Consider the following 52,029-nt stretch of genomic DNA (forward strand, 5'->3'; position numbering starts at 1 on the left):
ACAGGTAAACAGAGAGAGAGAGAGAGAGAGAGAGAGAGAGAGAGAGAGAGAGAGAGAGAGAGAGAGAGAGAGAGAGAGAGAGAGAGAGCATCTTCAAGCTTGAACATGACTGCTGCTGTGCCTCTCTCTCCCTGTACGCAGTCCTACAACACTGTGGCCCCCTGTGTATTGTGGGAATTGTATAAGCTGGCAGAGAGGCCACAGCGCATCCATTTACTGCTCTGCTGCACAGACTGTCATCTCTGGATGCACACGCCCACTGCCACATGTATGCAGTCACAGTCAACTAAATGCACACATCCACATGTATGTATGTATGCAATGGTGGAAAGTAACTAAGTACATTTACTTAAGTACTGTACTTAAGTACAATTTTGAGGTATTTGTACTTTACTTGAGTATTTCCAATTTCCAATACTTTTACTTCTACTCCACTACATCTCAGAGGCAAATATTGTACTTTTACTCCACTACATTTACTTGAAAACTTTAGTTACTAGTTACTTTTCAGATATAAACTATGATATAATGAAACATACATTAACCACTTTAGCCCTATTTTATACATAGGCTATTTGAAAATAGCCGATCTACAAGCTCACAACGCGTCGCGATGCGTTGTGAGCTTGTAGATCTGCTATTTTCAAAGATTTAGTACTTTTACTTTTGGTACTTTAAGTACATTTTGATGCCAATACTTTTGTACTTTTACTCAAGTAAATTTTTAATTCTGGACTTTTACTTGTAACAGAGTATTTTTATATTGCAGTATTGATACTTTTACTTAAAAAAAGAATTTGAGTACTTTCTCCACCACTGTGTATGTATGCATGTAGTGAACAGTCTAATGCGAAAAAAAAAAAAAACTTTTCCCTTTTCAAAAACTTGAAAAGGGACATTCTGCATAATGAGTACTTTCTACTTTGGTACTTTAAGTACATTTTGATACCAATACTTTTGTACGTTTAAGTATTTTTTTTAATTCCAGACTTTTACTTTTAACGCAGTAGGCTACTTCTACATTACAGTATTGATACTTTTACTTCAGTAAAAATGTGAGTACTTTTTCCACCACTGACTGCCACATGCATGCATGCAGTGAACAGTTTGAGAATGCACACACTGCCACATGCATGCATGCACCCACTTCAGCTCTTCCTGGTCACTACATGAATATGTCACTAGAGTCACTATAGAGCAACACCTTCTGGTAAAATCAATGCAAACCATCATGAGCCCTGTTCTAAGCAGGGGGTTACCAAACGTGTCCATGCCAAGGACCCCAAAGTAGCCAGTATAGCCTCTGGCTACGTATATGGCCCCTCTAAAATGAGATTGCTTTAAAAGAAAATAAAAAGGAAAAAAGAAAACAGCGGATAAAAAAGTTCACAAGATCAGCATGCATGCCCTAAAGAAATAAGCCAGGTTTTTCCATTTTCCTCTCCTTTCCAATTAGCCCCCACGGTGCCGGCCGCAGCCCCCACTTTGAAACTCTGTGTTCTATCTAAACAACACATAATGTCATGCTGATTGTGTAGCAAAACGTTTTTTTTTGTTTTTTTTTACATTTTTCTCTTTTGAGAAATTCTGAAATTCTTTTGAAAATTTATATTAATTTTGAAAAATGCAATTTATTGTTGTCATAATCTAAAATGTTTTATTTTCTGAACGTTAGATTTTTGTTTTTGAAAATCTTTTGAAATTCACTCAAAATTCTGGGCTCAAATATAAGCTGGTTTCTACATTTAATGTAGAAACCAGCTTATATTTGAGCCCAGGAATCAGCTTACGCCCACGTCCAAGTGAGATTTATCAAGCAGGGTGTACCCTGACAATTCTAGCGTGAGATTTGTCCGCTGGTGATAAATGTGGCGTAGACATGCCCCACCTGTTTTTCGACATGAAGAAGCGGAATACAGCAGAGAAGAGGAACTTCTCCAACATGTGAAGTTACCCCACCAATCATGGATTCACACACAGCTACACAGCACACACGCCTATCATATGCGTGGGAATGGCACATGCTATTTGCATACACAGGGCACAGACCAACACAGACCCGATACCTGACACAGACACAGACACGTCCAATAACAAAATATAAGTTATAACATATAAAATGTAATATAATAATAAACAAAAGTACGACCACAATCGTAACAGCACAAGTCCAGTCAACAGTAATGTGTCACACTATGTCAGAAGAATGTGGCTGGGGAAAAAGATATGCATCTTATTTTTTAATTCTAGCCATATGCATCCTAATCGAAAACGAGTCATGAATTAGATAATAAATAGTCTGTGTGTGTAGGCCTACGTTGTTGAACGACACCAACCACATGGGGTTTTAATTTAACCCCCGCGCAGAGCGCAGCTGAGTGGAGTCGCGCAAATTGCTGTTTACCAAAATAAAGCAGTCCTGCGTCTCCTCCCGTGGTCCGGGGCCGAGAGCTGTGACACCACGCTTATGAGAGATAGATAGCCTGGAGCTGTCATCATAATTTACATAGTTTATGGAGTGACTGATGAATGCGTAAACATTAATGGATGAAGGCTGGTGTGTGGTGGGCTGGTTACCTCCGATCTCCCGCTGCCGTCCTGTGGCCAAAATATCACTTGCGCTGGGCAATGCAGACTTCACTCATGACAACATTCCAGCGGAGCTGTCCCCAAAATCCTCTCACACAGAGCCAGTAAAGAACTGTTTAAATGGCTGAATGATTAAGAATCTAACTTGTTGTGACATTGTAAATATATGTTACATTGTTTTTAATTGCGCGATTTTAATTGCTTGAGTTGTACACTTGGAAATATCCTACCTTCATATGACACATTGCCGATGTATGCCTTAACAAAATATATTGTTTTCACATGTATTATTGGTTTTAGAGCTACAGTATACATTTTTGGAGTGAATTCATATGTTTAGTCATTTGGTCAGATAATGCTGCTCCCCATGTCTACGATGGGACAAACTAGTGTAGCCAAAGCCTACATGTCCTCAAACCTGATGTGAGATCTGAGCGGGCCATAGGATCAAGTCAGTCACGATAGAAAATGCCGACAATTGCGGTGATCTTGCCATACGCCCATTATTTGGTCTACACCACTTTGATAAATGAGGGCCTCTGTTCTTTGGGTGTCCCGAAAATTGTTATCCCGAACCTGAAAGTGCATTTTCTGTTTACAAATACCTGGAGACAGGGAGACAGATGTTGCTGAACATCAGAATAGAGTTAATTAACACTCATACAAAAAAAAAATCACTTACTGCACCTTTACGTCAATCTATTATTGTGACTGGGGGTTGGGTGTTGGGGTTGTACTAGCACAGTGGTTGTCAACGTGGGGTCCTTGAGGGGGGTTCCAGGGGGTAAGTTGATTGCTAGTTCGGAACCATTTATACACTCTCAAGAGTTAAATTAACACTGAGGATATTACATCATAAATTGGCGTCGCAGAGATGAACATTCTAATGGGGTCCCATGGCCTTGAATATATCAAATCAGGGGTCCTTCAAATTAATAAGGCTGTGAACCAGCTGAACGGAGCGAATCAGTCTGGATTCCAGACTACAGAACTAGTGTCCTAGCATCTTTAATAGAGGTGATGGTGCGCTGGCAGCATGTGCTCCTCGTGAGTTGGGATCCAACTCCTGGCGCCTGTCTCACCTTTCTCCTCCCCTTTTCTCCTCCCCTTTTCTCTTCCCTCGGCGACATAAAAGGAAACCTGGAGCGACATAAAAAGTACCACAAAGGAAAGCTGAAAGAGAAATGAAACAATTACCCCAAGCCACAAAAATCAGACACCTCCCCTTGTACCTTTTGCATCATGATCTAGCTGGCGATCATGATCGCTAGCTAAATTTCAGCTAGCGAGGTCTGAACTTTAGTTTGACCTCAGTTTCCTGTCTCTCTCTATGTGAATGCATAAAATGCCCCGAAAAATATTCTAAGAAAAAAAAGGAATTACACTGGGCTCTTCTCATTTGAGGACAAAACAAAAGCATGTGCTGCTATCTTCTTTTTTAAGCAAATGTATCCAGGCTTCATTTAAGTTCTCCAAAACAGTGATTCTGAACCTTTTGAATTAGGCCACGGACCCCCCAATCTAAAAATCCTCGGTCTTAATTCAACTCTGAGACTGTAGAAATGGAACCAAAACCATTCATGGGTCCATTTGGCTCTACGTTCGGAGTTACAGGCCCGCACGTATAACTCCTCACGGACCCCATGTTGAGAACGAGCCCTCTAAGAGGCCAGGCCAAGCAGGAAGCCTCCGATGAACCCGGTGGTGACGACGATGTTCTCCTTCACAAACTCTCTCGACACGTCCACATACGAGTGGAGCTCGGGGCTTACTTTATTGACGTCCGTCTCCACTCGCTTCCAGTCCACGTAGACATAGCCACTCCTCTTGGCCACCTGGAGGAGCAGGAGGCCTCCTCCCACGGCCGTAGCCACTACCTTGCCGTACTTCTGAAGCAGAAACCCCACACACCATCCACTGGCTCCCCCAAAGGCTATCTGTTTGATGTGCAGGTAGTTGTCCGGCGGGTCGGACTTGCTCTCCACGAGGCGGTTCCACCATCGCTGCTCCTCCTGTATGGGATATATGACGTTCTTGATGCACTCTTGTAAGTCCTGAGACATGGTGAGGTAAGCAGTGAGTCTTCTCATTTTGAGGTCATCTATGCTTCTTTTATACTCCACCGTTATGCCACCCTAACGTATCGTGACGTACGTTGCTGACGTCACCTACTCAAAATCCCTGTGACTGGCTGTTGTCGGTCAAGAGTTGCTTCAGCCTTCAGCCAATGAGCTCACTAGAGTTCCCAACATGGCTTTAGGTAGCGGAGCTTCTTTGTCTTTTTGTTTGATTGATTGATTGATTGATTGATTGATTGATTGATTGATTGATTGATTGATTACAAACATGCATATACACAGTGGTGGACACGGACAGTAACTAAGTACATTAACTTGAGAACTGTAGTTAAGTTCATTTTTGAAGTATCTGTACATGCATTACATTTTTTTGATACTTATTAGTATTTTCACTCCACTGCATTTCTAGGAAGGCTGTGAAGTACTCACAGTGTACTGAGTTCCAAATACAAATTCAACACAGCAGAACATGCTGCAAAAGAACATTACACAGATAAACAATAAAACATATTACAGCGTCAGTACACATCGAGAGGCCAGGGTTAACTAAGATCTAACCATCAGGGTCAATCATCAGTGGCAATGAGGTAACAACCTTACTTTGGCACCCCCTAGTGAGTGTACATGAGATAACTTGCCATGGCCATATTGTATGAAGCCTTTACAGCCAGGTCTAGTTGTCTCCGCCAGGCCGAAAGGCATGGCGAGAGAGTATGTTTTGCACCCCGTCAGTCCGTCCGTCCGTCCGTCCGTCCGTCCGTCCGTCCGTCCGTCCGTGTGTGTCCGTCCGTCTGTCACCAGCTTATCTCTGGCACCGTTGGCTTGATTGCAGCAAAACTGTGCACACACACTCCCTGGATGCCAATTCAGAACCTCTGCCCCAAAATTTTCACATGGGCCTGTTATAGCGCCACCAGGAGGCTGCTCTTTGCAAAACACATTTATTTACTGTACTCCTACAGATTTGGTCCAAACGTGACACGAATCGGTACACAGTATCTCTATAGTCATTAAACGAAATGGGTTTTTCAGATTTTTCATATTCCATCCTGATTGGCAAAAATTGGCTTTCAAAGTTTGTAGGAGTGCTCCGTTTCGAACAAAATGCGTCAAATCATGAACCAGGCATGCAATTTCCGTGAAATTTTGCTCACACATTCCCATTAGGCCGAGGAAGAAATGTCATTTGAAAATGTTCAAATCAGCCTCATGGTGGCGCTGTAACAGGCCGATTCGTGTTTTTACCTATAACTGCACCGATAAGTGTAAAACTTTGTATGCACACTCTCTAGAGGCCAAGGAAAAACCGTTGCCCTGCATTTTTCACATTTGCCTTTTATAGCGCCACCAGGAGGCAGACTTATGTAAAACAATTTTTTTGATATTAAGCCTTCAGATTTGATCCAAATTTCACGCAAATAGGTACACATGATCTCTATAGTCATGTGATCAAGACTATATTCCATCCTGATTGGCTAACATTGACATGTAATGTTTGCAGGAGTGGCCCGTTTTGAACAAAATGCCGCAAATCATGAACGCAGCGTCCGATTGTGGTGAAACTTTGAATGCACATTTGCACTACGTTGAGGAACAAATGCCACCCTTTTAACATTGGCCTGTTATAGCGCCACCAGCAGGTCAAATTTAGCAAAACACATTTTTAGAAAAAAATGTCTCAAATCATGCATGCAGTGTCCGATTGCCGTGCACAGCCTAGGAATAAATGGCACCCTTTTCACATTGGCCTATTATAGCGCCACCAGGAGGCCATAATAACCTACCTGACCTGGCGGAGACTTGTGCTCCGAGGAGCACTTTTTCTAGTTAATTCTGTCCCGGTCGGCTTCACTCACATACACAGCCTTTGAAACAAAACACAAAACTCACACAAATTCACCCTGAGAGCAGGGCTGTATTAGCCATTGAGCCGCCAGGGCCGTGGCCCAGGGGCCCTTTGGCTTTCAGGGGCCCTTCGGGAACTGGGCCGCGCTGCCATCGACAATTTACTAAAATGAAATGTATAGGTTAATCAAATATCAAATGTGTGGGCCCCTCCTCTGTATTTACAGCAGTGATTCTAGCTGGGTTTGAGGCCCTGACAATGGCTCCTGGGGCCCTTCAAGGCCCCCCCAGGCTGGGGGTCCCTGCTGGGGACCTCTCAAAGTGGGCCCTTTGAGGGAAAAAAATAAAAAAGGTTAAAAATGTTCCCCAAAAAAAAAAGTTAGGGGGGGGGCCTAAACAATTGGCAGCCCATGGGCCCGTGCAGGGATTAATCCGTCCCTACCTGAGAGCAGGAAATATAAATGTGTCAGTATTATTATCATTACTCCTCTACCATCTTGGTGTATGTTCCTTGACATTAGTTAACCACCTGTCGTCCCTAGTGCGTGCGTGCGTGCGTGCGTGCGTGCGTGCGTGCGTGCGTGCGTGCGTGCGTGCGTGCGTGCGTGCGTGCGTGCGTGCGTGCGTGCGTGTGTGTGTGTGTGTTATGGTCAGTATCATGTACTTGCCCTAGCCCTGCAGGCTTATGCAAAGGCCAAAATGTAATTTAGATGGCATGTTATGTAGACAGATGCCAGGTCATTGTTAACCTGGCAGTGCGAATAGTTTCAATGTACAGATTATAGATTTTTTTGGATATTCTACAGAAAGCAGAAAGTTTGAAGATCCAATGGAGCTAGCTGGTTTTGTCAGAAGCGCTTTTTAATACTTTCCATTTGTTCAATCTTTTTTTTTTACCAACACACAGACGTAAAGGGTGTTCAATAGCACTGATTTATGGGGGAAAAATGCAAAATCGTCAATGGAGTTAGCTGGTTTCTGCCCGACAGCAACAAGGTTATTTGGAATTGCTGGCTTTGTGGAGGACAGTGTTACTTGAGGACAGCAGATATGTTCTACAGCCAAAACATTAGTGTTTTAATCTCTTTGTTGTTGTCGTCAATAAAAAAAAGTTTCTGGCACTGAAGCAGCTACAGTACCAGCTAAACAAGCTTTTTGTTTGGCAAGGCAGCTTTTATGTTCCCCATTAAGAAAGTCTCATTACAGCAATGGCAACATTACAGTCATTCATTTTATTCTTGAGTGATTAGATCATGAAGGGCATGACAGTGTCACAACTGGTTTGATGCTGTTTCCTGACAGTCAGCCACCATTGAAGAGAGAATGATGCCATCACTGCCATGCCATTAGTCAGATTACTTATTCTGAAGTACCATCTAACCCTAACCTCACACTAACCTAACATTTGTCGGACTAATGGGATGTCGGAAGAATGGTTTATGGCAGGGGTCCTCAATGTTGTTCAGGTCGAGGACCCCTTAGCCGAGAGCGAGATGAAGCAGGGACCCCCCCCCCCCCGACACAAACACATATTGTATAACATTCTGTTGCAGATTAAACATCTTCATATAGCACTATCATCAATGTTGTGTAAACTAATGTGTTTTATGTTTCAGTGTGCTAAGCATGTGCAGCTGCAAGGGCCTCTTATAGGGCCTCCAAATCACTAAGTCTGCCATTGACACTGTAGTGCTGGAGTGTGTTGAGTCCATTCCTGTACACACTTTACACCACTAGTCCATCACCTGACACTACCTATATTCCTCAAATGCTCAGATGACACACAGCCCTACTAGTCAGCAGTGGTGGAAAAAGTACTCAAACTTTAACTTAAGTAAAAGTATCAATACTGCAACGTAGAAATACTCTGTTACAAGTAAAAGCCTATAAAGATACAAAAGTATTGGCATCAAAATGCACTTAAAGTACCAAAAGTAAAAGTACTCATTATGCAGAATGTCCCATTTCAAGTTTTCAAAATGTATCAAAATCTTTCGAAAATAGCAGATCTACACGCTCACAACGTTGTGAGCTTGTAGATCGGCTATTTTCAAATACCTGAAATATATATGGAGCTTAAGTGGTTAATGTATATTGTATGTAAGGTATATGTATTTAGTGATAAAAATAAAAACCTAAAAAGTAACTAGTAACTAAAGTTTTCAAATGATTGTAGTTGAGTAAAAGTACAATAATTTCCTTAGAGATGAAGTGGAGTAGAAGTAAAAGTATTGAAAATTGGAAATACTCAACCAAAGTAAAAAAATACTTCAAAATTGTACTTAAGTACAGTACTTAAGTAAATGTACTTGGTTACTTTACACCACTGCTTGACAGGACTCTGCCCTGGACGATCTCAACACGGCTGCACACGTCACCCTGTGGTATGAGGATGACTACTGTATCTCCACTTCAATGTCAACAAAACAAAATATTTGGCCCCAGCTTTTGGGTGTGTGTGCATATGTGCATGTGTGCATTCGTGAGCGTGTTTGTGCATGCGTTTGTGCATGCGTGCGTGTGTGTGTGTGTGTGTGTGTGTGTGTGTGTGTGTGTGTGTGTGTGTGTGTGTGTGTGTGTGTGTGTGTGTGTGTGTGTGTGTGTGTGTGTGTGTGTGTGTGTGTGTGTGTGTGTGTGTGTTGTGTGCTCCCCTTATTGACCTAAGAACTGTGGCCTCTGTGGACCTGGAAGAGACTGTCCTACTCAAACAGGCCTTTGCGTAGCTCTTAATGAGACATATCTTGTATTGATTTCCTTAATTTCACTGGTTGGTTGGTTAAATGGTGATCGTTTTATATTTGTCTCTTTTATTATAATTTGTATTATTGATATGTTCAGCTTTTATTGCTGTGAGGCACTCTGAATGTCTGTGAAAGGTGCTATGCAAATAAACTTTACTTACTTTACTTATTATACATTATATGCGGATAGCTTGCTTTGTGGAGGGATTACTTGACGACAGGAGCAGATCAAGTTCTACTACCAGCTGAACAGGTTTTTTGTTTGGCAAGGTAGCTTCAATAAATCTGTTATAGTTTCTCAAGGTGATCAGGTAGTGTATTTGTAAAGTCTTAGAACATTGCTGTGATTCCATGCATACCGAGGGTTGTAAGCTATGCCATTACAGTACAAACAAATACTTGAGGGTCCAAACAGATGCATGCATGATGAGTGATTAGGTAATGAAGGGCATGACAGGATTTAAAGGAATACAGTGTCAACTAGTTTGGTGCTGTATCCTGACAGCACCTTATGGTGCTATGGCATTAGTCTTAATTTGTGCTGGAGCTGGCCGGAGCTCGGCCAGTTTCCAGATGGAAACAGATGATCTTGTCTGTCTGTCCGTCTGTCCGTCCGTCCGTCCGTCTGTGTGAACTATTCTCTGACTCTATTGGACCAGTGGCGGAACAACTGAAAGCCGGGCCGGTAGGCACGGCACACTGATCAGGCCCCCCCCTGCGCACGCACGCACTCGCGCTGCGTGCCCAGCCCATGTGCGCGAAAATTTGCGGGTTTTGGGTGGATTGTGTTCGTTTCCGTGCTTTATTTCGGTTTTAGGGTTATGGTGAGCTTCCAACAGTGTATTGGAGTGCCTCGAATAAATTTGCAGTTCAATGTCCACGTCTAATTCTAATAAAATAAAGGTCTATGTGATCTGACGGCCCGGGCCCCCGGAGTCCCGGGCCCGTAGGCGGCCGCCTACCTGGCCACTGGCCAGATGCTCCGCCACTGTATTGGACCGATCAACGTGGAACTTTGCACGTACATTCCCAGTAAGCTGGGGAAGAACCTTTCACCAAATTTACAAAGTGACCTCATGGTGGCACTAGAACAGGCTACCTCACATTTTCCTTTATCCCACGATTTTTGTACCCCATTTTTTCACCCAATGCCAATTGCATATGTAATCCTGGGCACTACTCTCCCTCTGCCAACCTAGGGAGAGCCCAGAACTGAGCTCATGCCTCCTTCAATGCATGAGGAGCTAGCAAGCCGCTTCTTATCACCTGACAGGCCTATAACTCTTGACTCATAGGTCGCACAATCAAAAATGTTTCCCCTGGATTCCTTGGATCATATGACACAACTCCCCACATACTGTAGGTCCGGCCATCTGTGCCAGACAAAAGTTTTCAACGTTTTTGCTACCACTCCTACAAATGCTGTCCAAAACTCACATAAATTGGTACACTTTATCTCTCTGGTGTCGTGATCAAGATATATCAAAGTTTTCATATTCCATTCCAATTGACTATAACTGCCTTCCAAAGCTCAGGGTTCATTCTAAAGTAGTAAAAACACAACTATTTATATTCCTGATAAACCATCCCTCATGTGAATAGACATGCTTCTATGTGCCACATTAAAAAAAAACTTTCCTTCCTCCTTCTACACCGCCCTACCTGCACACTCGCCTCTGTCACTGAATATTAATAGGCGTGTCAGTCGCTTCACATGTGAAAAGGCCTTTACACGGCACAGATCTGCATTACTCCTCACTCTGACGGATACAGTATATCATGGAGTTGAATGAGGCTGGTAAGCCTTTAATCGACGGTGACGGTGTGAAGAGGATCGATTTTATCCTGGTCTATGACAAGGATGACACAGAAGGCAAGAAGGAGAAGAGGGTGAAGAGGGTGAGCATAAATAAACAGTATTTAAAGTGTGATTTAGTGTGTTTCTTTATCAAGGCAGACAAAGATGGATGATGATTCTTGATAGTCTGAAAACAACACACTCAACTTAGCATATTTACATTTCAACATATTACAGGGAAGGGAGCTAAAATGGTTAGCTATACTTTAGAAAACCTGGAGACTGGAAAGTTATCCACTGTATACTGGCAAGTGGCAGTCCTGAGACAGGCATTAAATGTGGCATGGTCCAAGTATATGTTTGGGATTTCAATAAATGGGTCTTATCAGTACAGACAGTGCTTCCATCTTCCATTGCAGGAGCAAAAGGGCCAATTAGCTTCATATGGTTATTACAGTATATAGACAGATGGCGTTCAGAGGACAGTGTTACTTGGGGACAGGAGGAGACAGGAAGTTCCAGCTAAACTAGTTTTTTGTTTGTCAATGTAGCTTCAATAGTTGCGGTAAGGTGAGATAGTCTATGTTGATGAGAAAGTATGCAGATGAAACAATGGAAAAAGACTTGAGAGTCAAAACAGATAATTATGTACATGATGAGTGATTGGAATGTAGTGTCACAATAGTTTGATGCAAAGGTACCTAACTTTGATAAGAGGTGAGGAGGAGGTCTGATGGTGAGGCTATGGATCAAAGGCTTCCATGCATGGATTATGCTTGTTGAGTGTTATTATTAAGGGTTCGAGGCCTATAAGGCTCGAAGCCTTATTGCATCTCTTGGCTTTCGCTATTATTAAGGGTTCGAGGCCTATCAGGCTCGAAGCCTTATTGCATCTCTACACTTTCGCTATTATTCTTCCGCCACTTTTTGCAGTTCTGGCCCAACCGTGCATACGCTTTTTACGAAACTTGGCAATATGGTAGAGGGCTATGCCAAACGGCCAAGGCCCGAAACTCAAAACTATCGGCCAAAGGGTGGCGCTGTAGCAATCAATTGAAAAACGCCAACTTTGAACAGGTACAACTCATGCCCTGTTTGACCTACAGACATGAAACTTCAATACACACATGCGTCTCCTCATGCCGAACAACTTTCACGGTCTGACTTTTGACCTCTGACCTTTAGCTCTCCCACCATTTTGAATTATATGAAAAGCAGTTAAAATCAAACTCCTCCTGGGATTTTTGAGCAATCTGCACGAAACTGTCTACACATGAACTTTGGACCTATACCAACAGATTTATGGGGCTGGATTTTTTCTAAGTGAAAACGTTAAGCTTTTATGAGCCAATGAATATTGCAGTTTTATGACAATTATTCATCTGCCCCTAAGACATACATGCAGACTCACATTTGTTTAAAACTTTACAGTAATGTAGAGGGTCATTCCAAATAACACTGAAACCAATCTTACTCCAATTGGCCAAAGGGGGGCGCTATAGCATTTTTTTTAAATGCAAACTTTAAACAGGCATAAGTCATGCGTCGTTTGGCTAAAAGTCGTGAAACTTGCTTACACTTGTGCCTTGACTCATGAGGAACACATGTATCACTTTGACATGTAAGCTCCGCCCTTAGATTTTCCGCAATTTTGAGCAGTTTGAAAAACACTTGTTTTTGGCAGTTCTCGCTTAACCGTGCATACGCTTTTTACGAAAGTCGGCCATATTGTAGATGGTCATGAAAAACGATCAAGAAATAATTATCACACTCTTTCGTCAAAGGGTGGCGCTATAGCACTCAATTGAAAGTGCCAACTTTGAACAGGTACAACTCATGCCCTGTTTGACCTACAGCCAAGAAACTTCGATACACACATGCGTCTCCGATACACACATGCGTCTCCTCATGCCTAACAACTTTCACACTCTGACTTTTGACCTCTGACCTTTAGATCTCCCACCATTTTGAATTATATGAAAAGCAGTTCAAATCAAACTCCTCCTGGGATTTTTGAGCAATCTGCACGAAACGTTTTACACATGAACTTTGGACCTATACCAACAGATTTATGGGAGTGGATTTTTTGTGAAAGTGAAAACGTTAAGCTTTTATGAGCCAATGAATAGTGCAGTTTTATGACAATTATGCATCTGCCCCTAACATACATGCAGACTCACATTTGTTTGAAACTTTGCAGTAATGTAGAGGGTCATTCCAAATATCACTGAAACCAATCTTACTCCAATTGGTCAAAGGGGGGTGCTATAGCATGTTTTTTTTAAATGCAAACTTTAAACTAGGGATGTCAACAGCTAACCGGTTAGCCGGTTAGCCGATCGTTAAAAAACATCCGAATAGGCTTATCAGCTTCATGGTTAATTTTCATAGGGAGATGTCATTATGTTAAACAGACTCAGGGGGGCGCAAGAGAGTATTTTATGTGCAAGAGAACACTAGAATGAGAGAGAGATTATTTCCGCCTTTCAGTAGCACCGGGTGCTTTTAAATGCCGTAATCTAAAGAGCGAGTGACAACGAGAGAGTACACAATGTCTAAACGTATCAAGCGTAGTGCGGTCTGGGAGCATTTCAAAAAGAAAGGAGACGACAAAGTTGTTTGCAGTCTTTGTGAAACAGAGCTCGCATACAGCAGTGGTACGAGCAGCATGGGCAATCATTTAAGAGCAAAACACCCGTTCGTCGTAGTCGATGAGACGGGCACAGGCAAACAACAGCAATCATCAATGACGTCTTTTGTGCACGGCCCAGCAAGAAGATGTGATGCTCGTCGGTCGGAGGAAATCACACAAAAAGTGTGCAAAATGATTGAGGTGTACATGCTGCCTATCAGCACTGTTGAGGGAACAGGCTTCTGTGACTTAATGAGCTACCTCGAACCAGAATACCACATTCCAGCCAGATCAACAGTCACCAAACGAATAGAAGAGCGTTATAAAGAGATGTCACTTAAAATGAAAACAAATCTGTCCACAGCCAAGTATGTTGCTCTCACAACAGACTGCTGGACAGCATTGACCACAGAAAGTTACATAACAATAACGTGCCATTACATCGACGCAGATTGGAAGCTTCAATCTCATGTGTTGTTGACACAAAGTCTAACAGTTAGACACACAGCCGAAAATTTGGCAGAAAATATGAAGAGTGCTGTTGATGACTGGGGACTGACTGGGCATGTCACAGCTTGTGTCCACGACAATGCAAGCAACATTACCAAGGCCATGTCTCCGGATTATGTGGTGTGGGATTCTGTTCCCTGTTATGCACACACGTTACAGTTAGCTATTAACGATGGGTTTGCCTTACATCTACATCGAGTCATTAGTTCTGCTGGTCGTTTAGTTAAGCATTTCAATCACAGCACACCTGCAACAGAGGCGCTGAAAATTAAGCAGGACGGCATGGGCTGGAAAACAAATAAAAAGCTGATCCAATCCTGCAAAACCCGCTGGAATTCAGTGTATGATATGTTTGAGCGACTGATCGAGTGCAGGTGGTCAGTAACAGCCGTGCTGTCAGACCGCACAATCACTAAACTGGCGGACGCCAGATCCCTTGATCTCTCCAGCGAGCACTGGAAACTAATGGAGGAGATCATACCAGTGTTAGACAAACTTAAATGTGCCACCACAGTCATGTCTGCGGAGCAGAATGTCTCGGTCTCAAACTCCTACCCAATTACCTTCAGTTTCCTCCAGAAACACCTCGTTCCCGAAGAGGATGAAAGCAGAAGAGTGGTGGAGTTCAAAGAAAAAGTCAGGACATCACTGGCAAAACGCATGAAGGTATTATTAACAGTAACAATATTATTATTATTTTACAAACAAAAACATAGGCTTTGTTTTCCTAAGGCCTATAAATTATTTTTTACTAATACTTTTTTTTATTTTGTATTTATCCATTGTATGCAGGTCAACTCTGATCAATTAATCTCCCAAGTTCCTCTGATCGCATCTGCGCTGGACCCCCGACACAAGAGCCTGCCGTTTCTTTCGCCAGCAGAAAGGGCTGACGTCACAGTAAAGTTGCATGAAATGGCATCGAGTGTTTCATTCGAAAGCAGTGGGGCTGGGGCCGCTGCTACCAGTGGAGATGAAGATGATGTGCAAGTTGTGGGCCACGGAGATGGGGGCACAGACGAGAACGCAAACAGCAGCGCAATGCGACTGCTCCTTGGACATCATTACGTTACGTCCACGGACAATGGGTCAGCAAACGAAGTGGAGAGTTACTTAAGAGAGAGTTCTGCTCCCTTGGAATCAGATCCATTGGACTGGTGGAAAGTGCACAGCCTCCGTTTCCCCAGACTGGCTACCCTAGCCAGGCGCTATCTCTGTGTACCAGGGACCTCGGTTCCGTCCGAGAGGGTTTTCTCCGCAGCGAATTTGACGGTCAATAGACTGCGCACTCGGTTAACACCACAACATGTCGACATGTTAATCTTCCTAAATAAAAATGGTTAGCCTAAGTAAGTGGCCAGTGTGGCCTTATAGGTAGGTTGCTCTGATTTTCTTTTGTTTTATAGGACAGTGTCGTATATATTTTTTATTTTTTGGAGTCAGTGGACCCATAGAGTTGTTTCTGTTTGTCTTTGTCTCTGTCTCTCTCTGCCTGTCTCTCTATCTGTGTGTGTCTGTGTCTCTCTCTCTTTCTCTTTTTCTCTCTCTCCCTCTCCCTCTCTCTCCCTCTCTCTCTCTCTCTGGTAGACAGGCAGCAGCGCAGTGAGCGCACTTGTTGAGACACGCGCTGATCACGAGTAATTAAGGATGCGTTAATGGATGAAGCTTATATACAATTACAATTTATTTGTATTGTTAAATGCTGCTTTTTTAGTTTGGAGCATAAATAAATGTCTACCATTTGCCACCAATGTTAACCCTGTGTATGTGCATATTTCATTTTGGGTTGGGTATTAAAAAAAAAATTAAAAAAAAATTAAAAAATAAAATAAATCACTATCCGTTAATTAACCGGATAATCCTATCGGGTAACCGGCTGGGAAAATAACCGTTACTGACATCCCTACTTTAAACAGGCAAAAGTCATGTCTCGTTTGGCCGACAGCCGTGAAACTTGCTTACACATGTGCCTTAACTCATGAGGAACACATCTATCACTTTGACCAGTAAGCTCCGCCCTTAGATTTTCCGCCATATTGAGCAGTTTGAAAAACATTTAAACCCAGGATTTACGAGCCATTTGTGTGAAACTGTGTCATCTGTGTGAACTCCTTTTTCACCAGTACAGGTCTGTTGTTCCAATGGCTGATTGGTAAACCATGTGTCGTGCAACCACAGGGTCGCCGGTTCAAGGCTCACTTCACGCAGACTTCATTTAAGTTGCATTGCACACAACATGAATGTGTCAAATAATGCATGTGCAATTGTTAAAGATAACCTGAAATGCTTATTTGAGAGTATGTTTTTTCAATATATGACATACTTCATTGTGAAAATAGCCGATCTACAATCTCACAACTTTTCAGATAGCAACGTGTTTCTGAGCTTGTAGATCGGCTACTTTCACCAGTTTCGGTTCCGAGGAGACGTACAATGGACATTTCGCTAAACCCCACCCCAAAAGCGATTGTCCAATGCCAGCTTAGCAACCGTTGTTAGCCTGGCATAAGTCTGGCAACCTTTCGTCACCTGCCATAGCTGTCAATGTTATTTCGCCCGAACACACACAATCATTTGCAACATAATAGCAAGAACAGGAATACCACGATAACGCAATGGTGACTATGAACCAGCAACAGATTCCACGTATCCAAAACCGTTGGAGGGTTTTTTCCCAAGCTGAAATCTGCGCTTAAACGGCTGTGTTGTTGAACACGTACACAGCTTAACGTCGGGAGAGTTACACCACGACTCACTTGCCCAGGTGGTGTCAATAATAGTAATCACCGTAATCGTAACAAAATACAGAATCACAGCCCCGCCTGTTTCGGATTCCGCACGTTAAAGTATATTCATTCATTTGTTCGCCTATTTATTAACTGCTACTGTAGTCTTACCCTGCGGTACATGAAAACTCCTGTTACAGTCATGGATCAACTTCAACCTGGTGTTTGCACTTTCTCCATTTACGGTTTGTACATCTATATAAACGTTCAGATTTCAAATATAAATTGCTTACCCTATGGCCACGGATGTTAAAATTATGCACGGGACTATCAAAAGTACCCGTATATTCTGTATTGTTCAATAAAAAGCATTTTAATCCGATCGGTGGCCATTTTCTCATAGAGTTATAATGTATCAGAGTGCAATACACCTACCAACCAATAGGGTCGCGTAGTTGAAAGCGTGGAGAAAATGACCATCGATCAGATTAAAATGCTTTTTATTGAACAATACAGATGATACGGGTACTTTTGAGAGCCCGTACATAAATGTAACATCCGTGGCCATGCGATAAGCACTTTATATTTGAAATATGAACGTTTCTGTAGATGTACGGGCCGTAAATGGAGAAAGTGCAAACATCAGGTTGAAGTTCATCCATGACGGTCGAGACAGACGACCGTCGTGGATCCATGGCTATTACTCCCTCTAACATTTCCCGTGTTTTTAGTTTATTGAGATAATGTCATGCACATTTTTCCAGTGCATAGCCTACTGCAGGCCTTGTTGACTAGATTTAGAAGAGATTTTGAAGCTCTTGCTGCTGAAATGATCGATTATTTTTAAGGGGAAAAGCCGTCATTTAACATGCAAGTCAATGGGTGGGAAGCAAAGTTTGCCAGGCCTGGGTGTGACTAACTTGCACCACCAGTCACAGAGTGGAGTGGGTGGGGCTTAGCGAAGGGTCCATTTCTCCATTGGTAAATGGTTTGTGAACGAGTGATCTTAGTGTTAGTGAAACAGGTGCTTGGTTCATGACAGAAGGCAAAAGTTTATGATCTTAAACAGACAACTTCAGTCTGGACGAAGCTATAGCATAGTGTCTCAGCCTGTGAGTCCGAAGATCAAGAGTACGATTCCTGTCAATGGCAATAGGTTCAGGTGTCCATGAGTGAGGTTCTTTACCCGGGATTGCGTCCTATGTATGACCACCTCAGCTGAGTCTAGCTGAAAAGTAGTTTCACCTGTTGGAATCATTTGCTTTGTCTCAATTTCAATCTATTCGGTTTCCATGTCTTATTGTGCTATTATTGCACTTTGCTTTTTGCGCTTCATTCTTGGCCCTGCTTATCGCCGTCTCTCTGTCTCTCTCTATCACTTTGTCTGTCTGTCTCTCTCAATCACTTTGTCTGTCTGTCTGTCTGTCTGTCTGTCTGTCTGTCTGTCTGTCTGTCTGTCTGTCTGTCTGTCTGTCTGTCTGTCTCTCTGTCTGTCTGTCTGTCAGTCAATCTCCGTCTTCTTGACTCTCTCACATCTCTTTGAAACTTTGCAGTAATGTAGAGGGTCATTCCAAATATCACTGAAACCAATCTTACTCCAATTGGCCAAAGGGGGGCGCTATAGCATATTTTTGAAAATGCAAACTTTAAACAGGCAAAAGTCATGCCTCGTTTGGCCGACAGCCATGAAACTTGCGTACACATGTGCCTTGACTCATGAGGAACACGTCTATCACTTTGACCAGTAAGCTCCGCCCTTAGATTTTCTGCCATATTGAGCAGTTTGAAAAACATTTAAACCCAGGATTTCTGATTTGCGTGAAACTGTGTCATCTGTGTGAGCTCCTTTTACACCAGTTGAGGTCTGTTGGTCCAATGGCTTCTCCCTACAGCATCTGCCTCGTAATCACATGGTCGCCGGTGCAAGCCTCACCTCATGCAAACTTTATTTAAATTGCATTGCACACAACATGACTGTTTCAATTAATGCATGTGCAATTGTTAAAGATAACATGAAATGATTATTTGAGAGTAGATATTTTCAATGTATGACGTAATTCATTGTGAAAATAGCCGATCTACAATCTCACAACTTTTTGACACAAACTGTGTCAAATGTGTGAGCTCCTTTTTCACCAGTTCAGGTCTGTTGGTCAAATGGCTTCTCTCTACAGTACCTGACTCACAACCGCAAGGCATGCTACTTTTCAATTTCATCGCACAAAACACGACTGCATCAATTAATGCTCTCTCTCTCTCTCTCTTTCCCCCCCTCTCTCTCTCTCTCTCTCTCTCTCTCTCTCTCTCTCTCTCTCTCTCTCTCTCTCTCTCTCTGCCTGCCGCTTTCTCTCTCTTCCTCCTTAAACCCAGGATTTCTGAGCAATTCGCGTGAAACTGTGTCATCTGTGTGAGCTCCTTTTTCACCACTTCAGGTCTGTTGGTCAAATGGCTTCTCTCTACAGTACCTGCATTACAACCGCAAGGACACCGGTTCAAACCTCACCTTAGGCAGGCTACTTTTCAATTTCATCGCACAAAACATGACTGCATCAATTAATGCATATGCAATTGTCAAAGATAACGTGAAATGCTTATTTGAGAGTAGTTCTTTTCAATGTATGACATACTTCATTCTGAAAATAGCCGATCTATAATCTCACAACTTTTCAGATATGACACTTGCTTACACATGTGCCTTGACTCATGAGGAACACATCTGTCTCTTCAACCAGTAAGCACCGGCCTTAGATCTTCTGCCATTTTCAGCAGTTTGAAAACCAGTTTTTCTGCCCGGAGTTTTGAGCAATTTGTGTGAAACGTTCTACACACACTCTTGGACCATTATCTGAAAATCTCAGTCGAAGAGAAGTTTGTACGTAAAAAAATTAAGCCTTCATTAGCCAAATAACATTGTAAAGGGCATGGCTTCATTAAAAAAGGAAGAAAAATCATCTTTGTGTGCTCCTTTCTCACTGCTGTCTGTCTGTGGATCGAATAGCTCTGTCTGTAAAGTGCTGGTAATGTGCCAGCCTATGAGTCCCAAAGATCAAGGGTTCGATTTCTGTCAATGGCCTGTTTCCATGAGTGAGGTTCTCAACCCCAATTGCTCCCCTCCGTACTATCCACAATCCCTCTGCTCAGCTGTTGAGAATGCTCATTAATTAATTGCATGGGCTGCTTTGTCTCAAGTTCAATCTATTCTGTTTCTACGTCTTATTGTGCTATTGTTGCATATCGCTTTTTGCCTTATCCCTCAAACCCGCTTATTGCTGCTTGCAGCTATATTAATGTAGTTGTTATTGTTATTATTTTCTGTTCAGTTATTTGACAATATCTTGAGTATTTTTCTCCACAGGGCCTATACCGACAATCAAACATATTAACGTTTATGCACCCTACCAAGATTGTCTGATTCATTCTACTGTTATGCCACCAAAATGTGGAATGCCCTACTACCAACAGCCATTTTAACATGTGACTCCCTACCCTCCTTCAACATATTACACTTATTACCAGACACGTAACAAGCGGGACGCAGACAACGCAGTTGCGTTGGGGCCCAGAGTCATTTGGGGCCCACACCGCCAACCTGTGCCGTCGGTAAAATAAAATAGACCTGGTTGCTTGTTTTTCTCGCAAAATCTGGCAACACTGGAAGTCAAAAGAGGCGAGGTACACGTTCATAGACCTCGTAACTACTATACAGTACGCCGCTGTCCTCTTGGGCTGTTTTCTGTGTTCTGTTCTGTCTAAAGACAGAACAGAAAGGCCAGCGGCCGCGGTGGTGGGGGGGGGGGGGGGGGGGGAGGTTGAGGGCCCACGGTGACCACACCGCGGCGGGGCCCACTGTTGCCTCGTTACGCCGCTCTGCATATTACACTTGCTCATCATGATCATCACTCAACATGTCTGTCTCCCCAGGTGGAACTAATTGGTTAAAATCAGTTAAAATGTATTCAATCAATAAAGTCATGACTGTGCATTTAAAATACAACTGCAAATTACGCCATGCAAATGCCTAAAGTGCCAAATCTGCCAATATGTTGTGCAAATATCATTCAATAAATAAGGGTTACATGTGCAAACATAAGTAACAGAGGACCTCTCTCTGTTACACCATTAAAGGACCCTTTAATGGGACCCTAACCCAAATGCTTGCTTAGGGGGAAACATTGGATCTCAGCTCTATATGCTAAGTGACTCTTGAGACAACTTGTTTCCATTTGGCACTATAATAAAAATGTAATTGATTCAGAGACAAATATGGCTCATTCAGACCACTTCCTGTGTGCTCTCTTCTCTCTCTCCAGGAGGAATACGAAGACATGCTGAAGACGAAGTGGAAAATGGAGCTGGAGGAAACAGAATCAGTAAGTGCATGGCAGTCTGCACAGTGGCCATTTTTAAGATGGTGATGAAGATTGACAAAAAACGTTATGTCTTTCTCCTCAAATACCTGAATACAAACATCCTGTTTTCTGTTCAGTTATTTGACAATATCTTGAGTATTTTTCTCCAGGGGGCCTGTACCGACAATCAAACACATATTACGGTGCACCCTACCAAGACCTTCTGATTCATTCTACTGTTATGCCACCAAAATGTGGAATGCCCTACCAACAGCCATTAAAAAGTGTGACTCCCTACCCTCCTTCAAAACCGCCATAAGAGAGCACCTGTCTGTAATTTGCAACTGGTCCTAGAAAAGTCTTCTAAGCGTGATACCAGAAATGGTGATTGTAATTAATAGGTTTGTCACGTCCCTATAATACCCAACAGTTGGGGTCGGGTTTGTAATATCCTGGGACCATATCTCGGGACCATTTAGGGTTTGGTCCCTCAAAAAAAACAAAAAACAGGTTTAATTCAGATATCGGAATAAATGTTTGTTGTCAGTCTTACAACATGGCCCCATATCCTTTGTAAAAAAATATATATATTATTTGAAATCACTAATTAATATCATCCCATTTTCCTTCAGAGTGACAAGCAGCTTATGTTTGTGAAGATCCATATGCCGTGGGAGTTGCTGTGCAAAACCGCAGAGGAGCTCCACATCAAGTTACCCATCAAACTGCCCAGCATGGACCCGTCCAGCAAGGATAAGTCCAGCAAGGACCTGAGCAGCGAAAGCGCTGAGTGGCTCCGGATCAAGCTGCAGAGCAATGACCTCAGCATCACCGTCCCCTTTGAGAATGACCGGATGGAGCACTTTGACATTGACCCCAATAACCCTGATGCGACCTTCACACTGTCCATGAGGATTAGGATGGTGACGTCCAGTTTATTATTATCCCTCTCTCACTGGTTCTATCTATCTATCTATCTATCTATCTATCTATCTATCTATCTACCTATCTATCTATCTATCTATCTAAATGTAGATATAGATATATATGTATGTTAACATGGCGAGCGCAACAGCTGTCACTTTGTGAGAGGAACTGGGGACTTTCATCATAACGTTTAACTATAAAACTTCGAAATTAAGGAAACATGTTTGGCTCAGCATAATCTATCTACCTTTAGTTAACTTGGCATATGCTTAATATTTTTATCAGATGATCAGATCCGTGAGAGTACAATGTGTAAACTTGGGGTTCATGCATAGAGCATGAACCAGCGCAGCAGCTCGCCCTATCCAAAAGAACAGATCTGTAAGCTGTCGACACGCCATGTCGCAGTGCGTTGATAGCTTGTCTGTTTTTTTGGGTAGGCATCGTTCGTAAGGACCGCACGCAGTCCCTACGCAGCATCTCTTTGGGAAACCCGGCCATTGACTATTCAAAATACTCATCCTCATATTCTCAAACTGGTTCAGATCCCTTTAGTAGAAAATGTCTCACTTAAATTGGTCCTAAACTTCTTGCTCACAACAGTTTACAATGTTAAAAAAGGTTAAATATAAATACCAGTCTAATAATATAAGTGTGGTATATGTTAAAATTCATGCATTAAATTGTCATGTTGTTAAAACACATGAGAAACTGAAACAAAGCAGTGCAAACAATAGTTTATAGAACACTGTGGTGAAAGACTACAATACAGTGAAGTATAGTGCAAGTTAGTTGGTATTTAAGTGTTACAACACTGTAAAACAGTGGAGGAAAACATTGAATTGTTAAACATTAATATTAAGTACACTCCTCAATTTATTGTTCATGTGATGCAGGCTTCCTACATCCTCAGCTTAAGGGTCAATGCTGAAGGTGTTGATCATTCTGACATCACAAAGCTGTTGGCCGATGGAGTGTACAAGGATGCCTTTCCTCTTCATGATGTGAGTGTTGACTCATGATTCATTCTTTATTAGTATTAATTACAGAGTTGTTAATGTTGCTGTTGTTGTTGTTGATGTTGTTGTTGTTGTTGTTGTTGTTGTTGTTGTTGTTGTTGTTTGTGGCTGTCAAATGAGTTAACATCTCCACTACTGGATCTATACTCTCAGACTTTTCTATAGATCACCTCCATATTAAAAGTGGAATTTTAATGTTTAGTGTTTGGTGTTTCCCCCAACTCAGGGTAGCATCAACATCAAGTCAAAAGAAAATGGCTCCAGCATAAGGTTTGAACTCTACCAAGAATGGGCTCATCTCAAAAACTTCTGCAAGCGACAACCACTTGATCTCATTAGGTAATGGGTCTCTTTTCTCAATCACCGAAGCTCCATTCACACCAATGGGATGTTTCTGCCAAATGCTATGTCAACTCTAGCTTGTACCAAAAACAAAGTGTGTGAGTGTTTCTCAATCTCATACACTTAATAAACGACCTCATGAGTGGCAAATATGTACCCTATGAAATACCTTCTTACCCCATGTCCTGTGTTTCTGATGGTGGAAATGCCCTCATATTGATTGTAGGTATTATCCAGTACAGAGAGAGATAATCATTAGGGGTGGGACAAAAAAGAAAAAATTGCAATATATCGTTGCGCTCCCTCTTATCGTATAATATTGATACACTGACGGCAAATATCAATATTGTATTATCTCTTTCACTGCCAGACTTATTTCTGGCTGCGTTTGCCCACTGCCAGCATTATTATTTTTTTGTATCCTTCCAACTGGTCACAGAAAATGTATATTCATTATGATCGCTTGTCCGATCGTTTATAAACACACACGCTATGTGTGTGCCTCGCCCAGAGAAAATAAATTACAACCGTGATGGCCCCCTTGCCTTCTAACAGCATGTGAATATACCATTTCTCTACAAAAATGCACGATTTTCTTACCTTTTCAACTGGCCACAGAAAATGTGGCCATATGATCCTTTGTCCGACTGTTTGTAAACACACACGCTACGTGTGTGCGTCGCCCAGAGAAAAATAATCCAACCGGGACATTTCCTTCTCCTGCAGCAGCATGTTGAAAATAGGATGTCTCGCGAAACACAGGGGAAAAAAAGTCAACTTGAGATAGAATGGTTTTAATGAAAAAGTTAAATAGGAAGTGGACGGAGGCGGAAATCTTCGGATGACATTATTTCCGGATCCGGGTGAGTGGAAAGTGAACCTGATCACTCGGGTGACAGAGAACAGAACATCTTTTATAAAACCACAAAAAAAAAAATTACGTCCTTGGCAGAATCGGCATTTGGAAAAAAAACACGTCAATTACGTCCTTGGCAGTGAAGCCTTTTATGCCATAATACATTATAATTGCCGTCTAACTCAAATTAAAAACACCTCAAATATTTGTTTTATTTTAGAAACAGCCCTAAGGAATGTACTGTATGCATGTGCAAATAAAACTTATTTAAAATATTGTTTTGATGATTGGACCACACATGGATAAATGACATCATCAACTTGCGACAGGCATTGCTCCCTTGAGTAAAATATTAATTATTTCTAATAAAATGGTAAAAAGGTGTTTTTAATTTTTAATTTTTAATTTTTTAAATTATTATAATGTGTTAAGGCATATAAGGCTTATTAGCCAGGGATCCTTTTAAGAAAGCAGTGTCCGGGTTTAAGCATTTGTTGTGCTTAGCACATGCTTTTTCTTTTCCTGTAAATTTAATTTGCACAGGAGATTTTATTGAGGGAAATATTGTAAAAAATGTCTTGCTATACATTGATTATCACAGATATCATGTATCGGGATATCATCGTTATCAAGGGCCAAATATCGTCACAGTCACAGAGTTACTTATATCGTCCCATCCCTAATAATTATTACTTTAATGCTGTTCACAGGATGTACCATGGGGAGAAAACTGGCATATATTTTGCCTTCTTGGGATTCTACACAAACATGCTGGTCCTCGCTGCCATCGTGGGCGTCCTCTGTTTCATTCATGGGTTAATGACTCTTGGAACAACCACTTGGAGGTACAGTTTGAATCTGTTCATGTGCATATTTCAGTATCTCACATCACCAGTTCAGAATTGTTGAACTATAACCATAATTAGTATTGTTATATTAATTAATGTTGTTAAATCAACCTTTTATCCATCATGTACATTCAAAGTATTCTGTTTAACCTCTCGTGTAACGGTGTAACTGGGCAGTCTTTAACCTCTTCCTCTTGTGATTGGACAGTGTTTAACCGTTCTCCTCTCTTATTGGATAGTAAAGAGGTATGTGATCCAGAGATAGGCGGGACTATAGTGATGTGCCCCCAATGTGACAAAGAGTGCCCCTACTGGAAGTTAAACAGCACGTGTGCAACTTCTAAAGTGAGTTCATGATGTTTCCTAAAGAAAAAGCAAAAAAGAAGAAAAACATAATTGCCAAATCTTATCATACTACAACAATTTTGCAAACACTGTTGAATTATAATTATAAACAATGTTGTTGACTTACATTGCTTAAAACGTTTTTTTCATACATTTTTGTCTCCACCAGGCCGAAAGGCATGGCGAGAGAGTATGTTTTGCCCCCTGTCCGTCCGTCCGTCCGTCCGTCCGTCCGTGTGTCCGTCCGTGTGTCTGTAACCAGCTAATCTCCGCCACCGTTGGCCTGGTCACTGTGAAACTGCGCACACACTGGATGCCACAGTAGAACCTCTGCCCCACATTTTTCAGATCAGCCTGTCATAGCGCCACCATGGGGCCGACTTTTGAAAAACACATTTTTTTATATTACTCCTACAGATTTTGTCCAAAAAACACACGAATCGGTACACAGTATCTCTATAGTCATGTGATCAACACGGATCTGTCCGATTTTCCATATTCCATCCTGATTGGCTAAGATTGGCTTCCAAAGTTTGCAAGATTGGTTCGTTTTGAACAGAATGCCTCAAATCATGAACGCAGCATGCGATTTCCGTGAAATTTTCCACGTACATTCCCACTTTGCCCAGGAAGAAATTCCAGTTGAAAACTTTAAAATCAGCCTCATGGTGGCGCTATAACAGGCCGATTTGCGTTTTTACCTATAACTGCACCGATCTGCGTGAAACTTTGCACGCACACTCCCTAGAGGCCAAGGCAAAACCTTTGCCCTGCATTTTTCACATATGCTTTTTAGAGCGCCACCAGGAGGCTGACTTTTGTAAAACAAATGTTTTGCTCTTACTCCTTCAGATTCTGTCCAAAAATCACCCAAATCAGTACACAGTCAGCCTCATTTATCAACGCGGTGCAGACCAAATAATGGGCGTACGGCGAGATCACCGCAACTTTCGGCATTTATCAATATATCCTGACGTTGCCTTCAGCCTACCGTACGCTGAGATCTCACGTCTGGTCGAGACCAGTTGTTGACGTTGGCTGCGCCCGTTTATTCCATTGTAGACCTGCGGAGCAGCATTGTCTGACCGCCTGACAGGCATCTGGACACATATATCCACTCCAAAATGTATATCTAGTACACTAATAAATAATCCCTGTAAAAATATAATATTTAATAAACTAATTTAAACAAACTGCTTTAACAGTCATTCGGTTAAGCTTGCAGATCTGGCTGCATTGGCTATTTGAAAATAGCAGATCTACAAGCTCACAACAGGTCGCATCGCGACGCGTTGTGAGCTTGTAGATGGGAGTTTAGACCGGCGCAGCGGCGCTGCTGTTATATTTTCATGGCCACCGGGAGATCAGACATTTAACCCACGGTCCAACACACACACGCCTTCATCTATTAATGTTCTCTCCAGGCTATCTCTCATTAATGTGGCGCGGCATGGGGACTCGCCCGCCCGACGGTCCGAGTCTCACTGGGAAATGGGAATAGCCTTGACTGCTTTATTTTAGTAACTCGAACGCGCACTGCTCGGTATGGGTTAAATACATTAATAAACAAACGTATTCGGATCCATTCATGGAGATGTGGTATCATAATCTGTCATTCATGTAAGCTACTAGCCTACTTCATTGACAAAGATTGTACCGTTACGCAAGTAGGTGCGTGTGTGTGCGTGTGTGTGTGTGTGTGTGTGTGTGTGTGTGTGTGTGTGTGTGTGACTTGACAGGCAGCGAGGCGAGGCGAGCCGGCGAAACTATTGGCTTTCCATGCTTTATTTGATCGTATTCTGGTTCTTCATGTCGTAAAATCAGGGCGTTTCGAGAATATTTAAGGGCGTGCTATTTAAATGACGCTCGCTTTCAGCCGTGACATTTATCAAGGCTCCGACCCAATGTACGCTAGGATTGGCTGTGTAGGATTTGTTGATAAATGTGACTTCGACGTTGGTGTACGGCTGCATTTATGGAAAAATATAAGCCGGTTTATACGCTCTGTTGATAAATGAGGGCCAGTATCTCTATAGTCATGTGATCAAGATGGATGTGTCCGATATTTCATATTCCATCCTACTTGGCTAAGATTGACATCTAAAGTTTTCAGGAGTGGCCCGTTTTGAACAAAATGCCGCAAATCATGAACGCAGCGTCCGATTGCGGTGAAACTTTGCACACACATTCGCACTACGTTGTAATGCCACCCTTTTAACATTTCCCTTTTTTATATTACTCCTACAAATGTTGTCCAAACAATGCAAATCTGTACACATTATCTCTATAGTCAAGTGATCAAGATGGTTCCGTCCGATTTTTCATATTCCATCTTGATTGGCGAATTCCCAACATTGCTGGCCCACAATAACCCTGACCATGTCTTTTAAGTCAGTGACAGGACGTGGCTTTTGGATCCCATAACCCTGACTTGGCGGAGACCTGTGCTCCGGGGAGCACTTTTTCTAGTTTCATGTGCGTTCATACCGAATGCGATAAAAATAATGATGCCGCTTGAATTGTGGGGAACCTTTTGGTGCTTTCTGAAAATGTTACGAAAGTGGTTGTGGTTTGGCTTGTTTAGATGGACGAGAGGCTGACATGTGTGCACACACTGAAAGTAGGCTATAAGGCTTCACAGCGATGTATCAAAAACCATCAGCGCGCACTGCTTTGGTTGAATTATCATTAAAAAACAGATCAGTTCCAGTTCCTTTAAAAATGTATACTTCTTTTTTTCAGATACATTCTATATTTGACAACTATGGGACCCTGATGTTTGCTGTTTTCATGGCAATCTGGGGTGAGACCATTAATAAATTAGACATCCTTCATTTCCAAGCTATTTTATTTCCAAGCCTTTCGTGATATATGTCTGAATATATTATTCAGACAAGTAAAAATGTACTAAAGTATCTCTTGCAGTTTAATAAAGTGGGACAATTTCACTCTGCACACACACTGCATGCACTGCGTTAAGTTTCCATTATTAGAATATGAGCAGATCAAACGTTTCGGCGGCTTTAAATCATGTATTTTAAGTCAGTGACACGACGTGGCTTTTGGATCCCATCTCCCAGACTGTGTAGTTTCCATCCCATAACCCGAGGAGACTGTGCGCTACTATCCAATAACAAAACAGGTAGTCTCTCACCACTTCCGCTGAGTATCAAAAGAAACTCGCGAAGACCATAACAATACAACTCACCACTCTTGATACAATCATTGAAGCATACAGATGTGATTTATTTTTGCTATTCCTAATGGTTTTCTCTCCCAGTCCGTTCAATGCTGTCTTTCTTTTTCCTTGCTTTAGTGACATTGTTCCTGGAGCTCTGGAAGCGGTACCAGGCAAAGCTGGAATACAAGTGGGGCACCATGGAGTTCCTGAAACAGGACGAACCGCCTCGTCCTGAATATGAGTACAAGTGTAAGCATTCTGGCTACACCTGGGACAACCCTGTCACAAAGGTAGGTCACATGAGCAACTTGACAATGACTGCAAGGTCGAAACGTTGTTAATCTTTTGCTGCTGCTGAATGAAGACTTGGAGAATTTTGAAGTGAGTTGCGAGCCACCTTGTTTTTCAAGGTCACATGATCAGAACAAGAAAAGTGCACTCCTTGGAGCGCAGATCTCTACCAGGCTGGGTTGCCTACTAGGGCTGTGTCAGTCACTATGGGCAGAAGTGAAAGCGCTTGTGTAGGTGCACTCTATAGAGGCCCCTGAACGTGTGATTCTAATTTGGGGATAATTGCATGTTGTGTTCATGATACATGGCATTTTCTTGTAAGAACACAACATTTTGAAGGCAATTACAGGTAAATGGTATCAAAACCCAGATGAACGGATGAATGGACAGAGCCGAAAACATAATCTCCCCTCCCGGCCTTTCAAAATGCTGAACAAATGAAATTATTATTTATTTTAAAAAATTGCGGCAGGGTGTAAAAATACATAAAATGTCAACATTAATGAACAAAAAACAAACAACAGAAAACAATTGCATTCAACAATCAACATTCATGAGAAATTAAACAAACACACAGATGAAATCATATCAGTTGAGCTCAACAATGATCACCCACGTTTAGAATGACTGGTGTTAGAAGAGAATTTCCAATTAATTTACTCCTTCGACGTTTCAGAAAATCCTTATATACTGTAAAGAGTTTTAAGCATGGAATCAAGCTAACCTGCAACATGATGAATCATGACCATAGCACATTTGATTCAGGTCAAACAAATTGGAAAACACAAAAAAGCCGATGGTACAAGGCTGAAGGAACTACTCACTCACTACTAACCATTACGCATACCATTCCAATGCTCCTTCCAACCAATCGATCATTTAGCTTGCTTTACTTCTTCTTATCTTCAACCTTCATCATTGAAGGTTGAACATTCAATGACATTGAAGACGACAATGACATTGCTCGTGGTAAGTCTACATTGGATTGTTACAACATTATAGCCTCTATGTAGAAAATTAATCTCTCTTCCTGGCAAGGGTCAAGTTAAGGTGTCTGTCTCTGTATCCACTTACTGTACAATGCCAGTGTGTACAAAACAAGAATATAAGTCAATGTTATCACTAATTTTATTGTAATGTTTCAGGAAAAAGAAACGCTGCCTTATGAACCCTGTAAACAACGTGCTCTGGTTGCCTTAGGAATAGTGGCCGTCCTGTTCTTGGTAAGGCTGATATGCTACTCTTATTTATCATGTCAAATGTTATCAATACAAATTTGCTGTGAGCACACAGCACAGTAGTGATAGTAAAACAACATATAGACATAACAGCACCATGTACAGTATGTGCTGCTGGAAAACCCTAACAAATGGCTGCTGCAGAGTATTCTTCAGAGTAAGACAATTGCTCAATGTCTTTGTGTTTCACCAACAGTTCTTGCACACACAACAAATACAGTTGTTGTACCCAAAAACCCTTTTATGGAGTGTTTTCCTATAGAACCCCTCCGTTCTCGTTACAGGAGTACCAAAGGCTACACTCACTCTGCTGCCCTGTAAGGGCCCGTACACACTGCAGGAGATTGGGTCCGAGATTGCTGTCGCCGACATTTTTTGGCGCTCGCCGACAAAACCTCCCGATCTGACGCAGATCGGCCTTTGATCTGCGAGATAATGCTCGCTCTGTGTGAAAGGTTCCGCGAGACGATGTGGCCGCGATTATCCGCTCTGCGACGGCTTTCCGACCGTTTTCAGATAACTACCATGTTAGATATTCAGCTCTGTCCCAGACAGGAGATCGGACAGTATCATACATTATGAAAGGGTCTGCGAGGAGATCCACGCTACAGCCAATGAGAGCACATTACAGCCACCGTGGCCAGGGGAGCGTCGCTGGATCTGACCACAACAAACAGTCCCTACCGCAATATTACCGTCCAGTCCTGTATTAAGTAACATTATAAAACAAAATGAGAGAGTGAGCGAGCCTGGTGGTGGGCTGTTTATTTTAGAGGAATTGTACAGAGAGAGAGAGAGAGAGACAGACAGACAGACAGAGAGTGAGAGCAAGAGCGAGCTCTGTGTGTGTGTGTGTGTGTGTGTGTGAGTGTGCAGCATGTGCACGCTGTTATGAACAGCGTTGCCAGATGTTGCGAGAGAAATAAGCAACCAGGTCTATGAAAACAAGCCCAAGAAAAGGCCACTTGAGCACTTTAAACCTATTTACAAATACATTGGATATTTGAAAATAGCCGATCTACAAGCTCACAACGCGTCGCAGCTATTTTCAAATAAAAATCTTGAGAAAATTGTGGAATATTTTCCAAATCCACACAAATCTTGTATGGGGGTCAGTGATGGCACAACATATTTACAGAAGGGGGGTCTGCGGACAAATACATATTATGTGTTGTTTAAACCACTGGTTTAAACAACATTAGGAAACAAGGCCAAATAAGCAACTACACAAATAAGCCCAAAAAATGCACCCCGCAACAACCAATATTTACAAGCAACTCTACAGAAAAACAAGCCCAAAGTCGCTTATAATAAGCGGACATGGCAACGCTGTCACTGACGGCTTCTGCGCACTTGACTGCGAGAGAGGGAGAGAGAGAGAGAGGGAGAGAGAGAGAGAGAGAGAGAAAGAGCGAGAGAGGGGGGAGAGGGAGAGAGGCATATCACGGGATACGTCGATTAAAATGAATTGGAATAAACTCAAATGTATGTATTGGGTCTGACTCTGGAGATAGCATCCTAGTGAACTATCCTACAGTGTGTCAGCCCTTGTCGGGGATCAATCCTGTTGTGAAGACCACAACGATATTATGACAGCCGATTTCAAGAAATAAACTCCTGCAGTGTGTAATGCTTAACGATCAGATAACCCCCCGAGCACTTTAAGGTCCTGCAATGTGTACCTGCCTTAAAGGTATTGAGTAGGCTACATACTACGTATATAAACAAGTCTAAGGCCCTGAGGAGGTCCAGCCAGTTCTTTGTTTCATGGGCTAAGCTGCACACTGGCAACCCCATAAGTAAGAAACTCTCCCACTGGATAGTGGAAGCTATGGTCCTATCATATTCCAGCAAGGGGCTGCAGGTCCCTGCTGTTTTACGAGCACATTCCATTAGAGGAATGGCTGTCTTGGGCCCTTCTCAAGGTTGTGGCTATCCAGGACATATGGTACAGATGTGCTGTGACAAGTTGGCCTTTGCCTTAGAATTTCTTAAGGTTCTATTAGTTGGACGTGACTGCACCATTACTGGTGCATATAGTCCTCAGTGTGAGTTCCAGATAGGAGGATGAACCTCCAAGGCTAGCAGGTCAAGCATTTGAGATAAGTATTCTGGGTATTTTGGTAGTTTATGAACTCTACCCATAAGTGTGACATTGAGCGAGTGACATATAATGAACTTTAAGTTACTAACGAAACACTGGTTCTTTGATATCACGAGTGAGATTCTGACCAATACAAACTCCTAGCCTGCATTGCGCGGAAGAGGTGTACTTATTTTGAATTGCGATTCAGCCATTCAAGCAGCAGCTTATGAGGGATAAGGGGGTGGCGCCCTGCTGATGTGGGATGACCATGACTTTGTGCCAGCCAATAAATTGTCTGGAGTGCATAAAAATGCAACAGGGGGGTGCTGTTACTTATAAATGAGACATCTGATTTACGATATCAAAGAACCGGGATTACTCTAGTAACCTAGAGTTTTCAATTGACAATACTTCTGGTGTAATTAAAAAACTGCAACCGTCTTGAAAGTGCAATGTCGGTCATGTCTGGTCACATTACATTTTTTTTGACAAGATTTGACTCTTACCCTGTACAGTAGGTCAATTTGTACATCATTAGAGATAAACTAACACTGAGCATTTTGTTGTGCATACATAACGTATTCCACAACGGGATCAGATTCATATAATGAAGCTAGTTCATCTCTTTCTCTGTATATTACTGCAGCACATCACCTCCTCTTTTATCCAACAGCTGCTATTGATCCCGGTCACGGTAATGGCTATCATCATATTTCGTCTACATGTGTTCTTCACCTTCTCTGATCAACTGAGTAACTCCCTCGGCAGCTCCAACTCCACTTCAACATATGCAGACAGGCAGATGGCCATCTCTTTCAAAACCTCAGTCACCATCTTGGTCTGCATCATGATCCTCAAGAAGGTCATCAAATTATTTTATGGGAAGGTGGCTGTGTACATCACAGACTTTGGTGAGAGTGCTTTTGTATATTTAAAACAGAAATTTCCAAATGAGAAGCAAGATAGTTTAACAACATATGAAAACAAATTGAGACAGCAGTGAAACTCTCATGGCGAGTCAATTTCACTAATGATGGACTAAATACAGTTTGAAATCTACTTTTAAGTTACTGGAAAGTAACACAATACTACATACAACAAAACTGCATACAGTATAACCAAAATAAACAACATCCAAGACACACCAAATGAGCAATGTTGAAGTGCAGAATTCTTACATCCTATTTCACTGATCTGTCACCTAAAAACAGAGTTCCCTCGGACCAAGACGGAGTACGAGAACAGTCTGACCCTGAAGATGTTCTTATTTCAGTTTGTTACCTTCTTCTCAGCCTGTTTCTACATCGGCTTCATCAAGGGGAAGGTGGTTGGCCACCCAGGAAAGCCTGTTTATATCCTGGGAAAGTTCCGAAATGAGGCGGTACAGTTAATCATCCTATCCATTTGTCATATTTGTTATGTGATGCTCCTGATGAATGTCTAAGGAAGTCTATGAAGTTAAGCAAAGTTATATTGGTTGTAACGGTTACTATGTATCTTGGTGTTGCAGTGTGCACCTCAGGGCTGTATGCAGGATTTGACCCTGAAGCTGGCTGTCATCATGGCTGGGAATGCCATCTTGACCAACATCCAGGAATTTGTGCTACCGTACGTAACTACAAGTACAATCACAAGCTGCTTTGGCAAAGCAATGAATTACTAATATACAGTACATCTAGCCTGGAGGGAGAATATTGAATCAGAGATGAAAGGCCTCAGTAGATCTACATTTATGAGATATTTTCCACACAGTATTATTGACAGTATTAAACAATATCTGAGCAAGTTCATCACACCATTTAGTGTGATAGCTATCTCTGAAACATGGCTCAGTTTAGAGAGGGGGTGGATTTTGAGCTGGAGGGCTATGATTTAAATTTCATGAACAGAAAAAAAATAACTAAAACAACGGGAGGGGGGACAGCTTTGTATGTGGACAAAAGATTGCAATACAAGATTGTTGAAAGTATGACTACTGCTATTGATGATATATGTGAATGTGTTACAATTGAGATTAATATGGAAAAAAAGAAAAATATTATTGTCAGCTGTGTTTATAGGGATCCAAGCTCTAGCATTGACATTTTCAAGAATTTTATGGAAGAGTTGTTCACGAAGACTGAGCAGAAGGTTACATATGTCTGTGGAGACTATAAAATAGATCTTCTTAATCCTAATAAATATATATTAATTGATGACTTTATAGCTGCAATGTATAGTATGAGCCTATATCCTATTATAACACAGCCTAGTAGAATAACATGTTTTTTTTTTAAATAAAAATGTCAACTTCCTGTTGATTTTGCCATTTTTAATAAGTAGAAAACCTGGACTGGATCCGCGGATCCGGATCCAGATCTTCAAATAGTAAAATCAACAGGAAGTTGACATTTTTATTAAAAAAACAAACAGTACTGGGTTTGGTGATGTTCTATACTGTCTGAATCAGCTATGTTTGGGTTCATTTATGTGCTAAAGGAGTGACTTTGAGAGCTGTTTTACCGTACAATGTAAGTCAATGAGGAGCATTTTTTGAATTATCAATTTCTAATCAATGGAGCAATTATTTTTTTATTTCTTGCCCACCTTTGGAGTTACATCATGACAAGGTAACTACACAACCCAAACCTCTACCAAAGTGGTCTTACCCTTTAAGAGCTTGTGCATATCTGTCAGTGGAGTGAAGCTATGGAATGGTTTACCGGAGGTGGTTCAGCAATGTAAAAATATAATACAATTTAAAAAACAGTACAAGCAGAGTCTGTTGGAGAAATATAGATATGATAATTAATGGACTTATGGAAAATATAGTGTATACAGTACATAATTATAATAATTGTATGGGGTGTAACGGATTCCGTTGTTGTGTGTGTGTGTATGTGTATGTATGTATGTGTAGGTATGTGTGTATGTGTGTACATAATGTTATATGTGTATATATAACGATTAGGGCGTGTTGCCTGCTCAGTAAAGCATGGTAACATAATATGTTGGCATGTTGTGGTGAGATACTGACATGTATATGCGTAATAACTAGGACATTGATGGATTGAGGGGTATGGTGTGATGTGGTAGTGTTGGAGTTTGTATATAATGGTATGATATTTGAATGGGTGCATATCAGTATATGCACGCATTCAGGTGTATATATGTGTATAAGAACGAAGACATGGGTGTATATATTGAATATTTTCGAGTGTTCGATTACTACGATCAATGTAACATCTTGAATGTAATTACGAAATACTTTGAGTGTTCATACAATATGAACTTTATAAATGATGTATCTAAGTTAAAACAACATGAAGGAAGATAGGCACAAATAAGCTTTGAGCTTCAGCCTATGCCTTTTTGATCAATCAACATGAACCATTGGATTATAGTGTGGTATGTTTGGTGTAATTGTTGATGTGGATCAAAATAAACTAAACTAAACTAAAGGGTGAAGTATAGACATTTTATTGAAGACAATTTGAACATAAAAACAGCATGACAGCAGCATAGGCCAGCATAGGACAGGCCACACCCCTCTAGCCCCAACAGGGCAAAATCACCCAGAGCACCAATCTCAGACCCTTCTTATAGTGGTCGCGTCGCGTGTGGTGTTGTTGTTGTGGGGAGATTTCAATAGCGACTCCGTGGTGTTGCTTTCGGTTTCGCTCGGCGGTGGTCGGTGGCGGTGCTCACGCTATAGGGAACAAAATGGTGTTCCCGTAATGTTGTCCGGCTCGCGGTGTTTCGGTTGTGCTCGGCGGTGGTCGGTGCTGACGTTGGAGAATATCATGGTCGACCCGTAATGTTGTGAGTTTGTGCTGGCCGCAATTAATTATGCTCCGAGGAGGCAAATGTGTGGTGAGCAATGAAAAGTAGCCTACGCCACCCGTAAATTAATTGTGGCTTGTGTTGTTAGTGTGTGTGATATGTTGTTGTTGTGTTTAGTGCGAAACAATGACATGGGAAAATGATGGCTTTTCATCTCTCCAATGTAATATAGGATGTGTTTTTTTCAGTAAGTGTTTATCACATTGATGACGTCGAGGTCTCAGAACTGAATATAATACAATTAAAACAAATATTGTCTAGGGCTTATGCAGAGAGCTTGCACATAAGCATTTTGCTCCCCTCTGTTTTTGTATAATATCCTCTCATTCTACTCTTTCTGTCCATTCTCCTGTATTTATGGTCTGTTAGGCCCCTCTGGAGGTGGCTGAAGAACTTGAGATGTTGGAGTCATATCAAGTTCATCACCCAGTTGGTGAATTACTTGAAATGTCGGAGTTGTACCAGTGTGGCCTCAGGTCAGGAGAACATTCCACGCTGGGAACAAGACTACCAGCTGGTGGAAAACAAACAACTGGGATTGTTATATGAATACCTGGAGATGGGTAAGCCAGGTGATGGGAAATTTAATGGGGTGTGAATGTGTGCGTGCGTGACTGTGTGTGTATCTTCAAACAGTCAGCTAGAGTTGTCACATCTCATCTCCTAGTGATCCAGTTTGGCTTTGTGACTATGTTTGCGACCGCCTTCCCCTTGGCTCCGGTCCTGGCTCTGATCAACAACCTGTTCATGATCCGGATTGATGCCTGGAAGATCACCTCCCAGTTCCGCCGCATGGTACCAGATAAGGTCCAGGACATTAGAGTCTGGATGCCCATCCTGCATGGTATCACAACACTGGCCGTGGCAACAAATGTGAGTGTTGGCAACTCCTTCAGGTGTTGTAAAAACATTATATTTATATTTTAATCCATCCATTTAATACTTGAAGTGGACATTTTATGTTCTTTTACACAAATATATTGTTAGATAAGGTCCAAGTTTTTATTTAAAAAAAAGAAAAAACGTACTCTCAAATTTTGTCTCTCTGCATGGTCTGAGGCTTTTTCAGCTGCAATGGTAAATGACCGGTTCTGGCTAATAGGGGCGCATTTTCAATGAAAGTACTTTCTTTAAGCTTTTGCCAGCTGCAGAAATTGGTTTACCCAAACACAGTAAAGCTTTCCTCACAATGGGCCAGTAAAGCTTCACTGTGCCTTCATTGAACATTTTATGCGGCAAAGGTTTTGGTAACCCTCCTGTTGTGTTGGAACTGACAACACACACGTTTCAACGTCAGAACATACTCTGCCTTTACTCATGTCTCACACAGTACAGATCATACTTCCTTGTCCTAGAGCGCACTCTGCGCGTAAACTCTACATCCCATAATAACCACAGTCTCTTAAAGGGACCTTAACCTCCATATAGGAACATACACAAACCCCCTGTATTACAGTGTGTTATTAGAACATAACATTTCTCCCCCCCTCAAAAAGAACGAACAGCATACCCCCCCAAACTGACAAGTAACCAAAACATTTCTTAAGCAAACTGAAAGTATAATCAAAATGGCAGAACAACATGACAGCATGAATAAATGTACTAGGCAAGAGTCTGTGACGAAAACTGCTAAACTAAGCATGGTAACTTGTGACATAGTCCTGCAAGGTAACAGGCCGAGCCCTGGCCCGCACCGGCCTTGGGTCCGGCACCACAGCCTCCTGGCGTGGCGCGGCAGGGGCGGGGGGTGGAACCCTGGCTGGAACCGGGGCTGGGGGTGACCCCGGATCAGTGGCCATGGCGTAGGGGAATGGTACCGGGGCTTGTGCCTTGGCCGTGTGCTCAGAGAGGGGTGCTGGGATTTTCCTGAGTCTACTAGCGTGCCACCGCGAGCCGTCGTCGAGCAGGAATGTGGCGGGGCAGAGAAGGTGTCTGACCTGTCTGGGCTCGGACCAGAACGAGGCCATCTTGTTGTGTCGGTGTGGCCGTCGAGCCCTGACCCAGTCGGAGACCTGAAGGGACGGTCGCCCTGCGCTTCTTGTCAACCTTTTCCTTTGTCCCCCGCTGCCGCGCGGCAACAGTCTCTCGGATTTGGGTCAGGGAGGGTTTGGGGAAGTTTCCATTTGGTGCGCGGAGCCTGTGCAATGGCAGTTCCAATTCTCGGCCAAGCATCAGAAACGCTAGTGACACCAGAGTGGTAGAGTGTTGGCTCGCTCTGTAGTGCAGCAAGGTCTGGTTGAGTGCCTCTTCGAATGCACAGCCTTGCGCCAGGTGTGCACGGATTCTGTTCTTCAGCTCTACTCCACCATTGGCCTGTGGGTGGTAGAAAGCGGTTCGGATGTGTTTGACACCCCTGCTGGCAAGAAAGTCAGAGAACTCCGCAGACGTTATCTGAGGTCCATTATCTGTCGTCACGGCCCGAGGCACCCCCCGTGTGAAAAGAGGCCATCCAGTATCCGGATTAAGACGTGCGACGTCACTGTCCCCACCGGCACCACCTCCGGCCACTTGGAGTGGAGATCATACACGACCACCAGGAAGCACTGGTGGTGGGGAACACCACAGCCATGGATTTCCCCACAGATGTCCAGCTGTACAGTACATGTTCCCAGGGACGGGAAGGCCAGGGGAGCGGCTGCAGGGGAGGGGTTGACGTTTTCCCACTGAGGAGGCATGGTGAGCAGTCCTGGACCAGATGCTCTATATCGCGGTCGATGGCTGGCCACCACACCAGCTCACGGCACCGCTGCTTGAGTTTCACGATTCCCAAGTAGCCTTCATGCGCCATTGACAAAACACGTGCACGCAGTGTTTGGGATAACAGTGCAGAGCCCCCTCGAGACACAAGTGTCTGCCCAGCAGGAGAGCTCGTCTTTTATCCTAGCAAACGGCTTCAACTCCTCAGGGATGCAGGACGGCCAGCCGTTTCTGATGTACGTGCATAGCTTGGATAGTATTGGGTCTCTTTCTGATTCAGTTTTCAGTTCCTCCAGTGTGACTACTGGCTGTAACGGTGTATAGAGCGCCACAGAGTACCTCTGCTCTGTGGTTCTCAGGGCCCGAGATGCGAAGGCGATCGGCCTCTCTGTGCCGTCATGAAGCTGCGACAGGACAGCTCCAACTGCAGCAGTGGAGGCGTCGCAGGTGATGAAGGTTGGGCTGGAGAGGCTAATGGGCAAGGACAGGAGGTGAAGTTAATTGTGTCTTCAGCATGGAAAAGGACTCTCACTGTGGTGACCAGTCCCAGGGCTCCTCCTTCAGGAGCTGGCGGAGGGGTGCTGTCGTGTGAGAGTAGTTGGGCAGGAAACACAAATAATAAGCGGTCATTCCCAGGAATGAGGCGACCTGTGTGGTGAAGGTTGGTTCTGGGATGCGCTGTATTGCCTCGACGTTGGAAGAGAGAGGTGCAATGCCATCTGCTGAGAGGCGGAAGCCGATGAAGTCCACAGTCGGCACTGAGAAGAGACATTTCTCGCTGTTCAGGGTCAGGTGATGTTTGGTGAGAGCCTCAAACACTCTGTGTAACCGGGCATCGTGGGTGGCTTGGTCTGGCTCATGCACCACAATGTTATCCAGGTAAACTGCTGTCCCTGGGACCCCAGCGAGAATCGTGGACATGACCTTTTGGAAGCAGCTGGGGGCAGAGCTAAGACCAAACGGCATGAGTGTGTACCTGAAGACCCCAGCGTGTGTCACAAATGCTGTCAGGTCCCGGCTGGCTGGGTGAAGGGGAACTTGCAGGTAGCCATTTGCGCAAATCCAATTTTGATAAGACTATTGAGCCATTGAAGAGAGTGGTGAGCTCCTCAACTGTAGGTAGAGGGTATTTGTCTGGGATGACAGCTTTGTTGACCTGTCGCAGATCCACGCAGACTCTGAGACCCCCTGACTTTTTCTGTGCGACCACCAGGTTTGAGATCCACGGTGCTGCATTTATTGGCTCGATGATGCCCTCTTCTAGCAGGGAGGTGAGCTCAGCCGTGACGCCCTCCCGGAAGGCGAGTGGGAGGCGCCTGAGGGGCTGAATAACCGGTGTCACGGCAGGGTCAACCAGGGGTCGAAGAGTGAATGCTGTCAAGCAGCCCAGGCCGTCGAACAGCACTGGCCACTGCTGGTGTATAGTCGGGGGGACCTGCATTATAGCCCTTCCACTATTGTCCATTAGAGAGAAACCCAGCTCGATGAAGAGATCCAGGCCAAGGAGGTTGGTTCCCCGCTGTGCCACATGAAAGGGGAATGAGGGAAGGTACCGTAGCGGACAGGCAGGTCAAGGGTGCCCACTATCTGAATGGCAGAATTTGCATACCCCCGCATGCTTGAGGATGGGGGTCCTAGTGGCATGTGGGAAAATAATTCTGTATGTGGTCAGATTGAGGAGCGACGCTGCAGCCGCAGTATCCAGGATGAGTGGCACGCTATCCTCCCCCAGCTGCACTGTGCAAGTTCTGAATGATACTCGGGTGGAACGTATATTACTCATTTCTGTGTATCCAGAACCGGACTGGGGAAACCTGTGCTGCTGTGCCACATTGGTTGGAGCTGAACGACAGACTTTAGCAAAATGATTTAGTTTAGAACAGTTTCTGCAAGCCTGTCCATGAGCAGGGCACTGTGATGCCCTTGTTGCATGGGAATTAGATCCACAGTTGCTGCAATTGCGTCTGGGGCCCACAGTGGGGTGCTGTCTACTCATTTGCTGCACAGCCAGGCTATCGTCAGTGGGTGGGGCAACCTGTGATGATGCTTCTGTGTGCTGCAGCTGTTGTGCTAGCGTTGTGTGTTGAGCTGCAGGGCTGGCTAGCAGAGCAGAGCATTCTAGGGCAGATTCCACTTGTAAAGCTACTTTGATTGCATTGGTCAACGTCAAATCATCAGGTTCCATTAATAGTTTATCTCGTGTCTTGTCACATGACGTGCCTTCTATCAGTTGGTCTCTGATCATTTGGTCATGCAACGCTCCATATTCACAGGCTCGTGTTAGCGCACGTAGATCAGCCACAAAACTCTGTATTGACTCACCGGGTCGTTGGTGACGCTTCCTGACTCTGTATCGCTGTATGAGGACTCGTTGTTTTCCAAAGAAATGGTCCCCCACCCGAGAAACACTTCGGGTGGGGGAAGGCTAAATCCAGCCATCCTTTTCGCCAAATGTTGTGTTGGAAAAGACTGACAGCACACGCGTTTCAACGTCAGATCATACTCTCCCTTTACTTAAGTCTCACACAGTAGAGATCATACTTCCTTGTCCTAGAGCGCACTACGCGCGTAAACTCTACATCCCATAATAACCACAGTCTCTTAAAGGGACCTTAACCTCCATATAGGAACATACACAAACCCCCTGTATTACAGTGTGTTATTAGAACATAACACCTCCGAGGTTGGTGCCCCGGACTGCAGCCCTATCCGTCACTGCTTTATAACGGCGCTGGCTAACACCAATGATGGTGTAAATAAGATATTTGCTTTTAAATACACAGATAAACAACATACAACAAAAAATCATCACGGCAGGAAATACCTCCTGGTTTAATGCAGTGTGAGAAAACATGGCGGATGGGAAGAAATGTTATCTCCCTCTCTGGTTAATATTACTGTAAAACAAAAAGCTCCTTCTTTTTTCATTTTTGATAGAAGGGATATCACAGAAAGCAATACTTCCCTGTCTAAATTACAACAAAACTGCTTAAATCCAGATGTATTTTTAATGAGTAATAAATTAAAAGAAATACTGAAATCAATATCCAATTCATGCTTTATATTACTTTCATTCAACAAAAAACAAAAAAGTCTTCTTACTCTTTCTCCCCGCCGTTTGGTCCCCCCCCCCCCCCCCCAAGGTTGGTGCCCTGTGCTTCAGCACCTAAAGCCCTTCCGTTAATCCTGCACTGCACACATGTGGTTTCTATGTCCCTCTCACTCAGGTGATGATCGTCGCCTTCACATCAGACATGATCCCTCGCCTGGTGTATTACTGGTCTTTCTCTGTCTACCCGTATGGAGACCACAGTCACTACACCATGGAGGGATACATCAACAACACCCTGTCTGTGTTCAACATAGAAGACTTCACCAATCAGAGCAAACCCACTCAAGCAAACACACCAGACTGGTTCGCCAACAGCACCACCTGCAGGTATGGATTTTATTTTTTATTTTATTTTATTTTTTCAGATAGTGACCAGCAGTGAATACTGGTCTTAAAGGGACACTTCACCGAAAACGTATTTTAATGAAGTTTAGGACTCAAGAGGACTCAAGAAACAAGATCCTGGGGTTTTTTTTGTGTATAATCTGTGTTTTTAGATATCTAGTAATCTTCGAGTACATCGTGACGTTATTTACGTCACGAGAGATAGGTCTCATTCCTTTCCGCACTACATGTCTCGGCGCGTCTCAGTCAGACCAGCTCCAAAGACAGCCCCAATGGTGTGTCCGTAACACTTTGTTCAACCTTCTTTCCCCACTCGGCCACTCCCATTAGCTGTGGCCAGCGGGCAACCCCCCTTGCAGAGTGAGGCATTACTTTACCTGAGTTATCTTCTGATAGTTGTACTTGAATGTTGACATGAAATAATAATCCTGTGTAGTGCTTCATAAGCGCAAGCTTGAAAAAAAAAATACAGCGTGGAGTGGCAGCGCTGGTAAACAAACACCGTCACGAAAGGCTAGGATCATAATACCAAGGATGTGACAGTGATGTCAATACTATGCGACAGGAAGTGAAACTGCATAAAGATACTAAGGATTTGTCAGTGATATGACATCACTAACGAATCCTTGGACATATATGTAACTAGTTGAACGTGTGCAAGGACAGCCAGTGTTGCCAGATATTGTGAGAGAAATAAGCAGCCAGGTCTATGAAAACAAGCCCAAAAGAAAAATAACTATGCCAAGAGCACTTTACCTAGACATGGGATATTATATATTTGAAAATTGCTGATCTACAAGCTCACAACGCTTCGCAACCCATTGTGAGCTTGTAGATCTGCTATTTACAAAAAAAATCTTGAGGGGGAAAAAGTCCAAAATGTGGATTTTTTTTTTTTTTTTTGCAAAATATTTTTATTTGCTTTTCAAAATGTGGAATATTTTTGACACATATTTGTTAGGGGCTCCCTGCCACAAATTATAATTTCAGATGGGGGTCTGTGGAAAAATACATGAACATGTTTGAGAACCACTGGTTTAAACAACAATCAAAACATTTGGAAACAAGCCCAAATATCAACTACATTTTAGAAAGAAGCCGCTTATAATAAGCAGACATGGCAACACTGGCATGCTGTTTGGATGTTATTGTTGGAGATCACACCCACATGCGACCTCCCCTGCCACAAGGAGGTGCAGTGCACCAAAGCATTATGGTCATTGTAGTAATGCAGCAGTCCAGTCAAACCCTAGTCAAACACACAGATTTCATAATTTTTCTGGCCATAGGTTGCAAATTTTAAATTGCGCTACTGTTATCTACTACAAATACTATTACCATTGAGTGATTGCAGTTTCTTCCAGGGGTGAAATGCTCCTTTAAGTACATTTTTTGAGGAACTATACTTTGTATTTTTGCATACTTATACACTACATTTCTTGGAAGGGAAAAAGTACATAATGAATTAACCACTCAAGACCTATCCGATCTACAACCTCACAACACATTGCAATGTAGCGCATTGTAGCTTGTAGATCTGATATTTTCACCATTATTGTTAGTCAGTAGCCATTTCTTAAGCTGGTTCTCCTGGATTCTGTTTCGGTGTAACATACATTGTTGTTCCCCATCAGGTACCGAGATTTCCGCTATCCACCAGGACACCCCAGACAGTATGAATTCAATAAGTACTACTGGCATGTCCTCACCGCCAGATTGGCTTTTATTGTTGTTGTAGAGGTGAGTAAATAATTGAATCTGTTCAGATTGAATTACAGTATGCACAGGATCTTACAAGACCAGGACATGCGTTGTGCACTCCTGTTGCAGGACTTTACTGTGTATCTGTCTATGAGACCGGTAATGCTCAAACATGTGGTATAGGAGCGGCATGTGGTATGGTGCTGTTCCAACCTTTTCGAAAACACACTCCGCACTCCAGTCAAATTGGGGTTGCTCCACTCACATCGTGTCTGAGGCTGAAAATGTATTATTTTACTCTCAAAATAATCAGTAGTAGAAACGGTTAGTTTTGTAATTTATACATTTTACATTTTGAATTAATACATAATACTACAATAACAATGATATAATTACTTTTATTGCATGTTAATCTATTTATCTGCCCCCCTGCCTACCTACTGTCTGTCTGTCTGTCTGTCTGTCTGTCTGTCTGTCTGTCTGTCTGTCTGTCTGTCTGTCTGTCCGTCCATCTAATGGAACCATCTATTCCACCCATCCATTTACAGCAAATTGTGTACCTGACACGATTTGTCCTGTCCTACGTGATCCCACGCCTGCCTGAGGCAGTCAAGGTGCAGATCAAACGAGATTGGTACCTGAAGCAGAATATCATAGAGGATATCAAGCTGGATATCAAGCTGGATATCATTGGGGATATCATGATCACTGAGGCCGAGGTGGCATTTAAAAAGGTAAAGACCGAGGGAGCCCCTTTCCTCATGCCCCTCAGAGTGCCCTTGTTTTTTGGCTTGTGTTAATTATATATATATATATATATATATATATATATATATATATATATATATATATATATATATATATATATATATATATATATATATATATATATTCTTGATTTTAGTTGAAATTTTATCAAACATAAAGAGGGAAATTTCATTCTCTCTGGTATTGTAGTATGGTGGTATGGTGTATGTTGCACCACTGCCGGATACAGAGGATGTTACATTTTATATCACATCCAGTCCACAAAGCTTGCTGGTATCGCCGTTCTGCCCGTTGAACCACTGAGTGTTTCCTCCCTGCAGTCTACGGAAAGCCAGTCTTCCCTGTTCACTCATATTTGAGACCCATTCCGGGTACTGCCAGCTGTGTTGGCTAAGCCCAGGGATTTGAGATCAAGGCAACTCTTAGGGTAGGCACCACGGGAAGTACCATACAGGCATGTAGGAGGACCAGATCTATCTGGGGATATTTTCCTCAGCCAGAGGACCCTTGCTGAGGTAAGGTCCTGCCCTCTCTACAGCCTGCAGTTGCAGTTGAATGTCATGCCCAGGACGTCCTCATAATGGGTGTTCTGCACATGCAGAACTTGAACCATGTGGGCATCCCTATAGTTGATCCACAGGAGGGCATGAGTGTCCTCTAATGACTGGGTGGTCTAATACCACATTGGATCAAATAAAACCATCAAGATATTATCAGAATAGTTCTTATTCTAATAATCTTAAAAATGGGGGTGGGTGTTTTTTGCTTTCAACTTAAAATATAGGCAATTTCTCCACCATACATGCATACATTCTCTCCATACATGCTATGGAGAGAATAATATGCCATGTAGGTCATGGAAGTACGTCCGTGCATTTCTTTAAAATGTTTTTAAATATTTGACCGTGGTATGATGGCGTCACTTGCCAACAAGAACAGAATTGCAGATCCGTTCTTGTCAGCAAGCAACGCCGTGGTGCGATATATAAAGCACATGAAGCTTACCAGTTGTCTTTCTCTCCAGGGCATTGAGGAAGGCAGACTACCTAACAGTGCAGAAACATGGGACGTTTACAACCGAAGAGAAACCTTCAAGTGAGTATGTTCTTTTAACTCATCTGCAAAGGTAAATGGACTGGGGAGAACAATGAGATTGATGTGCATTGAACTAGAAAATGTTGTTCCTGAATAAACAGTGTGGGTTCGCTATGTTGGTAGCCAGTATTTTTTATTGTCTCCGCCAGCCCGGGTTGTGTCCGTCATTCTGTCTGTGTACAGCTAATCTCCGGCACCGTTGGCTTGCTCGCAGTGAAACTGTGCACACACACACTCCCTGGATGCCACAGCAGAACCTCTGCCCCAAATTTGTGCAAAACATATTTTTTTGACAGTACTCCTACTGATTTTGTCCAAAAATCCCGCAAATCGGTACACAGTCTGTATCTCTATAGTCATTAAACAAAACACGTCTTTCCGATTTTTCATAGATACACACAGTTTGACGAGAGATACACACAGTTTGACGAGATACACACAGTTTGACGAGAGATACACACAGTTTGACGTTACATCATCAGTGGCCCCTTTTGCACCGGGGTTGAACCGGTTCGGTGCTTTCTTCCCGCCTAATTTTGAACCAGTTCTGAGTGTTTTGACTGAAAATTATTACATTCCGAACCCTAAAAGTTAGTTCGGAACGGGAACCACAAAATCGGTAGTTCATCTTGTGAATCGTGACAACATATGTGTCAATAATCAGTAGGTTGGAAGATAGAAGACACTGACGCGATATGTAAACATAAACAATGCCAAAACACATCTCTAAAGCCCAGTCCACACCAATTATTTGCATTGCAATGAGTTGCAACTTGCAACCGCTTGCAACAAAATCCTGACACTGTGCCGGCAATTCCTGATCCTGGGGGCCCTCAGAGCCCACTGCAATAGATGGCATAAATAATATTTTACTATGTTTTCTTTTTAGCTCTAATTCAGCAACAAGTTAGCATCGTTGACACATCTATGATTTATTTGGACATTCCATTTGAACTCAAGTGTACAGTGAACTGAAGAACAATGTAGTGCTGGTAAATATGCCTATATATATATATATATATATATATATATATATATATATATATATATATATATATATATATATATCCCTCGATCCATGAGTTAATCTGTTCTTAAACTTAATTTACTCCATGGTATCATGGCGGCACTTGCAGACGAGAACAGAACTTCACGCTACAGTAACAGCACGCTGCAGCACATATAGCATGCAAGAGCTGTTCTTGTCAGCAAGCGATGCCGCATGTGCGATGGAGTGGATACATCATCACCTTTCTAAACTAATGGCCTAAGTCATTTTTTGAGGAAAATCATATTTTTGCCTAAGTCAGCTCCTCATGACACTGGCCACCACCTTTTTTTCACATCGTTGCCTTGCTAAACTAATGGTCAAGTCATTTTTTTAAGTTTTTCAGGAAAATTTTAAAACTGATCCAAAACAAAACTATATGATATTTCTTAATCATTTCACCCAAAATGTTTATAACAAATTATGACTATTTAAATAGAAATAACACTGTCTGTCAGTTATGTAACATAAGAGATTTAAATAGGTTTAAATAGGATTAAATCTGACGTAGGCCCAAAAAAAAAGCAAGAAAAAAAGATATGGCCTAAATCAGTAAATAATTTGGCTAAACCATGTGACTTAGGCCAAAAAAAGGCCTATTTTGGCCTAAGTCACACTAGGGAGTTAGGCCATTATACTAAAAGGGGAGTGAACAGCATGATCCTTTTCAATTAGGAGATGGGCGATTTTACCAGAGGTGGCCAGTGTCATGAGGAGCTGACTTAGGCAAAAATATCATTTTCCTCAAAAAATGACTTAGGCCATTAGTTTAGCAAGGTGACGACATGGTTTTGTGACTTGATGGTTAATCATTTGGCCTAAGTCGGTTTAAATCCTATTTAAAGGTTACGGCATGAAAGTTTACCTGTTGTCTTACTCTCCAGGCGTCAAGCAAGCCAGACAAGAGATGAAGAAGAGGGAATCCGAGAAACAGAAGATGATGAGAAAAAAGAAAAAAGAAAATTCTTGAGACGTGCTTTGAGCTTGCAGATCTGATATATTTGCTACTTTTGTGTTTACTGTAGTATGACGAAGTAGGGCGTTAATTAATGAAAAAAAACAAGTTGAAATATGGAGATAGAAGGTTTCTGCCTGACAACAACAATATTCTGGTACCATAAAGTATATGGCCTATATAGTATAGTATATAGTATAGTATAGAGTCCTATCCACAAATCCACCATTTAACTTCCACAGACCACATTATCATAACCATTGGTGGTGTGTGCCCCATTCTGTTAGTGTGACATGCATGATGCAAAGGTTTTGAAAGTGAACTGCACGTATTCCTACGGGATGGGGTGGCATGCACCTGTCAGTGGGGAAGGTTGAACTAAAGTATTAGGATGGAGGAGCTGCATCCTTCCGGTGGGGCCTCCTCACTGGCAGCTAAGCCAGAGTCAGGTACAACAACAGTGCATGGCAACACAGAAATGTGTGGGGAGGAATTAAGTGGCATGACGACTAAATAAAACAAAACATATTGGCTACTCTTAATAAAATAAAATAAAAAGAGATAGTGGCATGCTAGAAAGCCATCCACTGTAGAGAGGAGAGGAGATACAAGACTGTTAGATGGGTCAATATATGAAAAACTCCTCAAAAATCACGTAACCCCAAATAAATGGGTAATGCATTGGAGTTAATGAGAGCCCGGTGGACCAGCTCATGAACAAAATATATTTCTGAATGACCTTTGTAAAGTAATTGCTTCTGGAAAATAAAAGAAGACATATCACACATTATTTTCTGCTGTGTTGCTTTTCGATGAGTACACTGTATAAGTTTATTGAGCTATCTAAAGAGCACATGTACACGATACTGCAGAGTCAGAAACCAGTGTTACCATGTCTGCGTATTATAAGCAACTTTGGGCTTATTTTTCTGTGAAGTTGCTTGTAAATATTGGTTGTTGCGGACTTGCGGGTTGCGTTTTTGGGGCTTTTTCTCAAGTGTAGTTGATTATTTGGGCTTGCTTCACAATTTTTTTATTATTTTAACCGGTGGTTTTCAATTATTTCGATGTCATAAACCCCTAAATGAATTATGTATTTGTCCCTAACCCCCATCTGAAAATGTTTTGTGCCAGGGAGCCCCGTACCAGATTTGTGTTGTCTTCAAATATTTCACATTTTATTTCAAGATTATTATTTTTTATTGCAGATCTACAAGCTCACAACGCGTCGCATCACAGCACGTTGTGAGCTTGTAGATCGGCTATTTTCAATGTATACAGTATAAAGGTTTAAAGTGCTCGTCATAATAGCCTAGTGCAGAGGTCTTCAACAGGGGTCCGCGACACCTGGGGGTCTGCAAAATTGTTGCTGGGATTAGACAATTAAAAGATATATAAATAGAGAAAATACTTTTTATATATTTTTTTTCCTCAAAAAAATCCATTTGTCTTTAAATATTTTGAAAACATTTTCCACATTTATGTTTAAAATAAATCATGATTCTGTCCAATTTGAATAGCATGTATACATGATTATTATGCAATTGACAGATTGTTGTTGTTCTCAGTTAATAAGGTATGTTTATAAATGGCAGTACGGCTACCCTACTCCTTGAACTTAAAATAATTATGTATTAATCTGTCTACTATTTTTAATATCTTAGTATTGAATGCACAATGGTATGTTTATACATATAAAACACAATTTTATACATAATTATACAATATATGTTGTCCCCTAGGCTGAACCTGTACCTTGTTTTCTATATTCATTACATTACATTACAGTCATTTAGCAGACGCTTTTATCCAAAGCGAGCTAAACTCCCGGCACCCATTTTGGACGCCATCTTGAAAATTAAGCCTTTCCGGAATGTATATTTTCCTCGATGTTTTGTGTGTTATCAGGCACGCCTAGAGCTACCTGGAGCTACCCCCCCCCCCCCCCCCTTAGTCCAGGTGAGTGGTAAATTCATGAAAATCACTATACCAACTCCAAATTGCCCCAACGACACAGTGCCAGCACTATTTGACCCCACTGATTCTGAAAACAGAAGTTGAAGGAGGGGGACTGTAGAAAACACTCAGGGCATATTTGCCAGCACTAGCCTATATATGGAGATCCCCATAGATGGAGACAATCGACCTACAAAAGTCGGCATAGAGACCTAAACATGTCATAGATACAGAATCTGACATCAGCACACCCTTCCCAGAAACTCCATATAGACATAACCGAAACCTTCAGGACTGATATCGTAGTCCCAGATTTGGGCATGACTGACATAGCCGCTCCATATATGGATATGCCTGACACTACCTGACGTCATCGTAGTGACATCAGGGGCCACCGCCAACAGTATAAAGGACTCTGGATGCCCTGGTTAAAGGAGTGTCCTCTGTAACGCTCGAAGATCATCTTAACTCTCTCCAGAGTACCAGGACCATTAGCTGGCCTTACAAACCAGTTAATCACGGATTGCATATACAAGGACGAGAAGCATCAAAGAGAATCCAGTAATAGTTGGTTAGCACAGCCTAAAGCATATTCTCGAAGTGGCTTTGGATCTGGTTAACGAGTCAGCCGATTATCAGTTTTAACAGGGACTTTATTCGGCAATACTGATTTGCCTGCCAGAAAATGTCATTCTGAAAACATATGTTAACCTGCAGGACAATAGATTTGTCCCCCTTGTGTCAACAATGAATGTTTCTCCAGATAGTCTCTTGAAGGACATTCATTGTAACGGTTCTATTGTAAAATGTATTTTCCTAGATTTTTTGCATCCATAGAGGTATCAGGTATTAGGGGCGGCCATAGCTGAGTGGTTAGTGAGCCCGCCTAGGGAGCCAGAGGCCCTGGATGCCCCAGGTACGATTCCAGGCCACGCCAGCATATGTGTCGATGAAATGAAATTTGTCCCTGAGCAAGACTCTTAACCCCTAATTGCTCACAGGCCCTCATTGGAAACAAGCCCGCAAGGACTTTCATGAACGTCCTGTTAAAAGGAATTATCCTTATCAGAATCAGTTGAACAATCCTTTGTAACCAGTCGCGTAACGAGGAAACAGTATGCCCCGACGCGAGGCGGTCACAGCGGGCCCTCATGAACGCGCGCGAAAATGTTGCGGTTATTAGTTATACTTTTTTCGCAGGTTTGTGACGGATTTCGGGTACATAAACAACGGTTTTGTAACAATGTTAAGGGGCACACCCAGGTTTATTTTTTAATTCATAATTTCTTTTTATATATATATATATATATATATATATATTATTTTTTTTTGGGGTGGGGAGGTGCCCCTAACGTCATGGGCCCCAACGCAACCGCGTTGTCTGCGTGACGGTAGTGACGCCCCTGTTCGTAACATTGTTTTAATTCGAGCCATTTTAAGCTCCCGGCAGGAAGAAATGAAACCTTTCCGGAAGGCATATTTTCCTAGTTGTTATTTAGTATGCCCAATTGGGGTACCAGAATCAGTGAAACATCCCACCATACAATCAGAGAGCCGTCCCTTTTGGAACCTCAACCTCTTAGGAACAACTCACGGCCAAGCACTGCTCCACTTCTCTCCCAACTTGCTACAAAAATCGCTCATGCAAAAGTATAAAAACACTTCTATTTTATTTTCCACCTTCACATGTGTCTTTTATAATAATCATAAAGTGTCATAAAGTGTTATCTATTTCTGCTCGCAATTCACTTCCGCATGCTCCGTCTCAACAGCCTATCATCTGCGACACAGAGAGCACCCTTTCACGTTGCCATGACGTTGCCACGTCCGTGAAACAAGCGCTGACGTGCGCGAAACAAGCGCTGACGTGTTGCTCTATGCAAACGAGGCCAAAAGCGCGACCAAATAAACCCACCATTGCTTATACAAATAACAACGTCCGTGAAACGGGCGAGAAACAAGCGCTGACGTGTTGCTAGATGCAAACGAGCCCAAAAGCGCCACTAAATAAGCCCACCATTGCTTATACAAATAAGCAAACCTGGCAACGCGGGGGACAGAGAGATGCACGGTAAGGGCCAAAGAGGTACACAGACAGAGCGTTACGCCTTGCGCGTCGACCTGTTGTT

The 52,029-nt window shown here is 42.6% G+C and overlaps 2 protein-coding genes across 2 annotated transcripts; one reads left to right on the forward strand and one right to left on the reverse strand.

Moving 5' to 3' along the window:
• Positions 1–4,250: 4,250 nt before the first annotated feature.
• Positions 4,251–4,652, reverse strand: LOC308081148 (FUN14 domain-containing protein 1-like; the record flags this gene model as incomplete). Its single annotated transcript, XM_080457544.1, has 1 exon — positions 4,251–4,652. One exon carries the CDS (start codon positions 4,650–4,652, stop codon positions 4,251–4,253), a length of 402 nt encoding a protein of 133 aa, XP_080313670.1.
• Positions 4,653–11,024: 6,372 nt separating this feature from the next.
• On the forward strand, positions 11,025–48,718 carry LOC308081147 (anoctamin-6-like). The gene is made up of 20 exons (XM_080457543.1): positions 11,025–11,152; positions 21,230–21,289; positions 21,901–22,191; positions 23,092–23,199; positions 23,441–23,553; positions 25,123–25,257; positions 25,500–25,605; positions 28,348–28,408; positions 28,922–29,076; positions 30,223–30,300; positions 33,075–33,312; positions 33,613–33,782; positions 33,912–34,009; positions 36,593–36,786; positions 36,891–37,096; positions 42,148–42,359; positions 44,012–44,117; positions 44,627–44,812; positions 45,871–45,941; positions 47,874–48,718. The coding sequence occupies exons 1-20, from the start codon at positions 11,033–11,035 to the stop codon at positions 47,983–47,985; spliced, it is 2,820 nt and encodes a 939-aa protein (XP_080313669.1). The 5' UTR covers positions 11,025–11,032; the 3' UTR covers positions 47,986–48,718.
• Positions 48,719–52,029: the final 3,311 nt, after the last annotated feature.

This window comes from Gymnoscopelus braueri, assembly GCF_963280865.1.
Source record: "Gymnoscopelus braueri genome assembly, contig: SCAFFOLD_383, whole genome shotgun sequence".
In the NCBI taxonomy this organism is placed as follows: domain Eukaryota; kingdom Metazoa; phylum Chordata; class Actinopteri; order Myctophiformes; family Myctophidae; genus Gymnoscopelus; species Gymnoscopelus braueri.

Coding starts and splice junctions, on each gene's coding strand:
- LOC308081147 (XM_080457543.1), top strand. CDS start 11,033: ATGGAGTTGAATGAGGCTGGTAAGCCTTTAATCGACGGTGACGGTGTG. Junction 33,313..33,612: donor TGTGTACATCACAGACTTTG/GTGAGAGTGCTT, acceptor ACCTAAAAACAG/AGTTCCCTCGGACCAAGACG. Junction 45,942..47,873: donor AACCGAAGAGAAACCTTCAA/GTGAGTATGTTC, acceptor CTTACTCTCCAG/GCGTCAAGCAAGCCAGACAA.